At 46.8% G+C, this 51,116-nt stretch overlaps 1 protein-coding gene across 1 annotated transcript; it reads left to right on the top strand.

Annotated features, from left to right (window-relative positions):
* Positions 1-4,476: 4,476 nt before the first annotated feature.
* On the top strand, positions 4,477-30,617 carry LOC147095841 (SLAM family member 9-like; the record flags this gene model as incomplete). The annotated part of the gene is made up of 3 exons (XM_085973727.1): positions 4,477-4,834; positions 29,335-29,628; positions 30,478-30,617. Coding segments are annotated over 3 exons (792 nt in total), but the record flags the coding sequence as incomplete, so codon positions are not given.
* Positions 30,618-51,116: the final 20,499 nt, after the last annotated feature.

The following is a 51,116-nucleotide window of genomic DNA, read 5'->3' on the forward strand; positions in this document are numbered from 1 at the left end:
ATATTTATGCTACCTAGCAGTACACTGCTGTCCTTGCTCCATGCCTGACTAGGAATGAAAGACTGACATTTCATGTAGTGTAAAGAATAAAGTCCTCACAGCAACATGTGAAGTTCATCGAGGTCTCCTTAAAAACATCAAATTGCACAGCCTTCCATTTGTTTTCCTGGTGAAAATTGGACCCAGAGATGCATGTGCATCACATCACTGCACTCTGCATGACACAGACAGCATGCGGTGTGCACACATGAACAGGAGTGGGCCATTCAGCCCCCTCGAGCCTGCTCCGCCAATGGCTCATCTGTGCCTCAACTCCATTGTCCCGCCTTAGCTCCATGTCCCTTGACAGTTGACACACTTACAAACTGAGCGATTTGTGCATATTTCTAGATCTAATTTTTAGCAAAACAGAAGATGGGGAGGAATTTCTGTTTCTTTTTCCCCAACTGGAAGTCAGTTTTCACAGATCCTAAAAAATAACTCAGAATTTATCAGTGGATGTCGGTAAAAGTCCCTAAATATTAGCCATAACACCAGAAGTGTTCCATACACATCTTCAAATGGTGCCATTACATCTTTAATGTCCACCTGAACCCTCAGGGTAGCATCTCATCGAAGGACGATGTACAGTACAGCACTAGACCTAGAGTATAAGCACAAGTCCAGGAGCTGGCTTTCTCTAACTCACAAGGATCACAATACAATCAGTAACAGGCGACGTGCTCTAGTTTAAAATAACTAACAGCGTGGTGGATGTCCCCATTCTGCACCTCAGTAGCCTGTTGAGGGTTAAGCTCTCATGCAAACGGCCAAACATGTAGAAACCCAACCAGCTCACTGACCATTTCAGGGAATGAATAAGGAAACAGGTTTAGTCTGAAATATTCTGCGGTTTCTGATATCCTGTTCAACAATGCCTTTTACAGAAGTAAAAACAAAAGGAAGGGCTTGTGATGCTGAGCTGCGGCTCTCGGTGAATGTTGGGTGGCGCTAACTCTGGTGACCATCACCGATTATCTTGACTGTGGTTTGTCCTTTTCCTGCTTGCACAAGCTGCAGGAAATGACCAGCTTCAACCCACCCATCTGCTGCTGGTCAATGCAGTAAATAGTTGCCAAGTATAGCGAGAGAAACACAGGCCAGATGGGCTGTGATGGATTTCCAGTGAAACCAGATCAACACCCATAGGATGCGGTACTGGATCTGATTGGGGTCATATTGTGAAGGATCCTGTTCAGTACAACGTGATTCCAGATCTCACCCTGTCTGGAGAGACCGGATGATCCCTGTGTACTTGATGTGCATCGAGGTTGTCTGATCATCTTCCAACAGAGCAGCACCCCTTGTAAACTTGGAGCCATTAGGTAAGACCTTATTGTACTTTCTTTGTTTCAATCTGTTGAGAAGAACAGTTTCCGTTTGAGTTCAAGTATCTCTTGTCACTGATGAATAGAGTCCATGTCACTTTAGAGTGAATTCGGCCTTTCTCTCTTCCTTCTCATGAGTTTAATTATTCCTGATCGAGGTTTAACAATAATAATTCCACTATCAGTTCAGGTCGCTGCTTCTGGTGGGGAAACCTCCCTCTTACTGCCTCCTAATGTTTGCTTTCCAACTCTTTAAGGTAATTTTAATCTAACTCGCCAGACAGGATACCCACGGGATCGGGGAAGAATGCTGGTTTTAAACCCAGCCCAATATTACTCTCCACTTACGTCGAATATCGGTGGCCATCAAATACCACCTCGTCCAATCTTCCAGTTAACATGGGCGTTTGCTAAAAACAAATCAGACAGTACATGTGCACCAGTCCAATTATACACGGCTCAAAGGGAAATGCACAATTCACCCTTCGGAGAAATGAGGGATGAATGCAGCGATCGGGAGCTTCCGGGCAGGGTGGGCAACACAGCCCATAATATTGCAATCGTTAAAAATTGGAAAATGGACGGAAAATCTGAGTTACTGCCCCGCGAGTTTCTGATCTGTGCTCCCAGCCATCACCGACCCTGGCCGCGAGTGAGCAGTCAATGTACACGAACCAGCCAATCGGCTCTGACATCAGACACTATTTCAACAGTAAGTTGGAGGAAATGCTCGCTACAGACCCTACCAAGGCACTCCACTAATAAACCAATTGTTTTATACTAAATCCTTTCTGTCCAATACCTGTACATTAAACGTGATTAATCTTTTGACAATTCATGTCTGATTTCTTCACACCCAGGAGATTTATTAAACTGTGTATTAGACTGTGGGAGACCCGTGGTTTCACAGTACCTTGTGTCAGCTGTGGCACCCTCGCCTCTGAGTCAGAAGGTTCGGGGTTCAAGTCCCAGTCCAGAGACACTCCAGTGCAGTGCTGAGGGAGTGCTGCATTGTCGGAGGTGCCGTCTTTCGGATGAGACTTTAAACCGAGTCCCCGTCTGCTCTCTCACGTGGACGTAAAAGATCCCATGGCACTATTTCAAAGAAGAGCAGGGGAGGTATCTCCGGTGTTCTGGGCCAATATTTATCCCTCAATCAACATAACAAAACAGATTATCTGGTCATTATCACATTGCTGTTTGTGGGAGCTTGCTGTGCGCAAATTGGCTGCCGTGTTTCCCACATTACAAGAGACTACACTTCAAAAATTACTTCATTATCTGTAAAGCGCTTTGAGACGTCCGGTGGTCGTGAAAGGCGCTATATAAATGCAAGTCTTTCATTCTTTCTTCCTCTGATCTGATGAGCTTATGTCCTTTCTCTCCTAGAACATGTTTTTATTCCACTCACATTCCCTCACAGAGCAGTCCTGGTTAATACTGTTCCTGTTCATCACTGACCCAGGTAGGAAAATGTCTGCTTAATATCATTAGCACAATCATCAGAATACAACAGGGGTGAGTTACATTAAAATGTCTGTCTTGTCTGTTTAAAACAGTCAGCGATCGGGGACAAGATGTAGGTTTATTAATAAAAATTCAAGTGATTCTATCTCTATCTCAGTCTCCATCTCCCCATACGTTGTAACTGTGTTAATGATCTATTTGTCTTCTTTACTTTTTCAGTACAACAGATGGCCTTTCAGCCCATCATGCCCGTTCTATCTCGAATCCCATTTCTTTGCTCTATCCCGATACCTTTACACTTTTCAAATGTTTACTTCTGCCTTAAAGGTCATGACGACTTTTATACATTTATTATCTGTGTGTGTGTGCATGTACTTACGTAGCTATCATTGTTTGTGGCCTTATTCGTGTGTCTGTCTACTGATCTGTGTATCTGTTTGTCACTCTTTTTGTACCTGCCCATCTCTCTCTGTTTATGTGTCAATTAAATATGTGTTCGTTAAATATTGAACTTTACTTCTATTTGAATTTATTTGGGGACAATTGATGAGAAAATTAAGAAAGGTATAGGTAGAGCAAGAGTAGTACAGTTAAAGAGTGAATGGTGCCCAGTTAGTTCTAGGGCAATAATGAGAGGTCAGTTTGGGAGACGCCACAGACTGATTGGATGGTGATTACAATGTACAAGACCAGGAATATGGGCTGTAATCACACTCTCCCCAACAACGACAACAACTTGTATTTATATAGCGCCTTTAACGTAGTAAAACATCCCAAGGCGCTGCACAGGAGTATTATAAAACAACAAATTTGACACCGATCCACATAACGATAAATTAGGGCAGATGACCAAAAGCTTGGTCAAAGAGATAGGTTTTAAGGAGCGTCTTAAAGGAGGAAAGAGAGGTAGCAAGGCGGACAGGTTTAGGTGGGGAATTACAGAGCTTAGGACCTAGGCAACAGGAGGCACGGCCACCAATGGTTGAGCGATTACAATCAGAGATGCTCAAGAGGGGAGAATTAGAGGAGCGCAGCTATCTCGGCGGGGGGTGGGGTGGGGGGTTATGGGGCTGAAGGAGATTACAGAGATAGGGAGGGGTGAGGCCATGGAGGGATTTGAAAACAAGGATGAGAATTTTGAAATCGAGGCGCTGCTTAACCAGGAGCCAATGTAGGTCCAGAACTTTACCGACAGTTTGTTGGTCTCTGACAAAGGTCAAAGGGAATCCGGCCCCTCGGCACCTGGTGAATGGGAATCTGGGACAGTCAGTAACATTACCATCAATGAGAGCCGAAGCCGAACCGCTGATAATTACTTGGCACTTCTGCGCTCATCTACAGCCGCTGCAGCTCTATGAGATGTGACTCCCAATCAGGATAGAGAACAGACTTCACAGGGCTGTTTATTAAAGAGCCCCAGGTTCTCCTTCCCATGTAATGATCCTGGGAAGGGGAAAGGTCTGAGGGGTCTTGTCAAAAGGCAGCTGCTCCCCACAAAAAGAGGCTTCACAAAATGTGCTGCACAAAGTTACTGGAGAATATATTCTGAAATGTTCGACATCAATTTAAAAATCGCAACAGATATCACACGGTAAAACCACAGACACCAACACACCAGAACTAAAGACACTAACGGGCTTGTCCTTCTGTTTCTGTTTCAGGTCTGGGAGAGGCTGTGGGTAATCCAGTCCCTCGACACCTGGTGAATGGGACTCTGGGACAGTCAGTTAATTTACCAGTAAATATACCAGGAACAGAACTTGAGACAATTACCTGGGACTTCAGAAACTTAGCCACTGGGAGAAAGATTCAAGTATGTAGGAGATTGCTAAAGAACCCAGTAGACTGTGACAGTGAGCTTGGAGACAGGTTCAGGTTAAACCTCAACGACTACAGCCTGGAAATACAGAGCCTGATAAAAAGTGACCAAGGTCTGTATGATGTTAATGCAAGATCAGGACAGGGCGTGCATGAAGTACTGGTAGAACTGCAAGTTTACGGTAATCACCTGTTCAGTAACGCGGGGATTCCTTGTGTCAGATCATTGCCCTTCTCCATCAATTGCGGGAGGGTAAAAGTTACAGACAATGCAAATGTCAGTGAGGAAACACTAGAAATGAGTGTGAAGTTAATTTGTAATCATTTAATTTAACTGTTATTAATTACAGTTATACGTTTAACAACTGGGATTAAAAATCACTAATGATGCAACTCACAGGCAGTTTCCATATTGGGGTAGTTATGGGCAATGTTCCCGCTGAGGTGCGTGGGTATGGAGTAATCCGAAAGGTCCCGCGCAGGCCGCTCACTGGCTTTTACATTGCAAAAACCGCGCATGCGCAGAAATTTAAAGTGACCACACGTTAAAAGAAACAGGCCGCACAGAACAAAGCGCAGCTTACAGTGAACATTGGATTGGGGATATTTCCAGGCGGGAACATCGACAGCATCATTGCAAGAAAATAAGAAATAGGAGCAGGAGTAGACCATTTGGCCCTGCGAGCCTGCTCCGCCATTCAATAAGATCATGGCTGATCTTCCACCTCATCTCCACTTTCCTGAACTATTGTGTCTATCTGTACAGTAGTTTGACAGACTGTCAGATTAGTCGGTCTCAGTGGGTCTTGTTAAGTCTGTGTGTTCCAGTTGTATTAAGATTAATTACTGACACAGACTACAAGAATAAAGTTCAACAGGTCTTTACTAGTTGGAGGTCAGGACTATACTAAATACAATATCACTACACAGTACTTATATACCGGTGGTCACCACCGGTATTACATATACAGCAGCCAGAGAAAGTAGTACATCTCTTAAGGTGGAACAGGCTTAAGTTCTCTTAAGGTGGAACAGGTTACATACACCACAATCCTCCCTTTTTAGCTTAACAGTCATATCCCCATTTAACATAACATCATAACATATATACATATATAACTTCAGGTATAAACAGTTCAAAGGTTCAGTCTCTCAGGAGGCCTTCTGATTCGGTTTGGATAACGCCTTTCAGTGGTCTCTGATTCTTGTTGCTGAGGTGACTCTTCTTGTTGGTTTCCTATGTATTGGACGTCATCATCAGGTACAGTCCCTGCCGAGGTAGATGCTTCAGGTTCATTAACGTCTTCCACAGTTGACTCTGTCGCAACCATGGGTTCGACCCTTGCTCTTGATTCTACCAGTTGATCCGCATGACGCCTTATCACATTGTTACCAATATCTACTGTGTACATCAGAGGTCCTTGTCTGGCCCGAATTGTTCCGGACTGCCATTTTTCGTTTCCATAGCCCCTTGCCAACACTGGTTGTCCTACGTCGAAACTTCGAGTGGACTTGTTATTAATATGCCGGAACTGTTTGTTTTCCACTTCCCTCAGGACATTTGGTTTTAACAAGTCCAACCTGGACCGCAACCTCCTGTTATAAAACATCATGGCAGGACTTTGGTTAGTCACTGCATGAGCGGCGTTTCGATATGCCATTAGGAAATTGTCCACCTTGTGTTGTAACGGAATCTGATCATCGTTCATGGCCTTTATTGCCTTTTTGAATGTTTGGACAAATCTCTCGGCCAACCCGTTTGTCGCCGGATGATATGGGGCAGAGGTATAATGTTTCACCCCATTCTTCTTTATGAATTTTTGGAATTCTTCCGACACGAACTGTGGTCCGTTGTCCAAACATATCTGTTCTGGCAATCCGTTCCTTGCGAATATTGTTCTTAACACCGCAATTGTCTTTTCTGAAGTAGTGGTATTCATCTTGATCACTTCTGGCCATTTGGAATGTGCGTCCACCGCAATTAGGAACATGGAGTCCATGAATGGACCAGCAAAGTCAATATGTACGCGTTGCCATGGGGCTGAAGGCCATTCCCATGGGTGTAGCGGTGCGATCGGAGGTGCATTTTGCACTTTTTGGCACCCAGCGCAGCTTTTTGTCAACTCCTCCATCTGTTGGTCAATGCCCGGCCACCATACATAAGCCCTAGCAAGACTTTTCATCTTAACTCCCCCCAGATGACCTTCATGCAGTTCCTTTAGAACTCTTTCCCGTAACTTGGGAGGAATAATCACTCTTGTCCCGTACATCAAAGTACCATGGCAGACGGACAGCTGGTCTCGCCTTGCCGAGAATGCCGGTAACAGAGGATCACCATGTGTTGGCCATCCCTTCACTGTCACCTCGTAAGCTTGGGACAGTGTCGGGTCGTTCCTGGTTTCTCTTTCAATACTTGCATTGGTGACTGGTAAACACTCGATGATGGTCGAATGAAATAACTCAACAGGGTCAACTTTCGTCGTCTCTTCTGCTTCAGGTAGTGGCAGGCGCGACAGCCCATCAGCATTGCCATGCTGCTTTGTACCTTTGAATTCTATTTGATATTGATGTGCCCTTAGGAAAAGGGACCATCTCTGGAGTTGCTGTGCTGTCATCACCGAAACACCCTTCTTAGGGTTAAAAATGGATACCAACGGCTGATGGTCTGTCAGAAGTGTGAATTTTTGGCCCTGCAGGTAATGATTAAACTTCTTCACTCCCCATACAAGGCTGAGAGCCTCCCTATCGATCTGCGCATAGTTGCGCTCAGCAGAGGTCAATGATCTGGATGCAAACGCGACTGGCCTTTCCGTGCCATTTGGCAACTTGTGTGAGAGTACTGCCCCAATACCATATGGAGAAGCATCACAAGCCAACCGAATAGGCAGTGTCGGGTTGAAGTGAGCCAACACTTCCTCTGAGGTGATCAATTCTTTGCTTTTGCGAAATGCCTTCTTACAGTTTTCGCTCCATTCCCATGGTACCCCCTTCTGTAAAAGAGCGTTCAGCGGGTGCAGTACCGTGGATAGATTCGGTAGAAACTTATGGTAATAGTTAATCAATCCCAGAAACGACCTCAACTGAGAGACATTATCCGGAGCGGGAGCCTTTACAACTGCCTCTATCTTGTCAGGAGACTTATGAAGCCCCTCCCGGTCAATGACATGACCACAGTACGAGATCCGCTTCTGAAAGAACTCACATTTCTGCCGATTAACTCTAAGTCCATACTCTTTCAGTCTGTTGAGCACCAGTTCCAAGTTTGCGAGGTGTTCTTCATCACCATCACCTGTAATCAGAATATCGTCCAGGTAACATTGTGTGCCTGGAATTCCCTGTAATACCTGCTCCATGGCCCTCTACCAAATTGCCGGAGCCGATGCCACTCCAAAAAACAGCCTATTATACCGGTACAAACCTCTATGCATGTTGATCGTGAGGTACTGGCGTGACTCTTCATCAACATCCATCTGCAAGTACGCCTGCGCCAGGTCTATCTTGGTGAGGTGTTTCCCGCCAGACAACGAAGCAAAAATATCCTCAATCCGCGGAAGCGGATACTGCACCATGTGAAGCACCGGATTAACGGTGATCTTGAAATCTCCACAGATGCGAACCTTCCCTGGTTCTCCTGGCTTGTTGCTCGAAGGACGTTTCATAACGGGAACAATGGGCGTAGCCCACTCACTCCAATCTACCTTAGACAGTACACCTGAACGTTCTAGCGCTTCCAGTTCTGCTTCTACAGTAGGTCGTATTGCATAGGGTACCGGTCTGGCTTTGAAAAATTTTGGTTGTGCATGTTCATCAATCTTGATGTTTGCCGTAATTCCTTTCAGTGTTCCCAGTCCTTGCTGGAACACCTCTTTAGCATCATCCAATATTTTGGACAATCGTTTAGGTTTGACATCTGTTTCCCCGGAATCTACCTGTAAAGTCTGTGGGTTGTACTGTTAATAACGACACAGACTTCAGGAGTAACAAACAAACGGGTCTTTACTATTCGAAGGTCAGGGCGAATCTGCCCCAGCAATCCTGCCACAACACTTATATACTGGTGTGGTCACTGTCGGTATTACAGTATACAGAAGCCAAACAAGTAGTGCCACACCTAAAGTAGTTCTCTTAAAGGTGAACGGTTACATACAATAGTTTCCTTAAAGGTAGACGGGTACATACACTACACTACCGTTAGTGCTTTTAAGGAGTGCCAGTCCATATTCATTTTCCTAATCCACTCCCATCCCAGTAGTGGTGGACCTCCTTCAGGTAGCACATATAAGTCCATTACTTGGCTTTCTTCGCCCTTGTGGACCACTTTTACCTCTATCTTTCCGATGGGGTACACTCTTTGCCCTGTGTATGTTTTCAATATAATCTCCGTATCCCGTAGGGGAATATGTTGGAATAACCTTTTGTAATCTTTCTTATTCATGACCGTCAATGCCGATCCAGTGTCCAATTCCATCTTTACTTGGACTCCTGCTATCTGAAGAGTGACCCAAATTGTCTGGAGATCTGCATCCTTACCAATGTTGTGTACTCTTAAGCTACCCAGTTCATTACTGCTAGCGTCTGAATCTGACTTCTGTTCGTTCGAACTGGTCTTTGTCACCTTGTGCACCTTTATGTATTTTCCTTGCGGTGACTTTTTGTTGCTGGTCTTCTTTCCTGACCGGCATACTTTAGCTATGTGGCCAAGCCTGCCACACGTTCTGCATTCTTGGTTTTTAAACCAAAACTGGTTCTGATCATGTGTTGTCTTTCCACAACGATAACATTTTACAGTACTCAAACCCAATTTATTTGTACTGTGTTCCGATGACCGTAGCTGCATTACTGCTGTGCCTCTCGCTGCGGCTTCGTGTGCTGCTGCCATAGTGACCGCTTTCTCAAGCGTCAGCTCATTCTCCTCGAGCAGTCGCTTTTGTGTATCTTCTTTTAATAATCCACACACAAATTTATCTCTTAGCGCGTCTGTTATTCCCGTTCCAAACTGACAGTACTTTGCTAGCTTACGCAATTCCATTAAATATTCAGCATTGCTTTCATCCTTCAGCTGCCTTCTGTTGTAAAATTTAAATCGTTCCGCTAGCATCAGCGGCGTGGGGTTTAGATGATTTTTCAGGACAGTAACAATCTCCTCGAACGTCTTATCCGCTGGTTCATCTGGTGATAAAAGGTGTTTCAATTGCCCGTATGTCTTCGCACCCATTAAGTTCAATAACGTTAGTGCTTTCTCTGCATCTGGGATTTTATTTGCTTTACAATAATTTTGTATGCGTTCTACATACATGGCCCAATCTTCGATGTCGCCATCAAAGGTATCAATGTTCCCATGTTTAGGCATCGTTGCAATTTATTTTATCCTAAGATGGCGGCTTCCCGCTCTTGTCTTCGTCCTCCGCCTACAAAATGGCGGTTTTCCCACGCTTGGCGGTCTTCACCCACTGGCTGCAATGGCGTTTGGCGTGCCGCTGCTGCTCCCCTTTCCCAGCGGTTAGTAACTCCCCCGACGCTGTCTCCGATTCACCGCGGCTCCTTCGGGCATTCGCGCTTCCCCGATGTCGCGCCTCGCAGCCCTTCTTGCAGCCCAGTTATTAGCACCGGCTGCGTTCGCCTTCACCGCGGCTCTCGCGCCTTCAGTCGCCCCAGACGCTGCGCCTTTTTGTCCCGAAAGCGGCCCAGCCCTTATCACCAGCCGCGATCGATGTCCCCGCGCTGCGCCTTTCGGCCCGAATGCGGCCCGGCCCTTATCTCCGGTCGCGATCGATCTCACCGCCCTTATTCCTCCGTCTTCCTCCCCCCGTCTGTACAGCCAACGCGGCCGACTTTCTGCTCACGTCGCTGACCGGCTTACCCACCACTGAGGTAGAAAGAAGATAGCTGACTGCCGCTGATGGAGGCTTCGAGTTCAGGATGTCTTCTGCACTCCGGGTTCTCGATGCCTGCCGCGCGACGTGTCTTCCAGCAGGGTGATGAGGGTAGATGCCTCTCTTCGACGCCCGTTCTCTGGACGAAGCCGCCGTGGATATAAACTGCCGCAGGGTAAGAATCGGACTCGTCGCCACTGTTAAGTCTGTGTTCCAGTTGTATTAAGATTAATTACTGACACAGGCTACAAGAATAAAGTTCAACAGGTCTTTACTAGTTGGAGGTCAGGACTATACTAAATACAATATCACTACACAGTACTTATATACCGGTGGTCACCACCGGTATTATGTATACAGCAGCCAGAGAAAGTAGTACATCTCTTAAGGTGGAACAGGCTTAAGTTCTCTTAAGGTGGAACAGGTTACATACACCACAGATCTTTACTGTTGAAACAGTGAAAACGGAGAGCGACTTCAAGTCGCTGTTTATTAAACAGGAATCCCACACACTCACGTGACATGAATTTGAAATCAGGACAGAAGGGGAGCAAGATTATTATTTTGCCCTCTATTGTCTAATTAGATTTAAACATGGGCCCAGCCGGCCTGGTCTGGTGTTAAGGTGGATGTTAAAGTTCCCACTAGACTATTTGAAGAAGAGCAAAGAACTCATGTGATATTCTGGCCAATATTCCTCCTAAGCCAACATCTCCAAAATCAGATTAACTAGTTACATACCTCATTTGAGTACAGGAGCAAGGAAGTCTTGCTGCAGTTGTACAGGGCCTTGGTGAGACCACACCTTGAGTATTGTGTGCAGTTTTGTTCGCCTTATCTGAGGAAGGATATTCTTGCCATGGAAGGAGTTCAGCGAAGATTCACCAGACTGATACCTGGGATGGCAGGAATGACGTACGAGGAGAGATTGGGTTCGATTGGGCTTATATTCGCTAGAGTTTAGAAGAATGAGAGGGGATCTCATTGAAACTTATAAAATTCTAACAGGACTAGACAGACTAGATGCAGGAAGGATGTTCCCGATGGCGGGGGAGTCCAGAACCAGGGGTCACAGTCTAAGAATAAGGGGTAAGCCATTTAGGACTGAGATGAGGAGGAATTTCTTCACCCAGAGAGTGGTGAACCTGTGGAATTCTCTGCCACACAAGGCAGTTGAGGCCAATTCATTAAATATATTCAAGAAGGAGTTGGATATATTTCTTGAGGCTAAAGGGATCAAGGGATATGGGGAGAAAGCAGGGACAGGGTACTGAATTTGGATGATCAGTCATGATCTCATTAAATGGCGGTGTAGGGGGTGGCGTGTGTGCAGTCAGCTTGAATCTGACTGGGTTCCTGAGTGGTTCGAATCGCTCCCACACCCCAGGGTTCTAGACACCGGACTTAGGTACAGGCGGCGATACAGAATTGGAGTAGACAACTGGTTTGGTACAAGAAAACTGTATTTTATTAAAAGGCACAATAAATATTACAACACTGAGAATTACTAGAATGGTTACAGGCATACACGAGTATGCTTAATTAGGAATGGGGAACACACGGCACAGCGAGGGAAAAATCACAGTATTAATCCCCCTACCCTTGTCTCACCCCCAATATCTAACTAATTGTGCTGTGAGGGGCCAGGGATTATGCTCACCAATAAGGGTTTCTGGACAGGTCGGATACTGTTGATTAAGCCGGTTGAGGTTTTGGGGTTCGCTCTTTGTATCCTTTGGGACCTACCGTCGTCACGTGGTCCCAGAGCGTGGTGGTGGAGTCGTCTGAGTAAAGTACCCTCTTTTCTCCATTAGATATTGGGAGTAAAGTCTTCGTTAGGTACTTTACCTTGTAGAGTGGAAAACTTCGGGTTTTGTTCTTCTGGTGGTGGTCTGGTCGTCGAAGTTTTGTTGCGGTTGGGTTGGCGGTCTTCAGTGTTGGCTCGGTCGCGGTGGCCTAGATCACTACCTGTGCAGTGGTAATGATCTGAAGGTATGGTTTACCCGGCCCTTTGTTACCGCGGTGCTCGTGGTCAATCCTCGTGTAATGCTGCGGTTGCGGCCTGGTCATCTTCGGTCGGGCCTGCCACACCGTGCCCATCTACTTCTTTGAGTTCCGAGTATCCCTGGACCTGAGCGCGTGCCTGCTCGTCCCCAACGCTTCTCCACGCTGCCCTTCTCTGCCTGCTTAGTTACTGCACGCCTTAGTCTTCGTCTCCCTTGGTTACCGGTGGGCCTACAGTTATACTATTTCGGAGGTTCGTTATCTGCGTGCGAATTCAGGGTTAGTTCGTTGTCCGATTTTTGGCAGGCTCGTTGAAGTGATTATAGTCGTTCACCTTAACTGTTTTTTGGGTGGTTGCCCCATTGCTAAACGCTCTTTAATGTCTCGGTGTTTGTTATTCATAACGTGAATCGGTATCTTCCTGGCTCGGTAGCCAGCTTAAACTGTAAGCGATTATTTATGCAAAGGTTTGATGGGTTCAAGATTAAGTCTTTTCCTGAGTTGATTGAGGATGCATATTCTGCATTGTCTACTTGTCTGGCTCTCAGAAATAACAAGTCTTTCACAGGCCCAGGCATGTCAGGGTTTTCAAAAGTCCTTTTGAATTGACCTGCCGTTTCTGCAGGGCTCTGCTTTCCAATCTTGCAGGCTTCTGCCACGAGGTCCAGAAGCCATTTTGTTTAGGGTTCCCTTATCACTTTGTCCTTCAGGGCCCCTTTATTAATAACTCTGAGGAATGTGGGAATTTTGAGAACCTTACACTCCCCCCTGTTGATACGAAGGTGAGCAAAATTCCGACCCTCCACAGCCAATCTTCTCCGTAATTACTTATCTATAATCCCATGACACATGCATTTCCCATTCTTCGAAAATTAGCATACACAAGCATACATAGGCAAAATACAATTATTTACACACATCCAAGCATGGAGGGGTTCCAACACCCCTGCACCACTTGGTACACACACATCTTTATTAAAAATAACACGCCAAAATCTTTATTGAAAATAAAAAAACGCAAAAAAAAAACAATCTTTATTCAAAAATACAAAATAAAAAGATTCAAACAGGTGTATCTCCCTCCACCTTACCATAATGCTTCTTCCAAGTCCTTGGGTTTCGGTATTCTAGTGTTTGTCCTTTTCCCTTGCACTGAGTGCACACTAGGTCCAATACTATTCCTGTTGTGTCTGTGTGTTGATAGAGACACTGAAGACAGGAGTTGGTTTGATAGGTGTTTACTAAACAAAGTCTGGAGGGGAACTAACGGATACAACACAATACTCAGGCTTATATAGCCCGAGTGACCATTACCGGCATTACAGTACACATGGGGCTCTTAAAGGCACATACACTACAATTCCTCCCCTTTTAGCTAACCAGTACATAATATTTTAAGTAATTATTAATTACATGTTACAAGAAAAATAATCTATACATTGCTGCAGTTAATTAATTATAAGTCAGTCTCTCTGGAGGCTTCCTGACTCGGTCCGGATAACGCCTCGGTGGTGTTGTAGTTTCTGGTGGTGTAGTAGGTTCTTTTGGCAAGGCTGATTCGGCTTGAATGCCAGTGTCGGGTTCATCGGGTTCCAGTATCACCGGATCGGAGGTAGATATAGGTATCTCTACTTCATCGTTAGGCGTATAGAGTTGTGGTGTAGGTTGTCCCTTTTCGGATGACTCTATGACTTGGTCAGCATGGCGCCTTATTATGCTTTCTCTGATGTCCACGGTATACATCAGCGGTCCTAGTTGTGTGCAGATAGTTCCAGGCTGCCATTTCTCGGTACGGTAGTCCCGGGCCAAAACTTGTTGACCTATCTGGAAGGTTCTAGTTGGTCTTTCATTCATGCCTTGAAATTGCCGGTTCTCCACGTCCCTTCTGATGTTGGGCTTGATCAAATCCAGCCGGCATCTTAGGCTTCTATTGAAGAACATCATGGTGGGAGTTTGGTTTGTAACCATATGTGTTGCATTCCTGTATGCGAACAAGAAGTTATCCACCTTGTGCTGAAGTTTTATGTCTTCATTACCCATGGCCTTTATGGCCTTCTTGAAGGTCTGGACAAACCTTTCAGCCAATCCATTGGTGGCGGGATGGTATGGGGCGGACGTGTAGTGCTTAACCCCATTGTTTTTTAAGAACTTCCTGAATTCTTCGGACACAAATTGCGGTCCATTATCAGAACAGTTCTGTTCCGGCAGCCCATTCCTGGCAAATATGGTCCTTAATACTGTGATGGTTTTTTCCGTGGTGGTAGAGGACATCTTTATTACCTCCGGTCACTTGGAGTGTGCATCAACCGCGATTAAGAACATTGAGTCCATAAATGGACCAGCAACGTCGATGTGTACCCTTTGCCAGGGAGATGAGGGCCACTCCCGTGGATGTAGAGGGGCTTGGGGTAGAGCATTTTGGACCTTCTGGCATTCTAGGCAGCTCTTGGTCATTTCTTCGATGTCTCCATCGATACCTGGCCACCATACAAACGCTCTGGCTAGGTTCTTCTTCATTCCACCCAGATGCCCCTCGTGAAGCTCCTTTAGCACTTTATCCTGGAGTTTGGGTGGAATCACCACTCTGGATCCACACATCAAGGTTCCTCGGCACACTGACAGTTCACAGAATTTTTCACAGAATTCACAGAATCCCTACAGTGCAGATAGAGGCTATTTCGGCCCATCGAGCCTGCACCGACACACATCCCACCCGATCCCTGTAACCCCTATACCAACACATATCCCACCCTATCCCCGTATTAATCCCCCTAACACTAAGGGTCAATTTGTCATAGCCAATCAACCTAACTCGCACATCTTTGGACTGTGGGAGGAAACCGGAGCACCCGGAGGAAACCCACGCAAACACAGGGAGAATGTGCAAACTCCACACAGACAGTCGCCCGAGGTCGGATTCGAACCCGGGTCCCTGGCGCTGTGAGGCAACAGTGCTAACCACTATGTTCTCTTCTTTGCGAGAATGCTGGCAACAGTGGTTCGCCATGTGCTGGTCATTCCTTCACCGTTAAGTCGTAGACTCATGAGAGAGTTGGGTCATTTCTCGTTTCCTTTTCAATGGTAGAATTTGTTACTGGTGGACATTCCACTATGGTAGAGTGGAACATCTCCACTGGGTCTACTGTAGGTGCCTCTTCTACCATTGGCAACGGTAGGCGCGATAACCCGTCAGCATTCCCATGCTGTTTTGATCCTTTGTATTCTATGTTGTATTGGTGTGCCCCTAGAAAAAGGGACCACCTTTGTAGCCTTTGCGCTGTCATAATGGGTGGAGTGAAGAAGAACCTAGCCAGAGCGTTTGTATGGTGGCCAGGTATCGATGGAGACATCGAAGAAATGACCAATAGCTGCCTAGAATGCCAGAAGGTCCAAAATGCTCTACCCCAAGCCCCTCTACATCCACGGGAGTGGCCCTCATCTCCCTGGCAAAGGGTACACATCGACGTTGCTGGTCCATTTATGGACTCAATGTTCTTAACCCTTTTTAGGGTTGAATATGGAGATGAGGGGTTGATGGTCAGTCAACAAGGTAAATTTTTGTCCATGTAGGTAATGGTTGAATTTCTTCACTCCCCATACCAGGCTGAGTGCTTCCCTGTCGATTTGGGCATAGTTACGCTCAGCTGAGTTCAATGAGCGTGACGCAAAAGTTATCGGCCGTTCCGAGCCATCAGGGAATTTATGCGATAATACTGCTCCTATGCCGTAAGGGGATGCATCGCACGCCAGTCTGATTGGCAGTGATGGGTTGTAATGAGCTAAAACTTCTTTGGACGTGATTAAGTCTTTGCATTTATGGAAGGCACGTTTACAGTCTTCGCTCCATTTCCAAATTACTCCTGTTTGTAGCAGTTCATTAAGAGGGTGTAGAAGAGTTGATAAGCTCGGTAAAAATTTATGATAGTAATTTATTAATCCCAGGATCGACCTTAATTGTGAAACATTTTCAGGTGCTGGGGCTTTTATGACCGCTTCAATTTTTTCAGGTGACTTATGCAACCCTTCCTTATTAATTATGTGGCCACAATATATTTGATTTTGGAAAAATTCGCACTTGGGGCGATTTGCTCGTAGGCCCCGTTCTCTCAGCCTAGTGAGCACCTGCTCCAAGTTGGCAAGGTGCTCGTTGTCGTTTTCTCCTGTTACAAGGATGTCGTCTAGGTAGCATTGAGTCCCCGGAATCCCTTGGAGGACTTGCTCCATAGCTCTTTGCCAGATAGCTGGAGCGGATGCTACTCCGAAAACCAGTCGATTGTACTGGTACAGACCTTTGTGTGTATTTATCGTGAGATTTTTTAGAGGCCTCTTCAACCTCCATCTGTAGATATGCCTGTCCCAAGTCAATTTTGGTGAAATGTTTCCCTCCGGATAGTGAGGCGAAAATATCTTCTATCCTCGGAAGAGGATACTGTACCGTGTGAAGGACCGGGTTTACAGTCACCTTGAAGTCTCCACAGATGCGACTTTTTCTCTGTTCTTCAGATTTATCATTCTTCAAAGCTTTCTTCATGACTGGGACGATGGGTGTTGCCCACTCGCTCCAATCTATTTTAGATAATACGCATGCCTTTTCCAAATTCTCCAGCTCTGCCTCGACTGCTGGACGAATTGCGTATGGCACCGGTCTTGCCTTAAAAAACTTGGGAATTGCTGCATCTTCCACTTTTATTGAGGCGGTGATGCCTTTCAAGGTTCCTAGTTTCTCTTCAAACACTTCCTTGGCGTTGGCCAAGATGTCTTTTAATCGTTCAGGTATGACGTCATCATCATTTTTTTCCTTACTGGTCACCGCAGTGCTTGAATGGAGTGCCAGTCTAAACGTATTTTCCTGATCCATTCACGTCCCAACAGCGGTGGACCACCATCTTGTAGAACATATAAATACAACTTCTGTATTTCCTTGCCGTTGTATACAACAGGTACCCTTATTTTTCCTTTGGGGTATACTTTCTGCCCCGTATATGTTTTCAAGATAATAGATGTGTTTTTTTAAAGGTATATGCGGAAATAGCCGCTCGTAATCCCGTCGATTTATTACGGTCAGAGCTGATCCTGTATCTAGCTCCATTTTAACTGGGGACTCTGCTATTGTGAGGGTAACCCAAATGGTCTGGTAATCTTCTTTGGCAATTACATTATGTAATTTGAGAGAGCTTAGTCTCTTGTTCCCGGAGTCGCTATCGCTCTCCTGGTCTTCGGAGCTACTGTCCATCATCATTTGTACCTTTCTGTGCTTTTCCTTATTGATTTTTTTCCTGTTAGTGGATTTTTTGTTTCCGGATCGGCATACACGTGTAATGTGTCCCATCTTTCCGCATTGCCTGCATGCTTTGTCCTTGAACCAGCAGTCCCTCTGGTCATGGGTGGATCTGCCGCAGCGATAACATCTCTCGAAACCCCGTGTCAGTTCATGGGTGCCGAAGTCCTGTGGCTTTTGCTGTATCTCTGCAGCTCCTCTTGCACTGAAAGCCTTGTCCAGTGTTAAATCTTTCTCAGAAAATAGCCTTTTTTGTGTTCCTACACTTAGGAGACCGTAGACGCATTTGTCTCGTAGAGAATCTGCCAGTCCTGCCTCGAATTGGCAGTGTAGGGTATCAACAATCTCCTTAAAATTCTTGTCCATCAGTTCGGCTGGAGTGATTAAGTTTCGTAACAGCTTGTATGTCTTTGCGCCCATTAGATTTAGAAGTACTGAAGCTTTTTTTCCATCTTCTATTCCATTTGCGGTGCAATATACCTCCACTCTTTCCACATGTGGTCCAATCCTCTATCTCGTTATCAAAAGCATCAATATTGCCAGAATTAGGCATCTTAGAAAAGATATGGCGCTTCCCGTGCTTTTCTTTCTTTTCTGCAGAAAAGATATGACGCTTCCCGCGCTTTCCCGCCGCTGCTGCCGATGACAACACTGTTTCCCGCGGTTTCCGTTCTTTTTTATTTATTTATTTATTTAGTTGGAGACTCTTTCCCGCTGGACTCTCTCTCTAGGTCTGAACGCCGACCTGCTTGCAGCGCCGGCCGTCTCCCGCGTGCTCCCTCCCCGTCTGTTACTGCTTGCCTCCGCTTTCGCTGCTTGGCCCAGCTGTAGAGCCAGCCGCTGGAGCCCCAGCCTGACGCCCAGGAAGGATTACCGCAGTACCTGCCACCAGCTTGGCCAGCTGGTGAAACAGCTTCTTTCACTTCTTGATTCTTCTGGACGCCAGAGGAATCGATGTCCTTGAGGTGCCGCCGAATTGTAGGTAAGTCTGTTTCCACTTCGTCGCCACTGTTGTCTGTGTGTTGATAGAGACACTGAAGACAGGAGTTGGTTTGATAGGTGTTTACTAAACAAAGTCTGGAGGGGAACTAATGGATACAACACAACACTCAGGCTTATATAGCCCGAGTGGCCATTACCAGCATTACAGTACACATGGAGCTCTTAAAGGCACATACACTACAATTCCCAGCTGGCAAACCACGAGGATGTGGGAAGCCATTCTAACCCATGAAGAGACCTCTATATTTTCAAAGATGTCCCACCAGGGTGGAACTACAATGTTCAATATCTTGGCCCTATCTCTACTGTCTTCTGCTCTAACGTGTAAAAATGTTTCTGTGAGACGATTACTGCTTTTAGTATCTTGGTAAGATGTTCTGGGAGAGGGGGGATTTCGTAGCCGAAATGTGCTACATATTTCTGCAGGTTGGTGAAATTCTCTTTTACAGTGAGGTGAACAGTGGAGGGTTCAGGAATGGGGACAATTCGTTCCTGGGCCACTTGAACTTCTGCCTCGGGTTTAAAGCAGAAACCGCTGTCACTTACCGGACACCAGCTATGCTGTCCATGCTGGTAGTGGGGCGCACCTGTGGTGACACAATATGTCCCACCGCCTATATATGCTACCTGTGGGGGAACATGGTGTTGTGCCATTACCTCCATGGTACAGTTTATAGGTTTTGCGCCAGCAGCTTTAAACCCCCACTGTGGTTTTGAATAGGCGTTCCAGTGCTGGGGACACAGTATTATGTGTGCTCCCCGGCTCCGGCACCCCGAGAGGTCAGTACGTGTCATAGCGTGCTCCCACTTTATGACATAAGGTGGGACCGCTGTGAAACGGATGTGTGCACCCCCTTGAATGACTCCAATGTTCTCTACCCTGTATACCGGTGCGGGTCGGGCTGTCCCACCATGACCAGCATCCTCACTACTATCCCCATGATAGTGTGGTTAGAGCGTCCACAATCTACTGGGACAGGGTAGGCCTCAGAAGCTAGCCGGAGTTGACACGGGCTCAATGCATTCTCAAATGGGTGGAGGGCTGAGAGGTGCTTGTTGCTGAACCAGGAGGGGACTAAACCCTGTTTTAAATCCTGCAAGTTACTGCGGCCCTCGCCCAGCAACCATGCCCCGTACAGTACGCACACCGCGTTCTGTGCAGCCTGATCTGAAGCATTTCTGTCCTCTCTTATAAGAGCATTTACAGTCTTTGAGTGCCTCTCCAGTTCAGCAATGATCTCTTTTAAATGGACCGTCATAGCCTGGTCCTCGTGTAACTCTGAGCCTACTACTGTATTTTCATCCATTAAGGTTTTTCGCAACTGTGTTTCTAAACCGTTTATCTGTGTCTGCAATTCTATGTCATCCAGGCTGTTTATAACAGAGGATCCTGTGTTAAACGCTGTGAAAACTTCATTCCAGGCTCCCCTTCTTTGTCTCCCCGCGTTACCAAAATACTCCCTGTGTGTAGTGTACAGTTCTGTCTTGTCTACATTGGCAAAATCGAACTCGTAGAATTTCCTAAACATTTCTCTTAACAAGGCCTGGTATAGCTGTTCTGTCTCTTTGGGGCACCACTCAGGTAAGTGTACCTCGGTGAGGTTTAGAATCACGGAAGCTACCGCGTAGTGTACCCCCTGGTATAGTACCTGTTCCGTCGGCACTAGTACCAGCCTATTCCCTGGTCTCTTGGTGGTGGCAGGGCACCCCTCTCTGGGTGTCCTTGATGCCTGGGCCGTGGGCAGGGGCTTTCGGGCACGTGCCACGAGTTCAGTGGCTTTAACTGGGGCTGGGTAGTGTGGGACTATGCAAGTATGTAGGTGGAAATCCCATTCCACCCCCTCCCCCTTATCCTGCCATGATGCGGAGAAGATGATGGATATGCCTGTGGGGCAGGCCCTTTGCGACCCCCACATGCAGACATAAATTCCCTGTTCCGATTCCCACCACTTATCCCAGCATACACTAGTCCCCCCTTGGGTCCCTGTGACCATCCGGTAGGTGTCGTTCCCCATTCGGCTGTACGGTCCCCCGTGTCTCTGCTCAGCTTTCTGAGCCACCACCACCTTCCCAGGGGAATCTGTCCTCTGCAAGTCAGGCACACGTGTTTCCCCTCAGTGACCCCGACCCGTGAGGCCACAACCTGTACGCTGGGGCAGGGGCGGGAGGCCTCCCCGTAGGTGAACCCGGTCTGGCTGGAGTACCGGGTGGAGTTAGATCCCAGCCACCCTGGCCATCTTCCCTCATGGGAATAGATAGCGAGCACCTCCACGCCTCGTTCGCCGCCCCCAGCAGTCACGATCGGTGCTCTCTCTCCTGAGCACCCATAAATGTTGGAGTCCTCCACGTCACCTCGGTTCCCAGTGCTCATTCCTATCAGGGTGAGTAGGAGTATGCCACCCTTCATTTCGAAATCCCAATAAGGGTTTCTGTAAAGAGACACAAGAGCATATAGCCAGTTCCCGAGAAGATTCTCTGGCTTGGGTAAAGCATAGTCGGGTCTTGCAACCTCAACTCAATACAAACATTCTTTAACAATAACACTTAAACTACCAATCACCTCGTATTAACTTAAACTAACACCCAAACTTAACAATAACTAAAATTACATTACAGAAACTAAGTACATCCGCCGCCCGTCTCCGGGCGGCCAGGCTAACCCCTGTTCGGGCTGCAGCACACTACTCCCTTCGGTGTGGCTGCTCTGTCCTGTTCCTTTGGTCCCTCGCAGCCTGTGGCTGCTGGCTGGGGACCTCTGCCCTCAGACCGATCCCTGACTCGAGAGGCTGCCCTTTTAAACTGGGGAGCCGGTGACGACGGTTTCCTTGGCTGTGGCATTCATGGGGACTTTGGCGGGTGGGGGTTTTCTGACTGGTGGTTCTTTAACACGAGCCACTGCCCCCTCCGGTGCGGTCTGTGGGCTTTCCACTGCCGCTGGCTGGGGATTTTCATCCTCAGGCTTTACCTCTCCTAAACCTGTGCTAGGGGCAGGTAACTCTTCGCAGCCTGGTGCTGCAGGCTGAGGGTCCTCGCCCTCAGGTCCCAAATCTGGGTCAGGGGCAGGGTCTTCGCCCTCAGGTCCCACCTCCTCTAAGTCACAGAGGAATGGGGGAGTGTCCCAAATGGTGGGCGGGATGGCTCCTCCCCTAAAACAAGCCACTGCATCTGCCTGTGCAGTCTGTGGGTTTTCCCCTGCTGCAGGCTGAGGATTTCTATCCTCAGACCTTCCTCCAACTGGCTGTTCTCTTTTCTCGGGCTTAAACAATTTGCATTGATTAATGTGGAACCATTTGATGCGCCGAGGCATCTTTATGGCGTATACCATGGGGCTTGCCTTGTCTACAATGCTGTAAGGCCCCATGTATCACGGTTCTAGACTTCCTACCCGAGCAAAATTCCTCACCATAACCTGATCCCCTATCTCCCACTCGTGGTGTTTTCGGGGTTCTAACAGCAATCAGTTACTCCGATGCTGCTTTCCCATGTTCCTAGCCGCCTGCCCGTGGACCTGTTTAAGGTGCTCGAAGAGGTTCCTGGTGAACCTGTCCCGGTTTACCTCCCTGAGCTGACCTTCTGTGAACACCGGGGCTAGTACATGGGTGGGGGGCCGCATAACTCGGCCAGTCATCAGCTCGTGCGGGGAGTACCCTGTGCTTTTTGACTGGCTGGCTCGGATCCCCATCAGGACCAATGGTAGGACCTCTGCCCATTTTCTAGGTGAGTCCACCGTCTCTTTCCTCAACCTTTCCTTCAAGGTCCTGTTCATCCTCTCCACAATTCCTGACGACTGTGGGTTGTGCGCAACGTGCCACTTCCCCTCAACATAAGGGTATTCTGCATTACCTGTCCGGTAAAGTGACTCCCTTGGTCGGACTCCACATACTGTGGGAGCCCCCATCGCGAGACCAGGATCCTGGCTGTACCCAGAGCTGTGGCTGTTCTGCAGGGGAAGGCTTCTACCCATTTCGTGAACACATCTACCAGGACTAGGCAGTACTTATAGCCTCCCTGGGCGGTGGGTAGGGGCCCGATGTAGTCGACCTGGATCGACTGCCATGGTCCCTCTACCCTACTGATGTGTCCCATAGGTACCTTCCTTTTGTGGGGGTCAGAGTTGTTAGTAGCACACACCAGACAGTTGGCACAGAACTTGCGGACATCTTCCGAGTCCTGGCCACCATCCTGCCTGTTCCACCCGCTGCCAGGTGGTCTCCGGCCCAGGATGCCCCGCTCCTGGACCCTCATGGGCCAGTTGAAGGAATTCCCTCCGGTGCTGCTGTAATACCACCCATTGTTCTCCCCTAAACAGCATGCCTTCGTTCACAGAGAGGGCTGCTGTGCCATAAGGGCCCTCTACCCTTTTTCCCTCAGTCACTGCACTGAGGACTGCCTTGAGGACGGGGTCTTGGGTTTGGACCGTCTTAGTCGGCCTGCTGGTTGCCCTGACTACGGGGTTCTGCGGAGGAATGGGCTTTCACCTTATGGATGAAAACCTCCCCTTCCTCCCCTACTGCTGCTAAGATTTTCTCCAGCAGGTGTTTCACCGTGAGGGGTCTCCCGTCAGCGGAGGTGTATCCGCGGCGGGACCAGATGGCCAAGTACTCCATACACGAATTGCACGTGAACATGCTGTCTGAGCAAATCGTGTATGGGGTGGGGGAAGATTTCGGGGTGTGTAATGACGTACCCTACCGCGGACAGTTCAGCCTGCTGGGCACTCATGGTGCTGGGGAGCTTAATTGCCAAGGCAATGTTGCCGCTGGGTCATAAACTCCACACCCTGTGAGTCGCTCACCAGCAGATACCGTGCTGGAGCCATCCACATAGATTTCGCGGCCTGTGGGGTGTATCCCAGCCCATAAACCTATGTCCACTTCCCAAACTCCTTCCATGGAACACCGGTGGGCTGTTCCAGGATATACCAGGTTAGCTGCGAGCTTTGGCTCGCAGAGCCCTTTCACCTTTAGGTCCATCTGTGAGAGAAGCAGGGTCCAGCGAGCAATGCGGGCACTGCTCACTGTCCCATCCTTGATTCTCCCGTCCAGGAGCATCTGGGTGGGCGTGTGATGGGTGAGGAGGGTGAAGATCAGCGATCTTTTGACAGCCCAATGTGTGGCCAAGAGGTGCCTCTCACAATTGGAGTAGCTCTTCTCCACATCCGGGAGTATCCTGGAGGAGTAGAGCACTGGCCTCAGCCTGCCATGCCGCTCTTGGAGCAGCACAGCACTCAGGCTGTCCCCGCTGGCTACCACCTCCAGGAAGAACTCTTTCCCCCCATCTATGGCCCCTAGAGCTGGTGCGGTCTGCAGATCTTCCTTGAGCCTGACAAATGCTGCCTGGCAACCCTCGTCCCAAGCCCACTGCACTCCCTTGTGTAGGAGTCGGAGCAGAGGGGCTGCTGTGGCTGCATAGTCCTCAATGAAGTCTCTGCAGTACCCGGTTAGCCCTAGAAAAGATCGCACTCCCGTGACTGTGTTGGGGACTGGTAACTCCTGTACCGCTTCCCTTCTAGCTTTGTCTATGGCCTTTTCCCCAGCGCATACGGTCAGGCCCAGGAATTTCACCTCCTGCTGGCCGAACTGCACTTTCTTTGGGTTTACTTTAAAACCCTCCTGCCTGAGCAGTTCCAGCAGTTTGGCCAGTAGTGGGCCATGCTCCTCTCTCGAATCCGTGAATAGGAGCAGGTCATCCACATACTGTACCAGCTGCCTGGGCTGGCTGAAGCCCTTTAAACTGTTTGCCATGCATTGATGGAAAATGCTAGGGCTATTGTGGAAGCCCTGAGGCAAACAGTTCCAGGTATACTGTTGCCCTTTAAAAGTAAAGGCAAACTTGTACTGGTCCTCTCTCCTTAAAGGGATGAACCAAAACCCATTGGAAATATCCAGCACCGTGAAAGTGGTCGCGGATGCTGGGATACGTCCTATCAGGTCGGCAACTGCTGCTACCGTGGGTGCACAGGCTGGGATGTTACTGTTGAGCACCCGATAGTACACCTTGGCCCTCCAGGAGTTGTCTGGCTTTCTAATCGGCCACAGTGGAGAGTTTACGTGGGTGGCTATCGGTCTCAGGACCCCCTGTTGTACTAAAGAGGACATGGCTGCTTCCATGTCTGGCTCCGCTTCCCTGGGGAAGTTATACTGTTTCTGTGGTCAGGCCATGGTGTCCCCGTCTACGCTGACCTTGAACCTGTTGACCCTCCCACAGTCGTGCTTGTGTGTGGCAAATGTGGCTAGGTGGGCTCGCTCAAATGCCTGGAACTCCTTTGGGGTATTACTGACCATGAGCTCGAGGTTATAACCCTCTTTGGGCTTCATGGTGCACAGGGTCCCCTTCCCCTCTTTCCCTGGGATGACTACTACTCCGCCTTCCTTTCCTGTACTTGCCCCCCATAGGCAATGATTCCTTAAATCCACTAGGATCCCATGGCCCACAATAAAGTCAACTCCCAGGATCCCCTTTCCACCTTCCACTTCATTAGGATACAGGTCCACTTAGAGCAGAGTGTTCCCAAACGAATGGACAGGGGGATGGAAAATAAGTCAGCCTGTTCTTTACCAGTGAATCCCGACAGACTGTATGGGACCCCGCTAGATAGAGGTGAGGTGGTGGGGTTATCTGAATGGATCACGGTGCATGATGCCCCCGTATCCAACAGATAGGTCCCCTTTACCTTTTCGACCTCCATCTCAACGAGGGGTCTCTTCCACAAGTCATACTGCAGGGAGCACAGGTAAACAGGCTGCACTCGCTCTAGTCAGGGCTGTGGGTTGGATGGGGCTGAGGGGGTCAGCGCACCTGTAGTGGCTGCTACCCTCCCTGGGCCAGTCAAAAGGGTCCTCATCGCGTCCAAAAATGACTCGACCGTGGCGGGAGGGATCCCTAACTCTGTCTTTTGAGCTGGGGCTGAGGAATTCATTCCCTTGTTATCCTTCCAAAGGCTTTTGCACTCCTTCCTCCAGTGTCCATCCTTCCCACACCCGTAACAATTAAGCTTCGTGCTGGAAGGGTTATTCCCTTCCTGATGCCACGCCTTCCTACCCTCTCCGGGTTATACTTCATGCACCTTCCCCTTAGCTGGGTGTGCATCGATTCCGCTACCATTCCTGTAGGCTAGGGTCAACTGTCTGATCACCGTGAGTTCGGTAGTCAAGGGATTCTTAGGGTCAAACCAGACTTCCGCCTTGGCCCTGACCTGGGGCAAGCTGTTTGCCACCAGGCAACGGAGCCAGTGGGCCAGCTGATCCCGGTCCAGGTACGCCCGGTTAGGTGCCCCTGTGTAGGCACTCCTGTACACCGGCCACAACCTGTCTGCGAAAGCCTGCGGGGATTCCCCTGTGATCTGCACTGTCTTCTCCACTCGGGAGAAAGGACTTCCCTCATTCATCCCCATGGCCTCAACAACATCCTCCTTGAGTTCCCCATACTCGCACTGTCCCTTCTTACACTGGTCAGAAAGGGACTGGAGGAGCTTACCCTCCAGGGAGAACAGCAGCATTTTGGCCTGTTCGGCATCATTGCACTCGCTGATGCTGGCTGCCTGTTCCACTTCCCTGAAGTGGACCGAGGGTCCCTTTTTTCTGTGAGCTTTGGTATGTGGCTCACCATAGCTCTAAGCTGTTGGGTGCCGTAGGGAACTACGAACTGGTTTTGGAGGGGTCCCTCTTCCCCGTCATGAGCAGGTGGGCCCAACCTTCGCTGCCGGGCACATCGGCCCCGGTTCCAACTTCTCTTGCGGGGGTTGTTCCATCTTCGCTTCTACTCCTAACTCCACCCCCCCTGCTGCCAGACCTCGCTAAAACCTGGCGCTACGGGTGGTGGTCGTGGGACCTCCCGTTCCTCAACCGGGTCATCCCTTGGCACTACCACTGGTGTCTGAACCGTTCTCCCCTTGTTCCCTGTAAAATCCACCGGGGCTGCCTTCGGGCTTATGAGGCACACCATGCCCTTTGCCTTCCTTAGGGCAAGGCTCAGATTCTCTATCTGTTCCTCGCAGGGGCCATGATCTGCATCCTCAAACCCCTGTTCGCTCACTAACTTATAGGTTGCCTTTATGTCTTTTAATTTCTCCTCCTGCTCTCTTACTTGTCTCGCTAGGCGGGCATTCTTTTCCCGCAACCTCAGCTCATTGTTCTTGGCCTTGGTGACCTGGCACTGTAGATATTCCAGCCTGGCCTTATGCTCCCCTATTAACTGTACCCTTTCCTGGTTTAGGGCCTGCAATGCTACCAGTAAATTCTCCCCTGCTGGAGTCCTGTCTTGGACATCCAGGGCTGACTCCCGTATCTCGGCTGCCTGTGCTTCAATGAGCCTGTCCAGAAGCTGGATCTGTTTCTTGAAGCACATCAGCCAGACTGCCTTTTCTATGGATTTCCTATGATCCTTTCCTTCTGTCCATTTAGCTGCAGCATCTACCGGACGCCCAGCCTTTAACAGATTAGTGATCCACTTCTTAGTGATATTCACTTTACTGAATACATAATCAGAAATCCTCACTTCCATCACGGTGTGCTCTCCCGAACCAGTGTCTACTGTATCGCAACCCTGTTGCCGGTGTCCAGCCGTGGTCGCCATTTCTGTAGGGGGGGGGAAAGAGTGTGTGCAGTCAGCTTCCCTCTGACTGGGTTCCGTAGCGGTTCGAATCACTCCCACACCCCTGGGTTCTAGACACCGGACTTAGGTACAGGTGGTGATACAAAATTGGAGTAGACAACTGGTTTGGTACAGGAAAACTGTATTTTATTAAAAGGCACAATAAATATTACAACACTGAGAATTACTAGAATGGTTACAGGCACACAAGAGTACACTTCATTAGGAATGGGGAACACAGCACATCGAGGGAAAAATCACAGTATTAATCCCCCTACCCTTGTCCCACCCCCAATATCTAACTAATTGTGCTGTGAGGGGCCAGGGATTATGCTCACCAATAAGGGTTTCTGGACAGGTCGGATCCTGTCGATTAAGCAGGTTGAGGTTTTGGGGTTCGCTCTTTGTGTCCTTTGGGGCCTGCCGTCGTCACGTGGTCCCAGGGCGCGGTGCTGGAGTCGTCTGAGTAAAGTACCCTCTTTTCTCCGTTAGATATAGGGAGTAAAGTCTTTGTTGGGTACTTTACCTTGTAGAGTGGAAAACTTCGGGTTTTGTTCTTCTGGTGGTGGTCTGGTCGTCGAAGTTTTGTTGCGGTTGGGGTTTGGTTGGCGGTCTTCGGTGTTGGCTCGGTCGCGGTGGCCTAGATCACTACCTGTGCAGTGGTAATGATCCGAAGGTATGGTTTACCCGGCCCTTTGTTACCGCGGTGCTCGTGGTCGTTCCTCGTGTAAGGCTGCGGTTGCGGCCTAGTCGTCTTCAGTCGGGCCTGCCCCACCGTGCCCGTCTACTTCTTTGAGTTCCGAGTATCCCTGGACATGAGCGCGTGCCTGCTCGTCCCCAACGCTTCTCCACGCTGCCCTTCTCTGCCTGCTTCGTTACTGCACGCCTTAGTCTTCGTCTCCCTTGGTTACCGGTGGGCCTACAGTTATACTATTTCGGAGGTTCGTTATCTGCGCGCCAAATCAGGGTTAGTTCTTTGTCTGATTTTTGGCGGGCTCATTAAAGTGATTATAGTCGTTCACCTTAACTGCTTTTTGGGTGGTTGCCCCATTGCTAAACGCTCTTTAATGTCTCAGTGATGGTTATGCATAACGTGAATCGGTATCTTCCTGGCCCGGTAGCCAGTTTAAACTGTAAGCGATTATTTATGCAAAGGTTTGATGGGTTCAAGATTAAGTCTTTTCCTGAGTTGATTGAGGATGCGTATTCTGCATTGTCTACTTGTCTGGCTCTCAGAAATAACAAGTCTTTCACAGGCCCAGGCATGTCAGGGTTTTCAAGTCCTTTTGAATTGACCTGCCGTTTCTGCAGGGCCTTCTTTTCCGATCTTGCAGGCTTCTGCCATGAAGTCCAGAAGCTGTTTTGTCTAGGGTTCCCTTATCACTTCGTCCTTCAGGGCCTCTTTATTAATAACTCTGGGGAATGTGGGAATTTTGAGAACCCTACAGCGGAGCGGTCTCGAGGGGCCGAATGGTCTACTCCTGCTCCTATCTTCTATCTGTGGGCTCCTGCTGTAGCCAAATTAGCTGCAGTCTTTACCTGAATAACAACAGTGACTGCACTTCAAAGACATTTATCTCTTTGGGGTCGGAGAGGAATTTCCCAGATTTTGTTCCCCCAAAATTGGCCTGGGTTTTTAATGTTTTTTTTGCCTCTCCCAAGAGATCACATGGCTTTGGGTGGGGTGGAGAGTGTATATATTGCGATGCACAAGCTATCACAGTTGTGTGGGATGGGTTGGATGGAACAGAGGTTTTTTTTCCTATCTGGCATTGTTCGTATGTTCATAAGTACTTTGAGACCTTTCTGGAGAGAAATAACGAGGTGCTGGATATATGCAAAACTTATTATTTTAAAACAAGTTTCTTCAAAGTCTGTTCACCAAATATGTGGGCCACTGCACCTATGTTAACAAGATTTCATTCATTTACAGAACGTGTGTCAAGTCCAAGAATACAGATCAGCCACTTCTCCTCTGATGGGATCTGTAATGTTGCCCTGAGCTGTTCAGTGGAGAGCGGCAGTGACCTGATCTACAGCTGGTGGAGAGGAGGAGGGAAGGTCACAGATGACGGGTCACACAGTGTGACTGATGGTGGGAGGAGACTAGGAGTGTCCTTAAGCCCACATGATACCAGCACAGTTTACAACTGCACAGTGAGAAACCCAGTGAGCGAGAAGACTGGTAGCATCGACATCGCAGGCCCCTGTAACCGCACCAATAAAGGTTATTGTATCGGAGCTAATAGAGAGGTTACTCCAATTAATAACTAAAATGCAGGAATGGTTGTCTGCTGTAATGGGAGCTGATAATAAATCTTCTTACTCGTAGGGTTAGGTTAACAGCACCTTTCAAATTAGAGTTCGACCCAATTTAAACAGGTGGGGGTAGAAATTCGCTGTGGGCAGATTTGCAAAGCGGGCGATATCACATCCGTTATAGGTCCCGTTTGATACCGAGTTCAATTAAAGTCAATACATAGAATTACACAGTATTTACAGCACAAAAACAGACCATTCAGCCCAAAATATCTATGCCGATCTTTATGCTTCATACAAGCCTCCTCCCACCCTACTACATCTCACCCTTTCAGCATATCCTTCTATTCCTTTCTCCCTCATGTGCTTTCCCCATGAATGCATCTACGCTATTCGCCTCAACTGCTCCATGTGGTAACAAGTTCCACATTCTCACCGCTCTCTGGGTAAAAAAATAGAACTGATTATTAAGCGGGGCGTGTAACGGGCAGGCAAAGCGATACCGTCCGATTTGCACAACCGGCTAAGATGAATTTCCACCTTGTGGTAAATGTTTCCAGGTTCTTCAATGGAAAGTAACATTGGACAGTGTGTACAACAGGTAGACGATCCACTACCGCCACTTTTCCACCCGACGGAGAAAGTTAAAATTGCCCCCTCTTTGGGTGTTTGCAATGAAAACATTCATTATGGATTTTTTTAGTAGATACATCAATATTACACCAAATATTGCAGTAATATTAAGCTTGATTGTTGATCCCACAGCAAGGGATTGAAAGCAGAGAGTAAGTTATTGTTTGTTTCTGTATGTTTCCAGGCAGTGGAAGAGAGAAGGGAGACGGCACTCTGCACTCGGCTCAGATCCTGGGAATACGAGCTGTGATATTCATTGCTGCTGTCATTACCACCATCACGGGAGTTTACATCTGGGAGCAAAGAACAGTTAAAGGAAACTGAGAGACTGTTTACAGAGGGATCTCTGGACACTGCAACAGGTGGGGAAATTACAGTCACCGCTGAGGGTCAACGTTCAAAGACACTGACAATAGGATTAATGCAGCCACACGTCCAAGTTAATTCTTTATACTTCAGCTGTCCTTGATCTCTGAGCCGGGAGACCACTTGAACCCGATTCCCATGTGTCATATCAAAAAACAATGGAGTATTGGAAGATGGAGAGCATAAAAAAATCATGAAGCAAGAACAAAGTTGTTCAGCCAACCCAGTGTGCTCGCTCCACAGACCCAGTATCATCTACCCTTTCATGGTCTCTACTCGAATCCATTCCAATTCCTTTGGGAAGGTTGGTCCCTACTTAACCATCAAAATGGCAAGCTTTTTTTCATGTTTATACCATCTGGACAGGAACCCATGTCAAGATGCATTGTTGGTGTATAATTTGATAATAATTTGTAGTTAAAATTTTAGTCAGTGAGATACCTTGTACAATATAAATTCACTTAACTTTGGACTGTGCAGACAAATGAGTTTGCTTTCCTCTCGGCAATGAAGTGAACGATCATCACTGCTTGTTCAGTACAATTTCTTACTGTTGTGTGCAGCAAATGTATTCCAGCCTTCCTGGCGATCTGGCACCTCAGCAATAAGATGACATTTACACTTTCACGGTTATCTGAGGAAGGATGTTCTTGCCATGGAAGGAGTTCAGCGACGATTCACCAGGCCGATACCTGGGATGGCAGGAATGACGTATGAGGAGAGATTGGGTCGATTGGGCTTGTACTCGCTGGAGTTTAGAAGAATGAGAGGGGATCTCATTGAAACTTATAAAATTCTGACAGGACTGGACAGACTAGATGCAGGAAGGATGTTCCCGATGGTCGGGGAGTCCAGAACCAGGGGTCACAGTCTAAGGATAAGGGGTAGGCCATTTAGGACAGAAATGAGGAGGAATTTCTTCACCCAGAGAGTGGTGAACCTGTGGAATTCTCTACCACAGAAGGCAGTAGCGGCCAATATATTAAATATATTCAAGGAGTTGGATATATTTCTTAAGGCTAAAGGGATCAAGGGGTATGGGGAGAAAGCAGGGACAGGGTACTGAATTTGGATGATCAGCCACGATCGTATTGAATGGCGGAGCAGGCTCGAGGGGCCGAATGGCCTACTTCTGCTCCTATCTTCTATGTTTCTATGTTAACGCTTTACAACTTAGTGCACGGAGTGGCCTTTAAAGAAAGACTTGCATTATACAGCACCTTTCACGACCACAGGACGTCCTAAAGCGCTTTACAGCCAATTAAGTATTTTTGAAGTGTAGCCACTGTTGTAATGTAGGAAACGTGCAGCAAGGTTCCAAAAACAGCCAATTGATAATAACCAGTTAATCTGTTTTTAAAGTGATGTTGGTTGAGGTGTAAATATTGGTCAGGACACCAGGGAGAACGCCCCTGCTCTTCTTCAAAAGTGTGTCATGGGATCTTTTACGCCCACTTTGAGGGGGTAGACAGGGCCTCGGTTTAACATCTCATCCTAGATTTTGTGCTGAAGTCTCTGGAGTGGGACTTGAACCTACAACCTTCTGACCCAGAGGTGAGAGTGCTACCAGCTGAGCCACGCCTCCAACACCTTTAAAAATCTGGATATTTATATCTATCTTACAGACGAGTAAATCAAACGTTTACCTGTTGGAGTCACACTTACAAAGTGTAACTTTCAACTGATGTTGAAGCTTAGTTTTAAACTTAAAAACTTGCAAGTCAGTTGGCAGTTAACAGTCAGTGAGCTGTAAGTAGGTCAGCTGTTTAGTCAGCCCCCAACCACACAATGTGTACTTATCAGTTGAGATTGGTTTGTGTCTGAAAGGTATAGAAAGGGGGATATTTGCAAGAGCCCAGCAGTGAGTGGGAATGGAGTGAGGACTTCCAAAACGGGAATTTGATGAGAGTGGCAATTCAACAGAAGGGGACGGAGGTACTCAGTAAATTAACCGAGAAACAAAAGCTAAGTTTTCTCCTTTTATTCCCACTTTAATAAAGGGTGTCAAACTCAATTTCCATGGCGGGCCAGATCAGACGTCCTGGAACTTAGCATGGGCTACACTAGGGTAGAAATTGTTGTGCATTTTTGCCCATTTGTTGGGCGCAATGTGTACCAATTTCTGGGCACGAGGTCCGGCACCTATTCTGCGCTGGCAGCATGGCCACTGCCATATTGGTCCTGTTTTTAGGTTGCCCGAGATCAGCGGTGGGTCAATTTAAATAGGAACATAGGAACAAGAGTCGGTCATTCAGCCCCGCAATCTTGTTCCGCCATTCAGTGAGATCATGGCTGATCTCTATCCTAACTCCATCCACCTGCCTGGGCTCCATATCCCTTACTACCCTTGGCTAGCAAAGATTTATCGATCTCAGATTAAAAATTATTGGCCTGGATTTTGCAGTCGGCGGCATAACTACGGATTACACGCCGGCATCTGAATGCAAACTTACCTGATGGAGACCCTCCTCCGTGAACTTGCTGGCAGATGCTACGTAGTAGAGGGCAGCGTACTGGCCCACAGATCCCAGGAGTGCACAGTGTGCGGAAGTGTACCTGGGATCCTGTGGGCCGGTGCTAAAATCAGCAAATGGAGAGGCCTATCATTGTTTACAATATAGATGTTTATACACATTAAATCCCGGAAGGCTCTAGTAATGAGTGTTTTTTTTCCTTTCCTCCACTTTCTGCACGGATTTCTTTTAAGCTTATGCTCCACGTAGATGCAACAAAAAAAACCCTCAATGTAGCAACCACTTCCACCGAACTTTTCACGGACAATAAATAACTTTCATGTACAAAATCCTAAAATGTTTCCATTTCCGGCCTCATATAGCTTTTTAAATTACTTGGATTTGTCAGGAGGTATCCCCTTAAGCTGTGTAAACAGGCCCTGCGCCTGTTTGCACCAGCCGCAAAATGTTCAGACGTAATTGCTGAGCAATTAGCCCAACTCTGCGAAAGCAATTAGAGTTTCCCCGTCGGTACGGATCATTTGTCAAGTTGTAACTTGACAGATCGCAAGTTCGAGACTTAGTGCAGAAAACACAAACTTGCTGTCCATTTCTAAGGCGGCATGATGCTGCACTCCAGAGAGTATGCTGTCATACTGACCGCAAAATCTGGGCCATTAATTGAGCTAGCATCTACTGCTTTTTGTCGGAGAGTTCTGCACTTCTACCACCCGTTGGCGTGTAGAAGTGTTTCCTAACTTCTCTCCTGAATGGCCTGGCTCTGATTTTAAGGTTAGGTCCCCTTGTCCGAGACTACCCCATCAGCGGAAATAAATAAATAAGTCATTAATAATAAGTGAATAGCTGAGGGTGCAGCACAGATCCTCGTCAGACACCACTACTCACTTCCTTCCAATTTGAGTACATACCCATTATCCCTACCCTCTGTCTTCTACTGCCTTACGAGTCTCCTAAGCAGGTCAAAAAATTGTTTCCATTCAATGAAGTTTAATTTTAGCTACTAGTCTCTTATGTATCACCTGCAGTCCCGCATGACTGTCCAGGAGGGCGTATTACCCGATGCCAGAGTAAAGGATATCTCGAAGCACAAGAAAGGAATTTGTAAAGGGAGTGGGAAGAACCAGTTGTCCTGATCCACGTCAGACACAACGACATGGAAAGAACAACGAGTAGGTTGTTGAGGGAGTATCAGGAGCGAGGAGCTCAATTAAAAAGCAGGACCTCGAGGGTGATGATCTCCGGAGTCTAAACAAGTGGTGTGATGAGTTGTGGCGCCAGTACTGGGACAGGAAGGAGCTGGGATGGGCTGCACCCGAGACCAAGGTCCTCGTGGAAAGGATAAACAGGACTATAGAATGGACTTTAAACCAGCATGGCATCTAACGGCATCTCTGGTCCTTATTGCGAAAGATGTTAGAGGCTTAAATTTTCTCCTCTGCTACCTCACTGGTGTATCCCATGTACAAATCCCAAGCATTGTGGAGACTCACATCCAGCTCTGTAAGGTAGTTACACCTGCTTCATGCAGTCATAGTTACCACTGGTAGGATCCCACTAGTCGTGCCCTCAGAAACTGATGGCAGGATACAGGAAGTAATGAACGGAAGAAGCAGCCCCCGCGCTCCTCTGTTGAAAGTTCTCGTCGGGGCAGAAAGCGGCTCCTGCCCCTTCTCTCGCACTACACCAGACTTCTTCCCCGCAGAAGTGAAACTTTTCGTTTGTTTCCTCTAGCTCCAGTTCCTGACCACCCACCCCATCCATCCTCACTAGACTAATGAACATTAATCCACCAGGTCTCTCTACCCCTCCATTCTGAGTTTCACGTCCTTCACACAGCCCCATCTCCCTTCTGGTATTTGTACCAGTCAAAGCTCAGTGCCCCATGTAGACTTTTATTCTGTATCAGTCTTCTTCCATTTTCCACTCATTTCTGTGCCAGCTTCCTCTCCTGTGTATAGCTCTGTCCTACCTACATTTGTGACCTCTCCAACCTTGCAACGTTAACACGTTTGTCCAGAGCTGCTGGCTGAAGACCTTAGCCAATGTGCCTGGAGTATCTTACTTTGCATGAGCAACTGCGATTTTCTGCAATCTTGGTGGTGTAAGGGAATAGTAAAACTTGTCCAGTATTCATTCATTATACATATGTTGAAGGCTATTGGATCAAGCTCTGTCCCTTTTTTCTGATATATGCACAAGGGAACTGAACAGAATGCTACCATATACGGCTATGGCGATTGTGCGCTGTCGGAGGTGCCATCTTTCGGATGAGACGTTAAACTGCGGCCCCATCTGCCCTCTCAGGTGGTGTAAAAGATCCCATGACACTATTTCAAAGAAGAGCAGGGGAGATCGCCCCCCAGTGTCCTGGCTAATATTTATCTGTCATCCAACATTGCTACAAAAAAGGTTATCTGCCATGTTTCCTACATAACAGCAGTGACTATACTTCAAAAGTACTTAATTGGCTGTAAAGATCTTTGGGACGTTGTGAGGTTGCAGGAGGCGCTATATAAAAGCAAGTTCCTTCTTTTCTTTTAAGATGAACTGTCTTACAAGTACAGTCCAGCGTAATTTGTTATTTAACTCCACTGCAATCACCATATGATTGCAGTGCAACCGTTACTAGCACAGACATAACGTAAGGGTATCGTAGTATCTCAGCTTTGGCTTGGTTCGCTTGATTACAGTGTAGCAAAGATTAATGTGCATGCCATATTTCAGGATTTTTCTTGTCTATTTTGACAGGGCGGTGGGGGCGGGGGAAGATGGTGTTTCTTTAAGCAAAGAATATGTTCAGAACTTCAAAAGAAAATCACCTGGATGAAAGGTGGTTATAATATACTAAGTGGAAGTGGCTTTTCCTGAGAGACTAAATAATAAGCCATGTCTTAGCATATCTAGGTAATCAAAAAACAGCTTGACCCATTGCGCTGGGAAGCCCTTTAATCTCTGTCTGCCTGGATACAGGGGGAGCTAAAAAGAGACAGGCTTTTTGAAACAGGAAGGTTGCAAGGGCAGTCCAATTTTATTCAAGGGAAAACTGAGGGCTTTCACTGAATTAGGCAAAGAGGTTCAAAATGCTGGAGGTTAGTAAGCAGCCAGCTTGTTCAAGCCAACCAAGACAAGCCACTGATGTCGTCCTGCATGCCATGTTTTTTATTTTGTATTATTACACAAAGATAAATTTTATGGAAATTATGTCTGATTGATCATAAAGGCTGTTCTGTATGCTCAACTTTCTATGAAATAAAGCAGCTTAAAAATTCACATCTGGCCTCATCTTACCAAGTGTTTGTTCAATCCAACTTCAGAAAAATTGAAGAGATGCACGTGCAAATGACAATAATTTCCATTTCAGGTCGCAATGGGTACTATTATTATGCCCATGTACAAACAGATACAGGGCAATAGGAATCAACTCACACAAAAGTAAAAATAAAAACAGAAAATGTTGGAGATACTCAGCAGGTCAGGCAGCATCTGTAAAGAGAGAAACAGAGTTAACGTTTCAGGTCGATGACCTTTCGTCAGAACTGAAAAAAGCAGGAAATGGAACAGAATTTTAAGCAAGTGCAGGGGCTGGGAAAGGGGGGAGGGGATGAAAGAACAAAAGGGAAGGTCTGTGATAGGATAGAAGGCAGGAGAGATTAAGAGATACTCAAGGCAAAAGGAGATGGCAATGGGACAGGTTAAGAAACACGTAAGTAAGATGCTCGCACCACTAACAGGAGCAAATTATGTCACTATACCCCAGAAGGGATCTATGGCGGACTTGTTGCAGTCCAAGGCTACCATATGGCTCAGTGAGGTTTAGGATTGCAGTTCTTATTTAATGATTTGCTGACAAGTTAACGGCTTCGAACACACGGACTGTTCCTGTGATGTGAATGCAGAGATACCTGCTCGCTCAGGTAGATTGAATGACTACCGGGGGGGTTCTACACTTCTGGAAATACCAAAGGCAGGTTTGCAGCCTTCTTTGTTCAGTGGTCTTCTTCGCATCCAGGGTCTTAGCTAACCTTGCACACGCACATTTTTCTGTATTGCTATACGGTCAATAAAATCTCACAGTGCTCAGAAACATGAGTGATTAAATACAGTGGGAATACACTTCACAAATTACGTTTACCAGTTTTTAATCTTACAGTTTCACTCTTAATCCTCTTTCTCCAGAACTATTTTGAGGACTCATTACATCCAACCTAACTTCTGTACTTTCTAGAAGTTCAGGTCACTCTTTGGAAACTATCTCGATCGCTCCTTCGCTCTTTATCTCTCCTGCTCTCTTCTTTCCTTCTAACTTTTCTCTTCCTTTCTGCCTCAGTTTCTATGATTTTGGGGTGGTGAATAGCACAGGTTTGATATCTAAAATCCCACTTACAAAACAAACCTTTTTGTAACCAAATCTGAGCAATAGATTTAAAAAGGATTATCTGTCATAGGGATCCCTTCGGAAATGCTAATCAATTGGATAGGCATGTGTCAAATTATGACAGCCACATTTGAAAACTTTGTCAAAAACCAAATCTTGGTCCGTTTGTATTGTTTAACAGTCCATAGCAATTAGCTACAGCTATACACCGCCATGCTGAGAGTGACATCATCTTAAAAGCCCCTCTGTTTACCTCAGAGCCATGTTCCCAAACAAGTTGACTCATCAATGTCCATTTCAGGCTGTTACAGGACAATTTAAATCTCTCAAAATGGTTCCCACCCCCGCCAAAGCACCCAATCAAAGTCACAAATGACATGCAATGTTGCATACCAGTGCTTCCAATATGTCTTCCTTTTTCTGCAATTGAGGAATCCCCTCTACCGTGGTTGACGTGGCCCTCCGTGTCCATTCCATTTCCCGCACTTCTGCTCTCACCCCTTCCCCTCCCTCCCAGAACCACGATAGGGTTCCCCTTGTCCTCACCTTTCACCCCACCAGCCTCCACATTCAACGGATCATCCTCCACCATTTCCGCTACCTCCAGCGTGATCCCACCAGCAAACACATCTTCCCCTCCCCTTTCAGCATTCTGAGGGTACCGCTCCCTCCGTGACACCCTGGTCCAATCCTCAACCACCCCCAACACCCGCTCCCTGTCCCACGGCACCTTCCCGCGCAAGCGCAGGAGATGCAACACCTGCTGTTTTATTTCCTCCCTTCCTACCGTCCAGAGCCCCAAACACTCTTTCCTGGTGAAAGAGCGAATTACTTGTACTTCTTGCAATTTAGTATACTGTATTTGCTGCTCACGATGCAGACTCATCTACATTAGGGAGACCAAAACACAGATAGGGTGACTGCTTTGCGGGACACCTCCGTTCAGTCTGTAAGCGTGACACGGAGCTTCTGGTCACCTGACACTTCAATTCTCAGCTTGACTCCCACTCTGATCTCTCCATCCTCGGCCTCTTACACTGTTCCAACAAAGCTGGAGGAACAGCACCTCATCTTTCGATTAGGCACTTGACAGCCTTCTGGACTCAACATCGAGTTCAACAATTTCAGATTATAGCCTCGGTTTTCTTTTTTCCCCTCACATGGCGGCTGTTGATGATTCAGCCATTGTCATTTACACTTCATCTAGTGTCGTCTTTTGTTTCTTAACTTGTCCTATTACCATTTCCTTTTGCCTTGCACCATCATCCCTTTTGTCTTTCAATCTCTCCTGCCTTCCATCCTATCACAGACCTTCCCTTTGTTCTTTCCGCCCCTCCCCCTGCACTTGCTTAAAAATCTGTTCCATCGCTAACTTTCTCCAGTTCTGACGAAGGGTCAGTGACCTGAAACGTTAACTCTGTTTCTCTCTCCACGATGCTTCCAGATCTGCTGAGTGTTTCCAGCATTTTCTGCTGTTGTTTCAGTGGTTCTACAGTATTGATGTATCATTGCTACATTTTCAACAACAACATTTATAAAGCGCTTTTCATGTCATGAAACGTCCCAAGTCGCGTCACAGGTGCGTTATCAAACAAAGCTTGACACCATGGCACATAAGGAGATATTAGGACAGGTGACTAAAAGCTTGAGCAAAGAGGTTTCAAGGAGCGTCTGAAAGGAGGGGTGGCAGAGTGCTGGAGAGGTTTAGGGAGGGAATTCCGGAGCTTTAGGCCTCGGCAGCTGAAGGCACGGCCGCCAATGGTGGGGCGAGAAAATCAGGGATGCGCAAGAGGCCAGAATTGGAGGAGCGCAAAGATTTCAGGTGGTTGTAGGACTGGAGGAGGTAACAGGGATAGGGAGGGGCGAGAACATGGAGGGAGTGGAAGACAAGGATGAAAATTTTAAAACTGAGGTGTTACCGGACCAGGAGCCAATGTAACGCAGCGAGCACAGGTGTGATGGGAGAAGGGACTTGGTGTGATTTAGGAGACGGGCAGCAGAATTTTGGATGAGCTCAAGCTTATGAAGGGTAGAAGATAGGAGGCCGGCCAGGGGAGCATTGGAATAGTCAAGTCTAGAGGTAACAAAGGTGTAGATGATGGTTTCAGCAGATGAGCTGAGGCAGGAGCGGAGACGGGCAGTTAAACAGAGGTGGAGGTAGGTGGTCTAGGTGATGGAGCAGACACGTGGTCGGAAGATCTCGGTGTCAAATAGGACGCCAAGGTTGCAAACGGTCTGATTCAGCCTCAGACGGTGGCTAGGAAGAGGGATGGAGTTGGTGGTTAGGTAACAGAGTTTGTGGCAGGGACCAAAGACAATGGCTTCGGTGTTCCCAATATTTAGTCGGAGGAAATTTCTGCTGGTCAAACAAACAGCGTGACAAATCAGAGACAGTGGAGGAGTCGGGACTGGTGGTGATTCCCATCACAGAACTGCCCAACCCAAAGAGAGGAACGCCAACCATAAAAAAATTCATCTATGCAACTTTCTATCTCTGAGATAATGGGAAGAATCACAGAGGTCAATCACTTATAGCCAGAGGCTTCTCATTCACTGTGCCCAGTAGGGCTTAGCTGAGCAGACCTTGCTATATCCCAGGCTCCTACATCAAAAATGAGATAACTCAGAGTGGTAAATCCGATTGATGGCTTGGCGGGCCAAACTCCACAATCTTACAGGGAGTAAGATCTCTTTTAGAGGAACACCAACATGACAGAGGAAGTCAATGCAACTGGTAACAGTAAACACAGAACCAGTCTGGATCAACTAGCTTGAAAGTTAGTTTTCACTCACAATGTCAATAGAGTGTGCGTTTGTTATTTTGCATGGTACGAGGAGTGGTATGAAATTGAGAGGTCTCACTGTGAGAACAGCACTCTGCTCGATCACAGATTTCATGTAAAATAACCCCGTTTATTGGTTTTCAATTGTGCCTCGTTTTGCGAGAGTGCTTTTCCGTCTGCCTTCCATAAAACAAAACCATTTCAACAACATCCTACAACAGAGTGGAGATATGGCCAATTTAAAGAGCCGGGTTCTTGCAGGGTTTATTTTTAGCGCAAAAATCCAGGAGAAAACCTATGGCGAAAACCGGACCCCACAAAAAAATGCCCAGGTAAATTTGGGAAGTAAAGGGTCTCAAAAATATACAGTCAAACTGATTGACAACTGTTATTTACACAGTTCAGCGACACCACTTTTATGCGGCTCACTGTCTAACTCCCACTTAACCCGTAGATAGATTTTTTTTAAACTAAAAGTAAAATTGAGGAATCTATGTTTACAGCTGTGGCTCCAGTTCACTATGATGGTGGGATGTTAAAAATTGTTGGAGATTATGCAGAGCGGAATAGTTGCAATCTTGCTTTCAGTAAACGATGCCTTTGGTGTGTGCCCGGTGTCAGCCTTTGATTGGTGACCTGAGGCTTGAAGGGACTAATATTTATGCTACCTAGCAGTGCACTGCTGTCCTTGCTCCATGCCTGACTAGGAATGAAAGACTGACATTTCATGTAGTGTAAAGAATAAAGTCCTCACAGCAACATGTGAAGTTCATCGAGCTCTCCTTAAAACCATCAAATTGCACAGCCTTCCATTTGTTTTCCTGGTGAAAATTGGACCCAGAGATGCACGGGCATCACATCACTGCACTCTGCATGACACAGACAGCATGCGGTGTGCACACGTGAACAGGAGTGGGCCATTCAGCCCCCTCGAGTCTGCTCCGCCAATGGCTCATCTGTGCCTCATCTCCATTGTCCCGCCTTAGCTCCATGTCCCTTGACAGTTGACAACCTTACAAACTGAGCGATTTGTGCATATTTCTAGATCTAATTTTTAGCAAAACAGAAGATGGGGAGGAATTTGTTTCCTTTTCCCCCAACAGGAAGTCAGTTTTCACAGATCCTAAAAAATAACTCAGAATTTATCAGTGGAAATCGGTAAAAATCCCGAAATATTAGCCATAACACCAGAAGTGTTCCATACACATCTTCAAATGGTGCCATTACATCTTTAATGTCCACCTGAACCCTCAGGGCCTCAGTGTAGCATCTCATCGAAGGACGATGTACAGTACAGCACTAGACCTAGAGTAGAAGCACAAGTCCAGGAGCTGGCTTTCTAACTCACAAGGATCACAATACAATCAGTAACAGGCGACGTGCTCTAGTTTAAAATAACTAACAGCATGGATGTCCCCATTCTGCACCTCAGTAGCCTGTTGAGTTAAGCTCTCGTGCAAAAGGCCAAACATGTAGAAACCCAACCAGCTCACTGACCATTTCAGGGAATGGGTAAGGAAACAGGTTTAGTCTGAAATATTCTGCGGTTTCTGATATCCTGCTCAGTAATGCCTTTTACCGAAGTAAAAACAAAAGGAAGGGCTCGTGATACTGAGCTTCGGCTCTCGGTGAATGTTGGGTGACGCTAACTCTGGTGACCATCACCGATTATCTTGCTTGTGGCTGGTCCTTTCCCTGCTTGCAGAAGCTGCAGGAAATGACCAGCTTCAACCCACCCATCTGCTGCTGGTCAATGCAGTAAATAGTTGCCAAGTATAGCGAGAGAAACACAGGCCAGATGGGCTGTGATGGATTTCCAGTGAAACCAGATCAACACCCATAGGATGCGGTACTGGATCTGATTGGGGTCATATTGTGAAGGATCCTGTTCAGTACAACGTGATTTCAGATCTCACCCTGTCTGGAGAGACCGGATGATCCCTGTGTACTTGATGTGCATCGAGGTTGTCTGATCATCTTCCAACAGAGCAGCACCCCTTGTAAACTTGGAGCCATTAGGTAAGACCTTATTCTACTTTCTTTGTTTCAATCTGTTGAGAAGAACAGTTTCCGTTTGAGTTCAAGTATCTCTTGTCACTGATGAATAGAGTCCACGTCACTTTAGAGTGAATTCGGCCTTTCTCTCTTCCTTCTCATGAGTTTAATTATTCCTGGTCGAGGTTTAACAATAATAATTCCACTATCAGTTCAGGTCGCTGCTTCTGGTGGGGAAACCTCCCTCTTACTGCCTCCTAATGTTTGCTTTCCAACTCTTTAAGGTAATTTTAATCTAACTCGCCAGACAGGATACCCACGGGATCGGGGAGAACGCTGGTTTTTAACCCAGCCCAATATTACTCTCCACTTACGTCGAATATCGGTGGCCATCAAATACCACCTCGTCCAATCTTCCGGTTAACATGGGTGTTTGCTAAAAACAAATCAAACAGTACATGTGCACCAGTCCAATTATACACGGCTCAAAGGGGATCGCACAATTCACCCTTCGGAGGAACGAGGGATGATTGTAGCGACCAGGAGCTCCCGGGCAGGGTGGGCAACACAGCCCATAATATTGCAATCGTTAAAAATTGGAAAGGGGACGGAAAATCTGAGTTACTGCCTCGCGAGTTTCTGATCTGTGCTGCTAGCCATCACCGACCCTGGCCGCGAGTGAGCAGTCAATGTACATGAACCAGCCAATCGGCTGTGACATCAGACACTATTTCAACAGTAAGTTGGAGGAAATGCTCGCTACATCGGTGCGGCATCGGCAGCGGGTGGAGGCGGAGCAGCGCGACTACAAGAGGCCCCAGAGGCTCAGGTAGGCCTCACCAATCTCCAATCTCAGGCAAGAGGAGAGGTAAAAAGTATTCAAGGTGTGACGTCACCACAAAACAGGTAGGTGATTGGTTGGAGTATTTCTCTCGTTTTAAAACTTTAAGTCTGTGGTTTATAGTTTTTACGATTGCTGTGGTGTACCAAGGCCTTTCTGGTGCAGAGTGACTGTTGGTAAACCATTTAACTGGTGTAGCTAGAGGGATTGATTTAATTTAAATCCAATTAATTAAAGGGGATACTAGCATCTAAAATCGGGCAGAGGGTGTCCATAACTAACAATAAAAAATTTAATTAATTACATAGAATGGAGCAGGTGATGTGTTACTGTTGCGAGATGTGGGAGCCGGTGAACCCCATTGAGGCTCACGGTGATTACGTCTGTGACAAGTGTCTGCTGCTACAGGAACTCCAGCTCCGTGTTGATGAGCTGGAGTCTGAGCTTCAGACACTGCGACACATCAGGGAGGGGGAGAAGTACCTGGACTCTATCAGGAGGTGGTCACACCTATGAAGTTAAGTAATTCAGATGTAGCCCATGGTCAAGGACAGGACGGTGTGACTACGAGTGAGGCAGGTACGGGGATCCAGGAGGCAGAGCTGGAGGAGCCGCAGCCCTTGCTCTTGACCAACAGGTTCGAGGTTCTTACTCCCTGTGGGGACAGGAGCAGGGACTGCAGGGAGGATGAGCAACCTGGCCACAGAACCGTGGAACGGGGGGCCATTCAAGAGGGGGGAGTAAATAGAAATGTTGTAGTGGTAGGGGATAGTATTATTAGGGGGATAGATAGAGTTCTCTGCAGCCGAGAGCGAGAGTCCCGAAGGCTGTGTTGCCTACCCGGTGCCAGGGTTAAGGACATCTCCTCTGGGCTGGAAAGAAACTTGCAGTGGGAGGGGGTGGATCCAGTTGTCGTGGTCCATGTTGGTACAAACGACGTAGATAGGACTAGGAAGCCGGTTCTGTTAAAGGAGTATGAGCAGCTAGGGGTCAAATTAAAAAACAGAACCTCAAGGGTAATAATCTCTGGATTATTACCTGAGCCACGAGCGAATTTGGCTAGGACAAATAAAATTAGAGAGTTAAATGCGTGGCTCAAAGACTGGTGTGGGAGAAATGAGTTTTCCTTCCTGGGACACTGGCACCAGTACTGGGGCAGAAGGGAGCTGTTCCGTTGGGACGGGCTTCACTTGGCCAGTGCTGGGACTAGAGTCCTGGCGGATCATATAACTAGGGCTGTAGAGAGGGCTTTAAACTAACTAGTGGGGGGGGAGGTTCCTAGAGAGCAAATAATAAAAATGACAACAGAGAAGGTCATAGACTTAGGTAGCAGTGGGGAAATTAAAAACCAGAGCGTGTCAGGAAGGGGCAGAAGGTAAGGAGCAAAAGGTAAAGTAATAAAAAGGGCAAAAGCAGGAACTAAGTGTCACAAAACATATTTGAAAGTTCTCTATCTGAATGCACGTAGCATTCGTAACAAAATAGACGAGTTAATGGCACAAATAACTACATATGGGTGTGATCTTGTGGCCATTACAGAAACATGGTTGCAGGGTGACAATGCCTGGGAATTAAACATACCAGGTTATTTAACGATCAGGAAGGACAGGCAGGAAGGAAGGGGAGGTGGGGTGGCTATGTTAATAAAGGAAGGAATCACTGTAATACAGAGAAATTATATTGGGTCAAAAGATCAGGATAATGAAACAGTTTGAGTGGAGGTAAGGAATAACAAGGGGGAAAAAACACTAGCGGGCATAGTCTATAGGCCTCCGAACTGTTGCAACTCTGTTGGACGGAGTATCAATCAGGAAATAGTTGAGGCTTGCAATAAGGGAACATCTATAATTATGGGGGATTTTAACTATCATATTAATTGGACAAATCAAATTGGGCAGGGCTGCCTTGAGGATGAGTTCATTGAGTGTATTAGGGATGGGTTTCTTGAGCAGTATGTAACTGAGCCGACCAGGGGGCAAGCAACCTTAGATCTGGTCCTGTGTAACGAGACAGGATTAATTAAAAATGTCCTAGTAAAGGATCCCCTTGGAATGAGTGACCAAAACATGGTTGAATTCCATATTCAATTCGAGGGTGAGAAGGTTGGATCTCAAACAAGCGTGCTAAGCTTGAATAAAGGAGACTATGAAGGTATGAGAGCAGAATTGAGTAGAGTGGATTGGGAAAATAGATTAAAGGGTAAGACGATACATGATCAGTGGTGTACATTTAAGGAGTTATTTTACAACTTCCAAAAAATATATATTCCACTGAGAAGAAAAGGGTGTAAAAGAAAAGACAGCCATCCGTGGCTAAGTAAAGAAATTAAGGATAGTATTCAACTAAAAACAAGGGCATATAAGGTAGCCAAATCTAGTGAGAGGATTGGGAAAACTTTAAAAGACAGCAAAAAATAACAAAAAGATTGATTAAGAAAGGGAAGATAGATTATGAAAGTAAATTAGCAAAAAATATAAAAACAGATAGTAAGAGTTTTTATAGTTATATAAAAAGAAAAAGGGTGGCTAAAGTAAATGTTGGTCCCTTAGAGGATGAGACCGGGAAATTAATGGTGGGAAATATGGAGATGGCAAAAACACAATGAATATTTTGTATCAGTCTTTACAGTAGAGGACACTAAGAATATCCCAACACTGGACAAACAGGGGGCTATGGGGGGGGGGGGGAGGAGCTAAACACGATCAAAATCACTAAGGAAGTGGTACTCGGTAAAATAATGGGACTCAAGGCGGATAAATCACCTGGACCTGATGGCTTACATCCTAGGGTCTTGAGGGAAGTGGCGGTAGGGATTGTGGATGCATTGGTAATAATTTTCCAAAACTCCCTGGACTCAGCAAAGGTCCCGGCAGACTGGAAAACTGCTAATGTAACGCCCTTATTTAAAAAGGGCAGTAGACAGAAGGCTGGAAACTATAGACCGGTTAGCCTAACATCTGTGGTAGGTAAAATATTGGAGTCCATTATTAAGGAGACAGTAACAGGACATTTGGATAATCATAATTTAATAGGACAAAGTCAGCATGGTTTTATGAAGGGGAAGTCATGTTTGACAAATTTGCTGGAGTTCTTTGAGGAAGTAACATATAGGGTGGATAAAGGGGAACCAGTGGACGTAGTGTATTTAGACTTCCAAAAGGCATTTGACAAGGTGCCACACAAGATTATTGCTTAAGATAAAAAATCACGGGATTGGGGGTAATATTCTGGCATGGATAGAGGATTGGCTATCTAACAGAAGGCAGAGAGTTGGGATAAATGGTTCATTCTCAGACTGGCAATCAGTAACTAGTGGTGTTCCACAGGAGTCAGTGCTGGGTCCCCAACTCTTTACAATCTATATTAACGATTTGGAGGAGGGGACCGAGTGTAACATATCAAAGTTTGCAGATGATACTAAGATGGGAGGGAAAGTAGTGAGTGAGGAGGACATAAAAAACCTGCAAGGGGACATAGACAGGCTAAGTAAGTGGGCAGAGATTTGGCAGATGGAATACAATACTGGAAAGTGTGAGGTTATGCACTTTGGCAGGAAAAATCGTAGAGCAAGTTATTATCTTAATGGCAAGAAACTGGAAAGTACTGAAGTACAAAGGGATCTGGGGGTCCTGGTGCACGAAACTCAAAAGGTTAGTATGCAGGTGCAGCAAGTGATTAAGAAGGCCAATGGAATGTTGGCTTTCATTGCTAGGGGGATAGAATATAAAAATAGGGAGGTAGTTTCAGTTGTACAAGGTATTGGTGAGACCGCACCTGGAGTACTGCATACAGTTTTGGTGTCCATACTTAAGAAAGGACATACTTGCTCTCGAGTCAGTACAAAGAAGGTTCACTCGGTTAATCCCGGGGATGAGGGGATGGACATATGAGGAGAGGTTGAGTAGATTGGGACTCTACTCATTGGAGTTCAGAAGAATGAGAGGCGATCTTATTGAAACATATAAGATTGTGAAGGGGTTGGATCGGGTGGATGCGGGGAGGATGTTCCCGATGATGGGTGAAACTAGAACTAGGGGGCATAGTCTTAGAACAAGGGGCTGCTCCTTAAAACTGAGATGAGGAGGAACTACTTCACTCAGAGGGTGGTAGGTCCATGGAATATGCTGCCCCAAAAAGCTGTAGAAGCTACATCATTACATAAATTTAAAACAGAAATAGACAGTTTCCTAGAAGTAAAGGGAATAAAGGGTTATGGGGAGCGGGCAGGAATTTGGACACGAGTCTAGGTTCGGATCGGTCATGGCCCTGTGGGTAGCGGAGTGGGCCCAGGGGCCGTGTAGCCTGATCCTGCTCCTATTTCGTCTGTCTAATTCTGTTAGATTCAGGAGATGGTTCTGTGATAGTAGATTGGCGGTTAGGATCAGATCAGCCATGATCTTATTGCATGGCGGAGCAGGCTCGAGGGGCCGATTGGCCTACTCCTGCTCCTATTTCTTATGTTCTTATGTTCTACCAAGGCACTCCACTAATAAAGCAATTGTTTTATACTAAATCCTCTCTGTCCAATACCTGTACATTAAATGTGATTAATTTTGACAATTCATATCTGATTTCTTCACGCCCAGGCGATTTATTAAACTGTGTATTAGACTGTGGGAGACCCGTGGTTTCAGCTGTGGCACCCTCGCCTCGGAGTCAGAAGTTTCGGGGTTCAAGTCCCAGTCCAGAGACGCTCCAGTGCAGTGCTGAGGGACTGCTGCATTGCCGGAGGTGCCGTCTTTCAGATGAGACGTTAAACCGAGGCCCCGTCTGCTCTCTCAGGTGGATGTAAAAGATCCCAAGGCACTATTTCAAACAAGAGCAGGGGAGGTATTCCCGGTGTCCTGGACAATATTTATCCCTCAATCAACATAACAATGCAGATTATCTGGTCATCATCACATTGCTGTTTGTGGGAGCTTGCTGTGTGCAAATTAGCTGCCGTGTTTCCCTCATTACAAGAGACTACACTTCAAAAATTACTGCATTATCCGTAAAGCGCTTTGCGATGTTCAGTGGTCGTGAAAGGCGCTATATAAATACAAGTATTTCTTTCTTTCTTCCTCTGATCTCTCACTGATGAGCTTATGTCGTTTCTCTCCTAGAACATGTTTTTATTCCACTTACATTCCCTCACAGAGCAGTCCTGGTTAATACTGTTCCTGTTCATCACTGACCCAGGTAGGAAAATGTCTGCTTAATATCATTAGCACAATCATCAGAATGGTGAGTTACATTAAAATGTCTGTCTTGTCTGTTTAAAACAGTCAGCGATCGGGGACAAGATGTAGGTTTATTAATAAAAATTCAAGTGATTCTATCTCTATCTCAGTCTCCGTCTCCCCATATGTTGTAACTGCGTTAATGATCTGTTTGTCTTCTTTACTTTTTCAGTATAACAGATGGCCTTTCAGCCCATTCTATCTCGAATCCCATTTCTTTGCTCTGTCCCCATACCTTTACACTTTTTCAAATGTTAACTTCTGCCTTAAAGGTCATGACCACTTTTATACATTTATAATCTGTGTGTGTGTGCATGTACTTATGCAACTATCGTTGTTTGTGGCCTTTCCGTGGTCTGTCTACTGATCTGTGTATCTGTTTGTCGCCCTTTTTGTACCTGCCCATGTCTCTGTTTATGTGTTAATTAAATATGTGTTAGTCAAATATTGAACTTTACATCTATTTGAATTTATTTGGGGCCAATTGATGAGAAAATTAAGAAAGGTATAGGTAGAGCAAGAGTAGTACAGTTAAAGAGTGAATAGTGCCCAGTTAGTTCTAGGGCAATAATGAGAGGTCAGTTTGGGAGACGCCACAGACTGATTGGATGGTGATTACAATGTACAAGACCAGGAATATGGGCTGTAATCACACTCTCCCCAACAACAACAACTTGTATTTATATAGCGCCTTTATCGTAGTAAAACGTCCCAAGGTGCTGCACAGGAGTATTTTACGACAAAAAATTTGACAGCGATCATATAAAGATAAATTAGGGCAGAGATCGGTTTTAAGGAGGACAGAGAGGTAGCGAGGCAGAGAGGTTCAGGCAGGGAATTCCCGAGCTTAGCACCTAGGCAACAGGAGGCACGGCCACCAAAGGTTGAGCGATTATGATCAGGGATGCACAAGAGGGCAGAATTAGAGGAGCGCAGATATCTCGGGGGGGGGGGGGGGGGGGGGGTTATGGGGCTGAAGGAAATTACAGAGATAGGAAGAGGCGAGGCCATGGAGGGATTCGAAAACAAGGATGAGAATTTTGAAATCGAGGTGCTGCTTAACCGGGAGCCAATGTAGGTCCAGAACTTTACCGACAGTTTGTTGGTCTCTGACAAAGGTCAAAGGGAATCCGGCCCCTCGGCAAATGGGACAGTCAGTAACATTACCATCAATGATAGCCGAAGCCGAACCGCTGATAATTACTTGGCAATTCTGCCCTCATCTACAGCCTCTGCAGCTCTATGAGATGTGACTCCCAATCAGGATAGAGAACAGACTTCACAGGGCTGTTTATTAAAGAGCCCCAGGTTCTCCTTCCCATGCAATGATCCTGGGAAGGGGAAAGGTCTGAGGGGTCTTGTCAAAAGGCAGCTGCTCCCCACAAAAAGAGTGTTGTGTCTCCTTGTGTTCTTATACTATAAATAATAGACACTTTTAGCTCATTTTTAGTTACTGCTTTTACTTAGCTGTATTGCTGCTTTGTCCCAGTGCTGCCGCATGGTGCGGAGTGATACAAGATGTCCGACGCTGCACTGTGCACTACCCGTGCACAGTGTGCCACATAATATAACTACACCATACCAAAGTAGTTCCATACCAAAGTAGTTCCATTTAACGATGTGATACTATAACAATGTAACAACCCTCTTTCTCAGAAAACTAAAACATGAAATTTAACAATTTAAATTAACAAATATTATATCTAAACTATTATCATCAACTACAAAGATTCGTGAGTTTTTTTTTATTCGCGATATCGCTCAGGTGGTTAGATGTTGTCCCTCCATCTTGTGGATTTGGTGGTGACCATTCCTCTGTGGTGTTTTGGTGTGTTCCGCTCTCGTTGTTGTTGTTGTTTCTGTCGCCTTTGGAGTTGGAGTGTGCATGCTCGTGGTTGTTTGATTTGTAGCGCTTGTTTCTGGTGTTGTACTGCTTGTGGTAGCTGGTGTTGTCAATGTTGCTGATGTTGTCTGCTGCTTATCCAGTTCAGGTGAAGCTCTGATGTGGAGTCTGTTCCGTCTGTATTGGTTACCAGGTTCAGTCTCTACGAAGTAGGATCTTGGAGTATCAGCTTTTCCAATGACCTTGGCTGGATTCCAGGTTTTCAACACCGGGTCTTGCATATGCACTGGTTGTCCATTCAGCAATTCTGGTAGCGTCTTTGCATGTTTATCGTAATGTTTGCTTCCTACGATTTGTGCTTCTGCCAGCTTTTGTCTGAAGTCCTCCTGGTCCTGGGGAGGATGTATTTTTGCTGGTAGTGTAGTCTTAAACTTCCTCCCATTCAGCAATTCCAGTGATTTCATGTCTGCTTTCAGTGGTGTTGATCTGAGTGATAGGAGGGCACGGTCTTGGTCTTCCCCCATCTCACTACTTTTGATGAGAGTTCTCTTGGTAGTCTGGATCTGTCTTTCGATGAACTCGTGTCCCCTTGGGAAATGTGGGGATGAGGTTACTATTTTGAACCCATACTTTTCTGCCAGAGCTCTGAATTCACTCGATGTGAACTGGGTTCCATTGTCACAGATTACCTTTTCCGGGATTCCTTGTTCAGCAAACAAGCTCTTTGCAATCCTGGTGGTAGTTGTGGCTCTCAAGTCCTTCATCCTTCTCACAAAAGGAAACCTGGAATAGTAATCTGCCACGATGAGATACCATTCTTGATTGCACATGAAGCGATCTGCCTCAACAGTGTGCCATGGTCTTGACGGTATTTTACTAGGTATCATCTCCTCTTTCTGTTGTGTATTTCTGTATTTCTGGCAT

The sequence above is a fragment of the Somniosus microcephalus genome, unplaced genomic scaffold (genome assembly GCF_052327205.1).
Source record: "Somniosus microcephalus isolate GS21.2 unplaced genomic scaffold, FLI_Smic_1.0 unresolved_chr1, whole genome shotgun sequence".
Lineage (NCBI taxonomy): Eukaryota > Metazoa > Chordata > Chondrichthyes > Squaliformes > Somniosidae > Somniosus > Somniosus microcephalus.